This window comes from Helianthus annuus, chromosome 13 (genome assembly GCF_002127325.2).
Source record: "Helianthus annuus cultivar XRQ/B chromosome 13, HanXRQr2.0-SUNRISE, whole genome shotgun sequence".
Taxonomy (NCBI): domain Eukaryota; kingdom Viridiplantae; phylum Streptophyta; class Magnoliopsida; order Asterales; family Asteraceae; genus Helianthus; species Helianthus annuus.
In genome coordinates, this window is record NC_035445.2 from 75,317,161 (window position 1) to 75,389,249 (window position 72,089).

General features: G+C 37.1%; 3 protein-coding genes and 2 long non-coding RNA genes across 11 annotated transcripts; 2 read left to right on the forward strand and 3 right to left on the reverse strand.

The window, feature by feature from the left end:
• Positions 1 to 4,526: 4,526 nt before the first annotated feature.
• Positions 4,527 to 12,987, reverse strand: LOC110901062. Of its 3 annotated transcripts, none has more exons than XM_035981988.1 (5): positions 12,860 to 12,987; positions 12,335 to 12,388; positions 9,561 to 10,716; positions 5,326 to 5,379; positions 4,527 to 4,812 (listed from the first exon to the last, which is right to left on the reverse strand). In XM_035981988.1, exons 3-5 carry the CDS (start codon positions 10,714 to 10,716, stop codon positions 4,796 to 4,798), a joined length of 1,227 nt encoding a protein of 408 aa, XP_035837881.1. In that variant the 5' UTR covers positions 12,335 to 12,388; positions 12,860 to 12,987; the 3' UTR covers positions 4,527 to 4,795. The 3 variants fall into 3 exon arrangements, 2 of the variants coding, with proteins under 2 accessions (XP_035837881.1, XP_022003608.1); XM_022147916.2 differs by having other exon boundaries at positions 12,853 to 12,979; XR_002569267.2 differs by lacking the exons at positions 4,527 to 4,812; positions 5,326 to 5,379; positions 9,561 to 10,716 and adding an exon at positions 11,536 to 11,821 and having other exon boundaries at positions 12,853 to 12,979.
• A 3,681-nt stretch (positions 12,988 to 16,668) lies between these two features.
• LOC110902826 lies at positions 16,669 to 18,527 on the forward strand. Its single transcript, XR_002571441.2, has 3 exons — positions 16,669 to 16,829; positions 17,338 to 17,404; positions 18,346 to 18,527. It is a non-coding gene; the product is annotated as an uncharacterized LOC110902826 (long non-coding RNA).
• Positions 18,528 to 20,750: 2,223 nt separating this feature from the next.
• Positions 20,751 to 38,252, reverse strand: LOC110898206 (protein virilizer homolog). 3 transcript variants are annotated; one of them, XM_022144965.2, is made up of 29 exons: positions 38,111 to 38,218; positions 37,966 to 37,999; positions 36,847 to 37,024; positions 36,451 to 36,539; positions 35,727 to 35,850; positions 34,642 to 35,634; positions 34,459 to 34,563; positions 34,182 to 34,364; positions 33,501 to 33,642; positions 30,464 to 30,642; positions 30,303 to 30,388; positions 30,169 to 30,217; positions 29,497 to 29,563; positions 28,874 to 29,355; positions 28,241 to 28,340; positions 28,022 to 28,155; positions 27,857 to 27,924; positions 27,568 to 27,784; positions 27,253 to 27,468; positions 27,003 to 27,158; positions 26,879 to 26,932; positions 26,644 to 26,777; positions 26,464 to 26,533; positions 25,558 to 25,871; positions 25,326 to 25,458; positions 23,585 to 24,832; positions 22,196 to 22,879; positions 21,130 to 21,201; positions 20,751 to 20,945 (listed from the first exon to the last, which is right to left on the reverse strand). In XM_022144965.2, the coding sequence occupies exons 3-29, from the start codon at positions 36,919 to 36,921 to the stop codon at positions 20,928 to 20,930; spliced, it is 6,192 nt and encodes a 2,063-aa protein (XP_022000657.1). In that variant the 5' UTR covers positions 36,922 to 37,024; positions 37,966 to 37,999; positions 38,111 to 38,218; the 3' UTR covers positions 20,751 to 20,927. The 3 variants fall into 3 exon arrangements, with proteins under 3 accessions (XP_022000657.1, XP_022000656.1, XP_022000658.1); XM_022144964.2 differs by lacking the exon at positions 37,966 to 37,999 and having other exon boundaries at positions 38,111 to 38,252; XM_022144966.2 differs by lacking the exon at positions 37,966 to 37,999 and having other exon boundaries at positions 36,847 to 36,953; positions 38,111 to 38,213.
• Positions 38,253 to 45,510: 7,258 nt separating this feature from the next.
• On the reverse strand, positions 45,511 to 46,187 carry LOC110898205. Its single transcript, XR_002569266.2, has 2 exons — positions 45,820 to 46,187; positions 45,511 to 45,723 (listed from the first exon to the last, which is right to left on the reverse strand). It is a non-coding gene; the product is annotated as an uncharacterized LOC110898205 (long non-coding RNA).
• LOC110898204 (putative deoxyribonuclease TATDN1) lies at positions 45,522 to 53,852 on the forward strand. Of its 3 annotated transcripts, none has more exons than XM_022144963.2 (13): positions 46,218 to 46,567; positions 46,687 to 46,707; positions 46,811 to 46,911; positions 47,688 to 47,745; positions 47,853 to 47,896; positions 48,023 to 48,103; positions 48,646 to 48,716; positions 48,816 to 48,926; positions 51,033 to 51,115; positions 51,231 to 51,447; positions 51,540 to 51,623; positions 52,262 to 52,327; positions 53,774 to 53,852. In XM_022144963.2, exons 1-13 carry the CDS (start codon positions 46,546 to 46,548, stop codon positions 53,775 to 53,777), a joined length of 963 nt encoding a protein of 320 aa, XP_022000655.1. In that variant the 5' UTR covers positions 46,218 to 46,545; the 3' UTR covers positions 53,778 to 53,852. The 3 variants fall into 3 exon arrangements, with proteins under 3 accessions (XP_022000654.1, XP_022000655.1, XP_022000653.1); XM_022144961.2 differs by lacking the exon at positions 53,774 to 53,852 and adding an exon at positions 52,516 to 52,808; XM_022144962.2 differs by lacking the exons at positions 46,218 to 46,567; positions 46,687 to 46,707; positions 53,774 to 53,852 and adding exons at positions 45,522 to 45,542; positions 52,516 to 52,808.
• The last annotated feature ends 18,237 nt before the right edge of the window (positions 53,853 to 72,089 follow it).

Consider the following 72,089-nt stretch of genomic DNA (forward strand, 5'->3'; position numbering starts at 1 on the left):
AGTTATCCAAATTTACCGCGAAAAAATAGGTTAATTTAATTGATGAATCCGAACATAATTCGTATATATTTATTCCTTTCAATGTATCAACCTTGACACAATTTAATTCATGTAACACAAACTAGACTTGTGGTACATACTTGTTTAAAAGAGTCACATGGAGTAACATGTTATAAACTTATAATTAATAGATGGGTTAAATAAGTCGTAAATAGGTTATCGGTTTAATCTTATGAAACATCCTTTTTATACACGTTTTAAACGTGTCGGCCTGTTTAAAGAAAACGGGCCAACCTAATAACATAACATGATTGATTAATGAGAAAATTATGAAAATAGCCAAGAAAAAGGTTGACTTACCAAAATAGCCACATCATGCGTCCTTGGAGAGGGGCATCCCACATCTTATGTGTCTGCCATTCTTTATATGGATGCGTGTATGGATGAAGCAGCAAGTACGAAAATGGGAGGCATGGGATGAGTCACGGACACATGGGACGAGTCACGGACGCATGGGATGAGTCGGCAATGCATGGGATGAGTCACGGACGCATGGGATAATGGGATGAGTCACGGACGCATTGGATGCCTCAAACGGACGCATGGGATGATGGGATGAGTCAAGTACGCATGGGATGAGTCACGAACACATGGGATGAGTCACGGACGCATGGGACGCATGATGTCATTGAGACACGTGTCACTTCTACATTGGCGGACGCATGAATGAGACCTCAGACGCATAAGCTCTCTCGTAATTAGTGATGCCCTGCTCCAAGGATGCATGAGGTGGCTATTTTGGTACGTCAACATTTTTCTTGGCTATTTTCGTATTTTTCTCTTGATTAATACACACATAAATACACAAATGTGTATGATATCAGCACAATTAGATATGTACCACGATCTAACCAACTATACAAAGTCTCACTTACGTTCTTCATGAGTGTTCCATCCAGCGCGTAATATGCTGAAATTTTCACAAAGGACATGTCGTCATCGTTACTTGCCGACTTTTGCTTCGATTTGCGTGTTCGTCTTCCTCCCGCTCAAATCGCATAAATATAATATAAAAAGTGTATAATACAATATAAATAAGCATGATGCATCATATGTATATGTAAATGTATCATTTAAGTTTATCATATTAACATAATGAGTAATAAAGTTATTGTTTGGTTAGGTTTCTTCCCTATATATGATTCCTTAATGTTTAGTGTGTTTTTAGGGTTTTCTTTATGTGTTTTTCTTTATAAATTAATTGTTACATGTAGGAAATAGTAGTTGGTGGGGTGGGCTATGCCGTGTCGGGAGGCCAGAAATCGGGATCTTGAAAACTTTAAAACTCATAAGATTTTGCGGTGTAGGAACTCATATTATATAATAAGTGTTGTGCGCGTATTTTTATTCTAGTTTTTGTGTAAAATATATTTATAACTTAAAAATAACTATATATATAAAACATTTTCTAACATGATAAATTAAAACCATCATATGACTGATGATCCTCCATGTTTTATCACTCATTAGATTACCTCTTGTATGAATTTTAAGATGATCATCAAGAGAGACTTGTTAAGCTTCATACAAAGACCTGAAAACCAATTTTTGGCATCGTGTATATTTGTGAATTTGCTAATTCCCGAAATTAAATAAGGGCAATTTTATATATCATTCTCTAAACTCGCAAAGTTACATATTTCATCAAATCATGTTTGAAGAGCATTAATATATTATGCATTAAACTAATGTTTTAAAAAAATATGTATGCTTTCAAGTTAAGAAGAGGTATGTGAAATTCCTTCTATTAAAAAAAATAATTTCAAATTGTTTAAAGTCAAAATTTTGTGTAGTCTGAAGTGTCGTTTGGTTCGCAAAATGTTTGTGTTCAAACAAAAATCATAAAATGAAAATAGAAAATTTGGATTTTATGTATATAATTAGAATATTCTTTTACACTTGACTAAGAGTTAACATGAAGACTAAATTTCAAATTTTATGTATATAATTAATTACAACATAATTTTACACTTATATATCTAAGAGTTAACATGAAGACTAAATTTGGATAAAGATAAAGGGATAGAAATATCATATTATAACTTATTATACTCATGATATGAATGTGAATTTATTTACGAGTGTTCGAATAAAATAGCTACTCACAATATATATAAAATGGATAAGTCCATCTGCCACCTAAATAAATTATTATTCAATTTCTGTTTTAAATTAAAGTAAACAGGTGGTTAGCCGAAATGTTGGAACAAGACGTGTCATTTCTGAGTACTAAATTCAGACGAATTTTTTAAATGCACCCAAAGTCGTTAACAAATTATTATTCTTATCTAAACGGTGCTCATTAGTCATTACTTTCTAAAATAAAGTTTTTTTCTAGCAAAGTTTCCTCTAGAAAACATTGTAAACGTTTTCTTAATAATGATAAAACAGTCATAATACATAAATTTACCCATAAACATATATCAATAAGAATTGTTATCTAGTAATTGTTTGAAAGACGTAAATGAATTTGTTTTGGAACTGAACGTTTACCAGCCAGTAAAGCGAGAACATTTATTAGCTACTAAGCGAGCCGTGCTAGATAGATAGCGAAGGCAGTTTCGAGTGGAACATGACACGCTTTGATGCATGGTTACTAAGAATTTCGTCAAGCTCATGAAACCACTACATTAACTTGGCTAAGATATGCCTCACATCGTATTTTAAAAGGCAAAATCGATGATAGAAAAGAAACAAAATGTTATGTTTCTTAAGTCATCCCCCCTTTTTAGACGTAGTTATACAGTAATTTATTGAATCTGAGTTATTTGTGTATTGAGAACAAACATAGTTATTTGTGTATTGAGAACAAACGTAGGAATAGAGAGGCTGTTTCCAATGAGATCTCCGGCTCAATAGAAGTTTTGTATCAAGCTTTCGACATAAGACACATAACAATCGCAATTGGGACAAAAGCCGATTAGTGCATGTATCCACTTGTCTTTCGGCTATCAATAGCACCACATGATGCATGATTAACCGGCTCTCGCTTTTTAACGTTATTTTCATGAAATTAATACTATAACGTTAAAATTAGTGAGTGCACTTTCATTTTTGCCCCCTGAAGGCCCACACATATATACATTATATGTGTATAGGCGTTTCTCACAAAAACCAATCTATATCTAATATGCTTAACATGTGAGGCTCTTTAATTTCATTTATATGGTTGTATCTTTCCATTTTAACCAATTATACCTCCATCGTTACACTCGTGAGCATATACGCTCCCCTTGAATATATTACCCTTTATTGTAACCCAACTTTGTGTTTGTAATAAGCAACTTGGGTCTTGGAAAGTTGATTAGCTATGATACGATTCATGTAATTGCATATACAATTACATAATCTAATATCAAAATTGATAGTTTTGCTCTATTGATCATTTGTTTTGCCACTATCTAAATATGTTTGATTGTTGTACAAAATAATATTATTTGTGCTAAAACACTAAATCAATGGTCCACGAAGTTGATGTATAAGCCTACATGTATGTATCCCCTTGTATTAATTGTAGGATATTGAGAGATTCGATAATTCAATAATTATCTATCCTTTTGCATTTCTATTTATCCCGGGTGATTTGAGTGTTAATGTCAATCACTAAATCAACAAAGATTAGGGATGGTAATCGAACCCGAACCTGACGGGTAAACCCGAAACCTAACACATTTGAGACGGATTTGGGGTTGGTTAATTGGGTTTGGGATGGGTTTGGGACTAGCTTTTATTTTTTTCGCAGGTTTAGGACGGGTTTGGGATTTGGTGATATACCCATTTACCCGATAAAGTGTACTCGTTTACCCTATTTACCCCTTGAATGGTGAAATTACAATAGTACCCTCATGTGCCTTGCACATGACTAGATTTAACCAAAAAATCTAACTGGGTTTGGCCTAAAGGACAAAACGTGCAAAATTTTGAAAGGTAAAGGACACCGCCTGTCAACTTTTGCGCTAAAGGACAGCGCTTGAAATTTGATGTAAACATAAAGGACAAAACTTGTAATTTACTCAATTTTTTAATATATGTATATATATAGATAGAGGATCCTGTACATTAATCCAGAAATGTGAGAAGTGTATTATAACACTATATATAACACTATATAACACCATATAAACACCGGGTAACACTATGTAACACCATATAACACTATGTAACACTATATAACAAATATAACACTATATTTTGTTTGATAGTATGTCTATAATAGATGTATAGTGTTTTATATTGTTATATAGTGTTATATAGTGTTACATAGTGTTATATGATATTATATGGTGTTACATAGTGTTATACGGTGTTTATATGGTGTTATATAGTGTTTTATATAGTGTTATAATACACTTCTCACACTTCTGGATTAATGTACAGGATCCCTACCCTATATAGTGTAAGGACCGCTTTTCAAAAATAATAGATTAACTACATAAACAAGATTTTTCGGAGAATTAAAATACCACTTTGACGCTTAAAGAAATTTTTACAAAAATTGGGCATGACCCGTTTGTAAAACGGACATACCCCCTATTTTTACATAACATACAACGTTTACCTACGACCCAATTTACATAAAACCATTCCAACAAAAGTAACGAGTTTTTAAATCTAAAACATTTCAACAAAGTCTAACAAAGTGGCAAAACATGGACCCAAAAGTATGCATATGAGTTGCGGAAGCGCTTGGTATTATAAGGCTTGAACATGTGCTCGTCCCATAACTCCAAATCGCCTATAGAGGTGCTTTACCTACATTAACATTCACAAATTTAATAAGTTAGTTATCTCATAGAAAATCATAACCTTTCGATTTAGCTTTAACCACATAAAACATTCTTACTCTTAAGCATACAACAACCCAATAATTGGGTTAAGCATAACCACTCTCGTAGAGAGTTTGACATACGCATTCGACCCGTGTAATTGGGTTTAGCATAAACACTCTCGTAGAGAGCTAAGCATACGCATTCGACCCATGAAATTGGGTTTAGCATAAACACTCTCGTAGAGAGCTAAGCATACACATTCAACCCATGAAATTGGGTTTAGCATAAACACTCTCGTAGAGAGCTAAGCATACACATTCGACCCATGAAATTGGGTTAGCATAACTCAACACTACTTTCATTAACATACCCAAATCCACAAGGGATTTGTCGCTTGCTTACTACATCGTCGATCTCGTTATATAAGAATAGCTTTTACAACGAAATTTTATATAAATAGGAAATATAATAAAGACTCGTATGACACGAAGCATACCTCGATCTTGTGCTCCTTCCGCTTGCTTAGTGCTTGTACCTTCTTCTTTCACGCCTACATTAGAACATTCGTTCACTTTATTTAGTTTGTGGCATCATTATACTATTTCCACATAAATTCTTCTTTTAGGCATTTCATCGAACACTTGGTAAGCATCATACATAAGGCACAAGGTACAAGTTTACTAAGCATGTCCCTACTAGCTCATCACAACACAAGAATCATCTTCCTCTAAATTCATATAATTTCCATTCTAAAATCAGTTTATCTAGCATTCGAGCATCACAACAATTTCACATATCAATTAACTCATGATCCTAATTCTCATGAATTTCCTATTAGTAACAAAATCTTTACAAAGTGGGTTTTTCACTACACTTTTTATAGAACATAATTTCAAGCATGATTCCTATTCTAAAAAGCAATCTTAACTCAGATTCATTACATTGGTTACAAGGAATCGAGATTTGGTCTAACCCCTCATTCTAAAAATCATAAATTCAGAAAATCAAGCTTACCACTTACGAAATTGAGGTTAGTTATTCAGATTTATGGACTCATGCACTAGATTATCTTGAGAATTTAGATCCAATTGCTTGTTTTTGCTTGAGCTAGGGTTTCCCCCTTCTCTCTGCTTGTTCGATCGATCCCCCACCAACACCAGTGTGTTGGTTTTTGTTATATTATTATTGTTATTAAAATTTTGTCATAACCACAATTTTAGTCCCTATGGTTATAAGTGTGGATAGTTATCACACTAATTTTCTTTCTAGTTAACAATTACCAAAATCTTTTGACTTGGTTAATTATTACAATTTATACACCTTTAATAAAACAAGTAAATGAATAGCATATTTTGGGGTGTTACAAGTCTACCCCCCTTAAAAGAGGTTTCATCCCCGAAACCTGATCACATAACAATTTAAGTATTGACATACCGAAAAGATAAGGGTAGTGCTTCCTCATTTCGTCTTCAGTTTCCCATGTAAAATCCGAACCTTTTCGGTGTCGCCATTGGACCAACACTTGTTTAACAGCTTTATTTCGGAGATTCTTCACCTTGAAGTCCTTAATGGCTACGGGTTTTTCGACATAATTTAACCCTTCATCCAACTCGATATCATCGAGTGGTACTAGTGCTGTCTCATCCGCAAGACACTTTCTTAATTGCGACACGTGGAAGGTATTGTGAATCCCGTTTAGAGCAGGCGGTAATTCCAATCGATACGCAACCCTTCCAACCCGAGCCAAAATTTTAAACGGCCCAATGTAACGAGGACCTAGCTTTCCCCGTTTGCGAAAATGGATTATACCCTTCCATGGGGACAACTTTAGCAAGACAAAATCTCCAACTTGGAACTCGATAGGACGCCTTCTCTTGTCTGCATAAGCTTTTTGCCGATCTTGAGCTGCTTTCAACCTTGTTCTAACCATTTCAATCTTTTCATTCGTTACTGCTATTAAATCACTTGGTGCAAGCTCCCTTTGTCCCACTTCGCCCCAACATACGGGAGTCCTACATTTTCTCCCGTATAATAGTTCGTAAGGTGCCATTTGAATACCACTATGGTAACTGTTGTTATAAGAAAATTCGACCAGTGGCAATTGGTCGTCCCAACTTCCCCCAAAATCTAAGGCACACGCCCTCAACATATCAACGAGCGTTTGAATGGTTCTTTCTGACTGGCCGTCCGTTTGAGGGTGGTAAGCGGTACTTATGTGCAACTTCGTACCCACACTCTCGTGAAACTTCCCCCAGTAACGAGAAGTAAATCTAGTGTCCCGATCCGAGACAATCGACACGGGCACTCCATGACGGGATATGATCTCGTTCATATAAATTTCTGCCAATTTCTCGGAAGAGTAAGCTTCTTTGATGGGTAAAAAGTGAGCACTTTTTGTAAGCCGGTCTACGATTACCCATATTGTATCGTGCCCTTTCTTTGTTTTAGGAAGTTTGGTTATCAAATCCATCGTTAGTTCCTCCCACTTCCATACCGGTATCTCCAAGGGTTGTAATTTCCCATACGGCTTTTGATGTTCTACTTTCACTTGGGAGCATGTTAAGCATTTCGCGACGTATTTAACTATGTCGCGCTTCATACCCGGCCACCAATAATTGGCTTTCAAGTCCCGATACATCTTTGTAGCCCCGGGATGGACCGAATATCGAGACTTATGTGCCTCGTCGAGCAGGGCAGCTTTAACTTCGCAGAATCGCGGAATCCAAATTCGGCCGAACCGCGTCTTAAGCCCGGTCGAATTTTCTTCTAGATCATCGATCACACCTTTTAATCGTTCCCTCTTCAGGTCGTCCGCTCCGAGCGACTTTATCTGGGATTCGCGGATCTCCTCAAGTAATCGTGGTGTAACTACCATCTTCATGGATTTCACTCTTATGGGAGATGGATACTCTTTACGGCTTAATGCATCGGCTACTACATTTGCCCTCCCCGGATGGTAGAGGATATCACAATCATAATCCTTGATAAGTTCCAACCACCTCCGCTGCCTCATGTTTAGGTCTCTCTGTTCAAAGAAATATTTAAGGCTTTTGTGGTCCGAGTAAATGGTGCATTTTGCCCCATATAGATAATGCCTCCAAATCTTTAATGCAAACACTACGGCCGCTAATTCCAAGTCGTGTGTGGGGTAGTTCACCTCATGAGGCTTCAATTGTCGCGAAGCATAAGCGATAACTCTCCCTCTTTGCATTAGAACACAACCCAATCCCTGGTGTGAAGCGTCTGAATAGACCACCAGGTCTTCGGTTCCGTCTGGTAACGTTAGGATTGGGGGACTTGATAGTTTTTCTTTCAACATTCGAAAAGCCTCCTCCTGTTCTTTTTCCCATACAAACTTCTCTTTCTTTCTGGTCAGTTTTGTTAAGGGTAAGGCTATCTTGGAAAAATCTTGTATGAACCTCCGGTAGTATCCAGCAAGACCCAGAAAACTTCTTATCTCTGTTGGGTTTTTCGGAGGAACCCATTTCATTACAGCATCGATCTTTGAAGGATCGACCATAACACCCTCCGCATTTATCACATGCCCCAGAAACTGTACCTCCCTAAGCCAAAAGGCACACTTTGAAAATTTTGCGTAGAGCTTCTCCTTACGGAGAGTTTCAAGTACTTCACGCAAATGTACCGCATGTTCGTCTTTGCTTCGTGAATAAACCAAAATGTCATCTATGAATACAATTACCGATCTATCCAACATGGGTCGGCATACACGGTTCATAAGATCCATAAATGCCGCCGGCGCATTTGTTAACCCAAAGGACATAACTAAAAATTCATAATGTCCGTAACGGGTTCTAAATGCGGTCTTTGGAATGTCTTCTTCTCGTACTCTAACCTGATGGTACCCCGATCGCAGATCTATCTTGGAGAACCAACTCGCCCCTTGTAACTGATCAAAAAGGTCGTCAATTCTAGGTAAAGGGTAGCGGTTCTTTATGGTTAGCTTATTTAACTCCCTATAGTCGATGCACATGCGCATCGACCCGTCTTTCTTCTTAACAAATAAGACGGGCGCTCCCCAAGGCGACACACTTGGGCGTATAAAACCTTTGTCTAAGAGGTCTTGTATTTGTGTCATTAATTCCCGCATTTCCGTGGGAGCTAATCTATAGGGAGCCTTCGCGACTGGTTTCGCATCCGGATTCAATTCGATATTGAACTCCACTTCTCGCTCGGAAGGGAGTCCCGGCAATTCTTCCGGGAATACATCCGGAAATTCGTTCACAACTTCAACATCTTCAAGCTTTGGAAAGCTTTGTTGAGTATTTGCTACGTAAGCTAAGTATGCTCTACTCCCATTGAGCACGTACTTAGTGGCTTGAACGAGAGTACATAGCTTCGCTTCCATCTTCCTTTCGCCTTGTACATTTAATCGTCTTCCACTTGGAGTTTGAAGAAATATAGATTTGGATTCACATTTTATTTCTGCATGGTTTTGAGACATCCAATCCATACCCACTATTACTTTGAATTCCCCCAAGATCATGGGGATAAGATCAATAGCAAACTCCTCATCCTCAATGGTCAATTTGCAATTTTTACATATTTCGTGCAACAAGTAACTTTTACTATCTGCTATCTCTACTTCTAAGGGCAACGGCATTCGTTCAATCTTAAAGGATGGATGTTGAACAATTTCACTAGAGATAAACGACATGGTAGCTCCGGTATCAAACAAAACGTAAACCGGTATAGAATTTATTAGAAAAATACCTGAGACCATATTTGGCTGGGACTTGGCTTCTTCAGACGTGATCTGAAACATTCTCCCCTTTGCCCTAGAACCCTCTTGCTTCCTATCTTCTTTCTTTGACCCTTGTTGAAGCTTTGGGCATTCCGACTTGATATGCCCTTTTTCGAAACAGTTGAAACAAGTCTTTGGGTTATCCGGGCATTGATAGGACGAATGCCCCTCCTTACCACATTTAAAGCACCCCTTCTTACCTAGCAAACACTCTCCGGTATGGAGCTTTCCACATGTCTTGCATGGTGTAATCCCACCTTTCGACTTACCCTTTCTTCCTTGATCCTGAAACTTCCCCTTTTTGGATGGACTAAAACTTGCACCTTTTTCACTCGGCCTCTTTTCACCTCGCTCCTCTTGCCTTTTAATTTCGATCTCTCTATCCCGCGCTAAATCAATGAGCTCTTCAAGAGTTTCACATTTTGAGGGAGTGATGAACTCTCTAACTTCTGCTTTTAACACGCCATAGAAGCGACTTATCTTCATCCTCTCGGTTGTTACCAATTCTCCACAGAACTTCATCTTATCCATAAACTTGTTTGCTATTTCATTCACTGATTCGTTTTTCTGCCGGAGGCGTAAGAAATCCTCCTGAATCTTGTCGATCGCCGACTGAGGACAATGATATCTCATGAAGGGCCCCTTGAACTCTTGCCAAGTCATAGCTTGCAGCCTATCTTCGCCTATTTCCTTGCTGTGCGCATCCCACCAATCTTTCGCTTGATGGGTTAGTAAACCGGTAGCGAACATCACTTGGTCCTCCTTATCGCACCGGCTTCGTATAAACACCGCCTCTATATTCGAGACCCATCTTTGACATTCGACTGGGTCAATTTTACCGTCATACGTCATCGGATGGCATGCCATAAAATCCTTGTAAGTGCACCTTCGTTCCTTACCTTTACTCTTGGATCCTTCGATTAATTCCTTCAACTCTTCGAACTTATTAGTCATCATAGCATCCACAACCCCTAGAACTCGGCTTTCTACTTCTTGAGCCAACCGTGGAAGATTGGCTTGTATAACCCCTTCCGCTACTTCTGTAACTCTGTTCTCGAATGCTTCTTGTCTAGCCGCATCATTGTTATCATCATTATCATCATTGATATTTCTTGCATCGGCCATCTACACAACATCACATTTATATTTAACACAACTAACAAGCTTTCATTACGTCATATTTCATTACTCCAAGTTTATTTCATCCACCTTCCCTTAGTTGAATTTTACTTGCCTTTTAAAATTTTTACTTTTCGTTCATATTATTCGACTCGTCACCTCCGATTATTTCAAGTTCATCACTTCAAAATTTCTATTTATGGTTCCCCATACTTATGAAGTCCCTCATGGACTTTTCATCGCAATTTAGTAGGCTTTCAATTGATACGGGGACTTAGAATGGGTAAAAACAAGGCAAATCAGCGAAACAGACACACGCTAGCCGTCGGCGACGGCAGGGTAGCCCGTCGGCGACGGCTCTTAAAAGTGGGCGTCGGGTAAAAATGTCCGTAGACAGGAACTTAGGCCGTCGGCCAAAATAAGGCGTCGGCGACGGACCTACAGGGCGTCGGCGACGGCCTTCCCCTGATCATTTCGCTGCAACTTTATTTTTTTGTGTTTTAACCCATTTCCAGGTCCGTACCAGCTGCCCGGGTTTCGGAATTACTTGTTTTGATGCCCATAATTGTTACTTCACATATTTAACTTAACCTTACATCTTAAACTCATAACATATACTAGCATTTATCGAAATCATACATTATTACCTCATTGGCGATCCGGGAGCGAGCACACTTTCGAACGAGCCATTGGTTTGAGTTCAAGCATCGCGTTAAAAGCTCGAATCCCTCAAACCATGGCTCTGATACCAACTTGTAAGGACCGCTTTTCAAAAATAATAGATTAACTACATAAACAAGATTTTTCGGAGAATTAAAATACCACTTTGACGCTTAAAGAAATTTTTACAAAAATTGGGCATGACCCGTTTGTAAAACGGACATACCCCCTGTTTTTACATAACATACAACGTTTACCTACGACCCAATTTACATAAAACCATTCCAACAAAAGTAACGAGTTTTTAAATCTAAAACATTTCAACAAAGTCTAACAAAGTGGCAAAACATGGACCCAAAAGTATGCATATGAGTTGCGGAAGCGCTTGGTATTATAAGGCTTGAACATGTGCTCGTCCCATAACTCCAAATCGCCTATAGAGGTGCTTTACCTACATTAACATTCACAAATTTAATAAGTTAGTTATCTCATAGAAAATCATAACCTTTCGATTTAGCTTTAACCACATAAAACATTCTTACTCTTAAGCATACAACAACCCAATAATTGGGTTAAGCATAACCACTCTCGTAGAGAGTTTGACATACGCATTCGACCCGTGTAATTGGGTTTAGCATAAACACTCTCGTAGAGAGCTAAGCATACGCATTCGACCCATGAAATTGGGTTTAGCATAAACACTCTCGTAGAGAGCTAAGCATACACATTCAACCCATGAAATTGGGTTTAGCATAAACACTCTCGTAGAGAGCTAAGCATACACATTCGACCCATGAAATTGGGTTAGCATAACTCAACACTACTTTCATTAACATACCCAAATCCACAAGGGATTTGTCGCTTGCTTACTACATCGTCGATCTCGTTATATAAGAATAGCTTTTACAACGAAATTTTATATAAATAGGAAATATAATAAAGACTCGTATGACACGAAGCATACCTCGATCTTGTGCTCCTTCCGCTTGCTTAGTGCTTGTACCTTCTTCTTTCACGCCTACATTAGAACATTCGTTCACTTTATTTAGTTTGTGGCATCATTATACTATTTCCACATAAATTCTTCTTTTAGGCATTTCATCGAACACTTGGTAAGCATCATACATAAGGCACAAGGTACAAGTTTACTAAGCATGTCCCTACTAGCTCATCACAACACAAGAATCATCTTCCTCTAAATTCATATAATTTCCATTCTAAAATCAGTTTATCTAGCATTCGAGCATCACAACAATTTCACATATCAATTAACTCATGATCCTAATTCTCATGAATTTCCTATTAGTAACAAAATCTTTACAAAGTGGGTTTTTCACTACACTTTTTATAAAACATAATTTCAAGCATGATTCCTATTCTAAAAAGCAATCTTAACTCAGATTCATTACATTGGTTACAAGGAATCGAGATTTGGTCTAACCCCTCATTCTAAAAATCATAAATTCAGAAAATCAAGCTTACCACTTACGAAATTGAGGTTAGTTATTCAGATTTATGGACTCATGCACTAGATTATCTTGAGAATTTAGATCCAATTGCTTGTTTTTGCTTGAGCTAGGGTTTCCCCCTTCTCTCTGCTTGTTCGATCGATCCCCCACCAACACCAGTGTGTTGGTTTTTGTTATATTATTATTGTTATTAAAATTTTGTCATAATCACAATTTTAGTCCCTAGGGTTATAAGTGTGGATAGTTATCACACTAATTTTCTTTCTAGTTAACAATTACCAAAATCTTTTGACTTGGTTAATTATTACAATTTATACACCTTTAATAAAACAAGTAAATGAATAGCATATTTTGGGGTGTTACATATAGATATTACATCCATTTTTTATACATATAGGTATTTTATTCCATATACATTTTAATTATTTGATACATTTTGATTGTGATAATACTAAATGTAACTAATAATTAATAGTTGCCCAGTAGATACTCAATGGGTTTTGGGTAAGGTATACCCAGTGGGTTTTGGGTCAGGTATACCCGACGGGTATTTACCCGCTAGAAACCCGAAGGGTTTTAGAACGGGTATGAAACAAGCTTACCTAATCAGGTTTAGGGTTGAAATTACCTAAATCCGACCCATTACAATCCCTAACGGGTAATTCATGAAAGGATAACTAGTGCATCATTGCTTCTTAAATTTTGTTCCTCTCATCAAATTGAAATTAGCTCTTCTATTAATCAGTTTCAATATCAAATATAATAGTTATATTTGAAATCATGTATGAGGTGGGCAAATATATTTTAGTATATTTTAAAATTATTATTTATCAAACATGATTATCATTTAGTTTAACACATTAAATATAGTCAAAGTGTCGGAGAAAAATCATCACCTAAATGTGAAAGACTTTATAATAGAATTTAAAAATACACAAACAACCTAACTCAATTTATGATATTTCTATTTTAGACTTGGTCAATCATTCATGTATACGTAAGAAAATGACTTGCGTTCAAACGAGTTCTATCACCTATCAAGACTGTCATCTTCCCTTCATAAGAGGAAGTTTCATAAAATGTTTACACGATGCGTACACATCCGATCATCACGCCGTTTATCTTACTTCCATTTCCGCGTTCATAGTATCATCTTGACCGCGTCCATGAACACAAAATGATTAATAAGATGTAAAAAATCTTTAAATTAATGTAAATTGATGGTGTGATATAAAACAAACTATGATATTGTATAATGTATATGACAATGAGTGACATTCAAATATTCAATACAAAATCATTTTTAACTAGAAAAGTGCAAGATCTGCAAAATGCACATATAGGATGTAATTGTGATACATAAAGTGATAAAGACCTAGTAAAAGTGTATACAGCTCTCTAATTGATAGTACAAATATAGCTATGATGTGTATAATTAAATTATTTTAAAGAGTAAATAACAAAACTCGTACTTTATGTTGACATTGGATTGTAAAGTGTGTCATTTGTCTTCAAAACGTACAAAAAACGACTCGATGTTTGCAGATCCTTACACGTTATGTCTTTTAGCCCTAACTCAGTTAGTTTTTATGGTTAAATCTAAACAAGTGAACCCCATACAAGGATATTTTGGTCATTTTGCCCTAAATACTAAAATAAATAATAAAAAATAATAAACAAAACGTGACCTTGCCAATGAGGCTTGGTGGGTTGGGCCTTCTCTCGGCTCGGGATGTGGCTACCTATGCCTTTGTGGCTTTCAGGTCTCAATCTTGGGATTTGCAGGACCACATCTTACGTAACAGTGGGGTTGCTAACACTGATCCGGATTATGCCAGCGCCTTGGAACGCTTACATGAATCTCTACTTGACTTTGATCTCGGCGGTTTCTCTAACAAGGACACCGCCCCCAAAAAGCCACAGAAAACTTTGGCGAATGCCCTTTGTTGTCGAATCGCACAAAGTTTGTGAGAAGATTTCCATTTGTCACCCCGCCAGAAAGCCGTCATTGAATGCCTACAAAGGCCTCACGCTCAGGATTTCTTAACTGTTATTCCTATTGAAGGTTTGGGTCAACGTATGTCAGCGGTGGAGTACCGGTCAATCCTTAAGTACCGTTTGATGATCCCCATGTTCCCGAATGATGAAACTTGCCCAGTCTGCCATAAAGCATGCCTGGATAAATACGGGGAGCATGCGTTACACTGTAGAGAGTTGTCGGGGTTTAAGTATCGCCATGACTTTGTGCGAGACGCGTTAATGGATATTCTCAGACGAGCAGGGATCTCGGCGAAGAAAGAGGCACCGGTTAATTTTCTTACAAACCCGTCGGAGGGGAGATCCACCCTACGCCCAGCTGACGTGCTAGTTTTTGGTTGGGAGGGCGGGAAACATGCTTGTGTCGATCTCACAAGTGTATCCCCACTAGCCGGGTTCCGGGAAAATGGGTTTGTGGCGGGGCAAGCGGTACTGAAAACAGAGTCAAAGAAGGTGGAAAAGCACGCGAAAGCTTGTGAGGATAATCAGCATGCCTTTGTCCCCCTAGCGTTTGACACGTTCGGCTCCTTGGCGCCGGAGGCAGTTCGGTTCTTGTCTAGAGTTCAGCGTGTGGTCCATAGCAACTTTTCGACCCCTTAGGGACGGGGCTTTGTTTTTAGTAGATTAGGGTTTTCTATTCAGAAAGGGATGGCGGCGCAGTTTGTTGCTCGTCTACCTGCTATTCTTATGTAATTTGCCCTGATGATTGGAATGAAAAAAATAAATAAATAAAATAAAATAAATAAATAATGATTGAAAAATAAAAAAAACAAAACAATTTAAAAAAACATAAATATAAATCCCCCCTCCACCTTAACTCCACCACCATCAACCACCACCCCACCTCCACCTCCACCAACACCACCGCCGCCATCACCTCAACTCCACTTCCACCACCACCGCCACCACCTCAACTCCACCACCACCAACAGCAGCCACCACCCACCTCCGGTTACCATTTTTAATCGATTCAACAAAACACAGCAAGCCACACATTAAACTTTGGAATAAACAGATTTTTAATTGTTTATAATATTATTTCAGTAAACCCCTAAATCCCAAATCAAGAACCATCGAAACCCTATCACCACCAATAAAACCAACCACCATCTGCCACCACCACCACTCGACCACCACCAACCTACCCCCAAAACCCCATCTTTCACAAACACCCACAACCACCACCGTACCAGATCATCGAATCTAGGATTTGTGGAACGGCGACGGCGGATCTGAATCTAGGGTTCCGAAGACGGCAGCGCTGTTATGGTGCAATGGCATCAGATCATCGACGGTAGGTAACCCTTGCTCCCACATTGAAACTCGATCGTCATCGTCGTCGTTGCTCACTTCTTCACCCATCGATTGTAGATCGAAATTATGATCACATATTCACAATTAACTAAAATGAAATGCGATGAATTTGATTTCGAATTTTGTAGATTTATTAAAGGAATTTGGTGTTTGATTTGGAGTGATGAGGTGTGAAATTGGTGGAAGACATTTCAGGAGTGAGGATGTGGTAGCAGGTGGGCGGTGATGTGATGGCGATGGTGCTATGGCGGAGGTGTTATGGCGGCAGTTGTAACAGCCCGGAAATATAAAACCTTATAATTAGAATTATAAATTATATAATCAATTAACCATGAATTTATAACCTAGTTAAATACAAGACTTGTGGTGGCATATAATAAGGTTAAATCACTTAGATTACAAATTAAACAAGGTTTAGGGACCAATCTTGCCAAACTTGAAACTTAATTACTAATTAGTAAACAATCACACCCAAACACACACTGGTGTGTGTGCTTGGATCGAACAGAAGGCAGGGGCGACCAGGGGTTTATTTCAAACCCTAGTTTTCACATAAAATCCCTAAATTGAAGCCTCAAATCTGCCCTAAATCAAGTCTTGAACATAAATTAGTGATCACCTCATTGTAGGGATCAAAAGGTATGTAAAATTTTGGTATTTTGTTTCATCTTGAATTCTAGGTTAAATGTGAGAAATTGAAATTGAGCTTAAATATGTGATGCATGAATGAATCTGAAGTAATATGATGTCTAGAGTTAAACCCTAGATGATTTCTTGTAAAATCTTTGCATGATACTTGAGAAGTTTATAATCACCATTGTAGGTGATTAATGAAATTGTAGAAACTAGATAAACACTATGATTATGATTTCTATTCTAGTGAAGACTGAATTTATATGATAAAATTCAGTAACTTGATGTTAAAAGTGTGTAAATTGCTTAATTGAAGTGAAATTAGATGTAAATAACATGTCAAGAACCTAGCAATGATTATGTAGAAATATGACCCGCTAGGTGTTCGTAGAAATGCCTAAGTGAAGATCAAAGTATTAATAATCGGACAAAAACGCATATTAGATTACCGTAATAAATTGTCCGTTATTGATTATAAAAGAGTTCTAAATTGATTGCGAATGGAACTCTTTAGGTAAAGAATTTGGGTCGTCAAGTGGACAAGCCGGGGGTGATACACGCTTAAAGGGTGTGCTTTGAAGGTACGTGACTTATAGTTTCGCTACATTGTGTTAATTGTAAGTTTCATGCTGTTATATTGAAAATTGTAAGCAAGGAAAAACCACTAAGTCACAGAAGTGACAAAGTGAATTAGACAAGTGAAATGGGTCAAAACATGAGTAGACAAAGAGTTTGGATGTGTCTAGTAATGGGGTTACCCGTTCGGCATCCAAACGGGCCAAAACAAGTTGAGTTACAATCATAGTAACTAATAGCCATCACTTTTGATTGGTTATATGTCAAGCGAAGGTCATGTAGCGGACATGTAAATCCGTTGCAAAATCATAAGCCCTTGTAGAGGGATTATAGTTCGGAACATTCACTTGTCGAATGATTCCGAAAAAGCATGGCTAAATTCGTGAAAATAAGCATGATGATTATAGCACAAGCGACCCTTGGGAGGGGAGCAAAAGCTCATACTCGGTAAACGTAGAAACAGGGTAATAGCCTAAAGCTTATATGTTAAAAATACATATAATGGAACTTGTTAACTAATAGGTCAAATAAACAAGAGACAAATTATAGAACAACTGTTTTAAAGTAATATTTGTGTGCAAAAAGTATTGATAAAAGCGTCCGTAATTAAATTACGGTCGTGTAGGAAAAAGAATCAGTTAAATCGGACTTACGGATCCAAAGTTATGACCAATTGAAGTTTTACTTAGTGAAAATTCGGAGCTGGCATGAAATGCAGGAAAAGGACCTCCACCCGCTGGAAAACCGTCCCCCCCGCGGCACGCGGAGGAGACCTTGAATCTGTCGCGACACGCGGGGCCTTCTCGCGGCCCGCGAAAGCTTTTAGGGGATCTGTCGCGACCCAAATGCTGGAATTTTTATTTCTTTTTCGTTGTTCGACATTGGAACTTGAATTCATACATTTTAATGTTGTCAAAACTAATATTTTGGATGGTTTTGACCTTAGGTACTGCTCGTTGTCATGGATGTTGATCAAGCAAGGGGATTCAAGAACCGAACATATATTTTGAATGCTTCCGCGTTAATCTAATCTAGCTAGACTTAGATGTTGTTTTGAAACTTTGTTAAACGTCATGTTTTTAAACAAGTTAGTATGTTATGTTTACTTATTAACTTATTTTTGCTAAATTTATGCATTTAATTTGTAAAATAAGTGTATTTCCATGATGAAATAATGAGTTTATATAACAAGTGTTACAGCAGTGGTGGTGTGATAGGCGGTGGTTGTCACACCCCGGTCGCGTTAAAACAACAAAACCGTGGCTGAAACGCCGGGGAGTGAATGCGACAGAATTATTGTTTCAACAACCATGGTAATTAAAGTTATGTATTATTAAGATTAAAGTTCATATTGTCTTGAAGTTCAAACTTAGGGGCTGTTTGGCTAAGCTTATTTTTTTGACTTATTTACTTATTTGTTTTTTGAAAAGTTAAAAGGTGTTTGGGTTAGCTTATTATGTGAAAGAAATAAGTAAATAAGTCATTCCATTATGACTTATTTGCTTTTCAAATAAGCAAATAAGTAAATAAGTCAAAACAATAAGCTTAGCCAAACAGCCCCTAAAATAACATAATAACTGTCTTTTAAGTCAGTAAGGCCCAAGTCCGCCTAAGTGAAGCACAATCATCACTATGCATTAGCACCTGAAAACACATGTAAAAATAGGTACGTCAGCATAAAAATGCCTGTGTGATACATATGTTTTGTTTATGCATGATTCATTACTTGTAGTTTAAAAAGTGTTTGACAAAATGCAGTCATGAATCTTGTAAAATGTTTTATGAAATCATATGAAAATCGATATGAAAATCAATGATGATGAAAGAACAATGCATGGTTAAATGAATAACCAAGTAAAAGTGTTTTGTATAAAATGTATTTTGTAAAACAATGTCATGTCCTTGTAAAAATGTTTCATGTCTTGCCCAAGTGGTTTAGATAACGCAACAATGCATAATACAATAAAAGCACTTATATATTTTTTTCAACATTGCTATATAACTTTTATTGTAAATGGATACAATTTCGTTGTCGTGTCAAACCGAACCAAAATGGACGATGAATGATAATTTATTATCTATTCTGTGTTTAATTTTTTTCAACATTGTGATATAACTTTTATTGAAAGTGGATATTATGCCGTGATCGTACCAGACTGAGCTGAAACGATAAAAAACATATGTATCGATGCAGGTATTTAGTTTTATTGTTTTATGATTTCGATAAACTGGCACCATATCGCTATCATATCGTTCCGAACAAGATCAGTAACCGTACTTGTATCCATTTTTACGGCTTCATGTTTAATAACGGATATTGTGCCGCTACCTTAGTGAACCGTGCCAAAACCGAAGGAACAATATCAGTTTCGGTGCAAGTATATATTTTATTATTTTTATTTTCAATAAACTTACATCGTATCGTATCGAACAACATTGGCACCAGGACCAGTATCACTTTTGTTGTTTTTGGTTTGGATAATTTTTCATTTATACAACTCTGTCCGCGATGGTATATAAATATCGATACCATGAAGATCTGAACCGGTGTTCGCTTCTATCGTTTTCGATCGATATAAATCACGTGTTGATTTCTATACTTAGTGAATATATAACTGGTACTTTAGCAAACAAAGCGATACCGATCCAGTGCTCCCGGTTCCATACCGCCGCAAGGCGCGGTAAAATACACTAGTTTTTAATTAAAACTATGATGTGTGTAACTAAATTATTTTATAGTTTCATAATTTCGTTTATAATACATTTAACAACTTTATTATGACGTTTTTTTTAACGGCCAACTAAATTACCGGATATTTTGGAATGTCCTCAATCGAGTAAATGCATCACCGCCTTCATAATGCATGAGCCACCAAGCCACCAGTTCCTGTGAAAACCTTTTTGCCCGAAGGCCCACTCCAGTATGTCATTATGTAATACATTTATTGTTGGGAGTTGGGACTTTAAGCGTCTGGCTAGCCCCGTTTCTCTATTTTATAATCAAATAGCCGCCATTCAAATAAAATTAAAAAAAAAATTAACAATTTTATATTCAGAAATCAATTAATTTATTATGGTTTATTGAATTTTCAATGGCAAAGAACAAGTTTTTCAAATATTCTTGAAGTTTCGAATGAAGTTGAAAGTCATGTGTGTTGATTAAAAGTCCTAACAAAGAAAACCAAGGCTACAAACTAGTTAATAATCATCACCCGTTTGTCCAGACACATTCCAGCTACAAAATTTCCAGAATGTGTGACGATATAATTAAATATGTATTTTTTTAAATGATAATAACTGATTTCACTTATTATATTTATAAAGAATTACGAATTACTGGAGCAAAGCAAGTGGAAAATATCAAAATAATAAAAATGGAAGGGCATAGCTGATAGTTACAATTCATGCCGAGATAACAATTTACAACAATGTATACATCTGCTAATGCTCAATAAAAGTTACAAGATTAAAAAAGTTGAAACACTTTTTAAAAAAATTACGCAAGCAGTATTATAATCTTTTGAGACCTCAGCCATGTAGTTTATCCTGCAAATTTTCAAATACAAGAACAGAACAAGTCAAATATCTACTAAAAATAATAGAATTCAAAGTTTCGATTAATAAAGATGACAGCATAAAATTATTGTGATTTGTGAACGGGTCAAAAGCGACCCATTTTTATGTAAACGGGTCAAATCTGTTGTAATATAGAGTATGAAAAAAATCGAACCTGAAGCATTTGCATCAACTTTGGGTGCTGTTCTAGAAGCTGGACAAGTTTTTCGCGATCACCCAACAGTTCCTATAATTAAGAAAAAGCGAATACTATTAAAGATGTGATCACCACCGTATTCGTTTGCAGCAAAGGGTTATTCGCTTTAGGCGCTTTGGGTTCTTTCTGACCATGTCAAAATATTAAAAAATACAAATGGTTTGGAAAGGAAACATGTCAAACTATGCGGTAAAAAATCTGATATCGGTCAAGGACCGATATTTGAGATATAGGTTATCGCGGTGGGATATTGGTATTTTAATATCATACAGAATTTATATATATAACAATTCAGTATACTCTCCTCTCCTATCATTAACAAATTAACTTCGCGTTATTTATTCGGGTTTCTGGTTCATCGGGTCGGGTTTTTTGGGTTACCCAAATAAACAAAATTCCAACCCGAAGGTATAAGGTTATTCGATTAAGGGGTGTTCGGGTTTCCTCTAGTTCGGGTGGCTTTGGTTTTGGTTAAAAAGGACACCCCTAAAATTAACCTTTTGCAACTTGCAAAACACTTGACAATTGTAGCAAGTTGAAACTAATTAAGACTTAAAACACCAACATTTAACAATTAAGACTTAAAACACTAATAGCAGCAATAAGAAGAAAAACGAATGGTAGAACTAAGAAAATCGGTGATATATCAGTTAAATATCGGTACCGATATTTTGCATGGGAACCGATAACCAATATATCACCGATATTAACTGCATAGATGTCAAATGGGTCGAACGTGCCCATAAACTTACAAAATAATTTATTCAAACTACTTATATCACTATTGAGATAATATAATATATATAGCCACTGCCCATAAAACTTAAAACCTCCCAATAAAATAATATAATTATTATTAAAACTGAAATATTTAGTAGTTTCAGATCAAACCAATTCGGCTTCTTACGGCCCTTTACAGAAACTTTACTCGCCTTTACCGGCTTGCCTGCCCAAACCACCCATTTTGCACCTCTACTAAAACAGCATCCACTTTGTATGTAAAATTTTATGAAAATAAAAATACCTGAATAGCTTCAGGGGAACTGAAAACATGCTGCAGTGACAACGCACTAGCATCTTGCTGTTGTAAATTACTACTTTGCCCTTGTTGATGCTGAACTTGCATTTGAGGATCCAACCGCTGCTGTTGTTGCTGAGCATGCGAAAAGCTCTCTTGATGCATGCTTTGATAATAAACATTTCCCGGTTGAACCATGTGCAACTGCTGCACTTGCATCTGATCGGATTGTGTTGAAGCCGAGACCGGCGGTCTAAGATGCTGCGGTGGCGGTTGTGGTGGCCGAGGTAGTTGGGGCGGTTGCAACGGCTGCAGCTGAGTCATCGGCTGCAAAGACGACAAACCCATTGGATAACTTTGAGGAAGCGTAGATTGGTTTTCTCCTTGATTTGGGGTCGGAGTGTTTCCGTAAATGTTATACGGAACTGCGGGTCGGTTGAAAATCATCGGTGGCATTAACGGTGGTGGGGGGTAAGAAAGATTTGTCATGTTTGAAGGAGCAAAACCCTGCATTAATTCAGAAGATCCGATATTCGACTGATTATACACTGAAGATGGAGGTGTGGATGTTCGTAAAGATGATAGAGAGGTGGCGGCAGTATACGGCGGTGGGGTAGGTGGAAGTGGCGGCTGAGGCCTCACCGACCCGCCAGAAGAAGGGTGTGATGTCCGTGAATAGTCAGAGTGGCCCTGATAAAATTATACAAAAAAAAAATTAGCTACTAAAAGATTTCATGATCAAACAATACGTAAATATCAGTTGGCAGTAGATCTGTAAACTAACCGAATGTTCATGAACTGTTCGGCGGAAAGTTCGTATATGTTCGTTTATTTAAATAAACGAACAAACACGAACAAACATGAACACGTGTTTTGTTCGTTCATTTATGTTTGTTCATTTAAATTTTAAATAAATACATAAGTAGTTATATTTATATAAATATAAACATAAAAGAGGCTATCTGATAAAAAATGGGTTTTCTAACGGAACGTATCGTAAGTGATCACCAATTTATATTAAAAAAACTACGGAAATCATGTGCATTTGAATCACTAATTTAGATGTGTTTTTTGAAGAATTTTGATATATTATATGCTTCTTTGTTTGTGTTGATTAATGTTGATTATGTTCGTTTATGTTTATTCGGTTATGTTCGATTGTGTTTGTTCAATTATGTTCATTTACGTTTGTTTATGTTTGTGAATTGTTCGTTTAGGTTTTAAACGAACACGAACGTAGCCATGTTCTTAATGAACGAACATGAACCAAAAAATGTGTTTAATTATATGTTTGTGTTCGTATTCGGTTAACGTTAAATGAACGAACACGAACGTGTTCGTGCTCGTTCGGTTCGTTTACAGGCCTAGTTGGCAACTGTCTGGTCTTTTGCTTACATGAAATCCTGGCGGAAGTGGCGGCTGATTCGAATCCAGATTTCGAGCATTTACAGGTGCAATGGTAGGTGGTGGCGGCATTGGAGGAAGAGGAGGTTGATTCATCGGAAATTTATGTTCATAACCGCCACCCGGTCCATGACCAGTGTTAGGATACGAACTTTGTGTTGATGATTTAACGTTCTTCATATTACCCGAAGATGAAAACCCTAAAGATTTATCCGGTGTACCATTTCTCCCATCATCAGATGGCTCAAAATACTTCTTCTCAGAAGAAATACTCGGTTCGCGTGTCAACGACATTTCAGGCCGTGAAACCGATACCCGTGATGAAAAATCGCTTTGAATATTATTATTACTACTATCATCAAAACCGGACTTCAAAGGCGTACCCAAACGCGAATCACTTTCAGTCTCTTCAACAATAGACCGAGGCGAATTTTGGTCATCGATAGCAGACGGCTGTTGCTGTAAATTATCATCCGGTTGCGGAAACGGAAGTCCGTCATCCGACCCCGAGTCCTCACCACCAAATACTATGTTTAACCCCTGAAGATCGTCATCTAAATCGGGCCTCAAATTCTTGGATTTATTCAACTTTTCAGCATCGGGATCGTTACCGGGAGGTGCGTTTTTCATCTGCGGACTTCCCGCCAGGCCCACAGGATTCTGCCGTTCGCGTTCACGGGCCATAAACTCATCAACATGAATAGACGGTGGTCTGCCGCTACTGGATCCTATCCGCGGAACCGCAATAACGTTCGAACTAGTAGCGCCATCGTTCCTCTCGCGCGCAACGTAATCATCAACATGCATCGAAGGAGGCCTGCTAGTATTGGGTTTTCGAAGCCTAAACGTGTCCCTACGGGTCGGCCCTGACGGGGCTGTAAACTGGCCCGAACCACGGGAAAACGCGCTTTGACTTGTATTCTCACCAAGAGGGTTATCAACGCGAGGACGTCTGTTTGCACCTTCCAATGGGGTAAGTTTTCTTCTAAGTGATTGCCCGTTTTGAGAAAACGGGTCACGCATATTTTCAGGGCACTCCCACATAAACTTGTCCCCGTAACTATTTAAACTCAACAGGTCAAACCGGTCAACGCTAAAACTTGACATCTTTTGTATCTTTGACGGGCGTTGACCTTCACTCGATATAGACTGAAAAACACTAGCAAATGCATCATCGTCTTTCACTGAGTCATCAGCCGTTTGCAACAAACGCAACAATGAGTCTGCATATTCTTTAACCTGCCCGTTAACAAAGCAAACTTATTAAGCTTCTATTATCCAAACCACAAAAATGATGAACAAATAAATAAAGAGTAAAATGCCATTTTCGTCCCTAAGGTTTGGCCATTTTGGCGACTTCCGTCCAAAAGTTTGTTTTTTCCGCAGCTAAATCTGAAAGGCTTAAAATCTTGCCATTTTCATCCGGCTCATTAACTCCATCCACTTTTTTCTGTTAAGTCGGGGGAATCTTCGTCTTTTTTGTTAACTTAAAGGGAAATTTAGTCTTTTTCGGGGTATTCGGTCTTTTTACATGAAGTGAAAAAGACCGAATTGCCCTTTAAGTTAACAAAAAAGACAGAAAAACCCTTGACTTAACAGAGAAAAATGGATGGAGTTAACAAGCCGGATGATATCCAAATGCGGAAAAACAAACCTCTAGACGGAAGTCGCAAAACTGGCTAAACATCAGGGACGAAAATGGCATTTTACTCTAAAGAAATAAACTACACACCTGACTGGAACCGATTAAAGACGTCAACTTATATATGAACTTGATGTTTTCTTCAGAGATGTTATTTGGGTCGCTTGTACCACAAGGCAGTCCGAAGAGGTATTTCATTGCATCAACCATCTTTACGTTCACGCTGTAAACGGAAATGTTTGCTTAGTTTAATACTCTAAATCAATAATCATCGGTGAAATCAAATCAATTTTTTATTTGCATATAAGTAAGTCAAACTGACCTCTTATCCATGCAAAAATTCAAAGCTCCTAACGAGAGTGCCTCGACGGCTTCAACGGTTAGTGTAGACGGAACATCGTCTTCAACTGAGTTTAATAAAGTTCTCCAGCAAAATAGCAACGGGGGTGACTTTTTTAACTCGATTAAATCAAAATTATCGTATATTAAATGTCTGCTATCGAGGTCGGATTCGTCATTATTTGCGGACTGAATACGTAACAAAACTGAAAGCAAACCGCTTCGACCTTCAGATGACGAACCTAAATCTTTAAAGGCGGATAAACAAGCAACTAACTCTTTTCCAACTGGTAGAAGCTGCAATTTAAGAACGGATTAAAATATCAGATGATGAGAGTGGTGTGCAATAGTGATCATAAGATATCATTGGGTGCAAACGAGCCGAGCGGCTCACGAGCTGCTCGAGATCAGCTCGAGAAAAGGCTTGAAACGAGCCGAGCCTTATCGAACCTGAGCGGAGCTTGAGCTTAAAATAAAGCCCGTTTATTTATCGAGCCCAAGCTCGAGCCTGGCATGTGAAGCTCGTTAAGCTCGTTGAGCCTTATCGAGCCTTTGTGTAATATTATTTTTTACTAATATTTAATAGCATTAAACCCTTATTTAAAGTTGTCTAGTAAACGAGCCGAGCCGAGCTTATTTATACTTGTTTACGAGCCGAGCCCGATCCTAAAAATAAGCTTGTTTAGTAAACAAACCCGAAACCGAGCTGCACTTATCGAGCTTGTGAGCTTAAAAAAGTCATTATTTATAATAGATAATAAACAAGCCGAGCCCAAGCCGAGCTCGTGCTTGATAAACTACCAACGAGCCGAGCTCGAGCCTGGTCGAACTCGGGCTCGGCTCGCTTGCACCCCTAGATATAAAACACAATTCCTAGGAGTGGACCTACCTTGACAAGCGTGAAAAGCTGGATTAGTAGCAATGAACAATCATCGGCTGTCAATTTCGTTGTGTTGAACCTAAATCAAAAAAGCATATTTTATTTTTGGAAATATTATCAATAGAAATATTTAAGTGAAAATAAGACGGAAAAGAAAAAAGACTTCAACGTTCAATGTTCAATGCTCACCTATCATGCCTAGAATCGGATAACAGAGAAATTGACCTAAACGCAGGGATGCACCAACTTAGTTGCGGAAGTTTGGTAGAACTTTTAAGAGCTTTAGATAACAATTGTATAATGCCTTCACTCAACAATATTGGCTGTCAAAGAAAGAATAATTCGAAGTCATAAATCAAACAAATATGTCAGGTAATCCATGTAAGAACGTCTTTTAAGCAACAAATTTATAAATAGAAATAACCTTTGCATGTGGGTGCTCGAGTAAGCTAGCAATAAAATCGAGTGATCTGCAAACCTGCAACCCATATGATCGGTTAATTAGGGTTGTGTAATATTTCAAATAAGTTGAATAAAAAAGGTAAAACCTTGTAAGCATCTGTATCGGTTATTGTAGATGACTCGGATAACCATTCATCAATCCAGAGTATTATAGGCCGCAAGAGTATAACCGCACTATCAGTATGTATACAAGCCACACGTATGATAAATATCCGTAGCAAATCTTGTATGACAACCAATGCCTGTTCAAACAATGTATTAGTTTAAATAACTTTACAATAAAACTAAAGATTATGATAAAACACAGCAAGAATATTGGAAAGCGTGTACACTTACACTAACAGCACAATGTAAAACAATCTCCACAATCTTGTGAAGCATTGGTGTCAACTGTCCAATCAGCTTCTCCTTATGCCCTGTTTGTAAGTACCAGTTGATCTCTTTTTCCTTCTCAGGGCCTAACAATGTCCCGACTGCCAGCTGGCGAAAGGCGCTCAGCATTGGCATTCCGTTCTTCCAAAGTGAGACGCCTTCATCGGGCAACAGATCGTTCTAGCAGAGGAAAAAAAGAAAAAAAAACTAATTATATTACTTCTGTGACGGAAAGAAGTAAACGGAGTCGATACTCTCGATCATACAATATATACTTACCAACAGAAAAAGCAAACTGCTAGTCTCTTTTGGACCCATTGCTAGCAACGATGTAGCGTGAAGACTATCGAGAAGAAAATGAAAGAGAGTAGGAGTCCAACCGTATGCGGGCCAACACGCAAGTGCGGAGACGATAAGATGGCATACGGTTTCAAACCCGAGGGCGATATTGGGATAAGGGTATGATAATTCAACCGCACATGCGGCTAACTTCGGGCTGCAAATGAAATATATAAGAAACTAACAAACCATGACCTCTGCTATTTAATAATTCAATATCTTAAACTACCTTAGTTCTCGATGCAAATGTAAAAGTGCCTTCAAGAGTTTCTTATTTCTGTGTTGCTCCTTTGTCTCCTATACAGAGAAAAGTAAAAAGTACGGGTAATTTGTTTTGTATTCTTTTTAATGTTTACTATTTAATAATTTAACTGATGGATGTTAAAAGGCAAACCTTTAATTTATGCAACATTTTAATCAGGAGTGACAAACAAGGAACTAAAAGATCAACTATGCTCTGTTCACGGTTACGTTCGAGCAATATATCTGAAGTAGTGTTCATTTCTGTACCCTCATCAACAAGATAATCTGCTCAAGAAAAGTAAAGATTAATAATAAGTTAATAACCAAAAAAAAATATATATTACGATATAATTAACATTCGTATACTAACCGTAGTTGTTAGAAGACTTCTCTAGCATCAGCTTACAGTCAATAAGAACTGCATGAACAACCATTACAGCACCTTCATCATATAAAGCACCAGCAACAACCTTCACCGATTAATCGCTTGTTAGCTGATTGAAATTCGATAAGAATAGAGAAAATATAAATAGTAAAATGCCATTTCGTCTCCTCAGGTTTGGCCAGTTTTGCGACTTTCGTCCAAAGGTTTGTTTTTCGCTTGTTAGCTGATTGAAATTCGATAAGAATAGAGAAAATATTGCCATTTTCATCCGCCTCGTTAACTCTCATCCATTTTCTGCGTTACGTCAGAGATATTTCCGTCTTTATTGCTAACTTAAAGAGCAACTCAGTCTTTCTCACTTTATGTAAAAAGACCAAATACCCCTGAAAAAGACCAAATTGCCCTTTAAGTTAACAAAAAAATGGAAATGACCTGACTTAACGGAGAAAAATAGATGGAGTTAACGAGCCGGATGAAAATGGCAAGATTTAAAATCTTTGGATCCAGATGCGGAAAAACAAACCTTTGGACGGAAGTCGCAAAACTGGCCAAACCTCAGAGACGAAATGGCATTTTACACGTACAAAAAATATAAATACTGAATAAATAGTCACGTACAGAATTATCTGAAATGAAGGCTAAAATACGGAAAGTTGTAGTCAATTGAGCCACAGAGGAATCACGAAGAGTAAAACCAAGAAACCTCGACTCAGTAATCGGCTTCCCTAACAAATTATCTATTACATTTCCATCAGAACTTCCTGAACCATCTCCAACAACATTATCGACGTCCATGTCATCACATGCGAGAATGTTTGTTGATGCCATGTGAGCGTCTCCACCAGAAGCTAACACAGCAGCGTATCGCAAAAGACCTATGGCCCCGTTTTTATGATAAACGACACCACCGTCTATCAGTTCCAAAAGCCGGGTCGGAGCGTCTTTCCGGGTTGATCCAGGGGAGGAAGAATGTAGGGCCTTGTGAAGCTCCTTTGCATGCCCAATCCATGCGCTCAGGGACGATGATGTGGAATCGAGAACAATGACTTCGAAAATCTCGACAGCGGAGTGAAAGATGGCGAGATTCAGTGGTGATGATCCTGCATTATCACAAATATTGTTGAACAAATATTAACCAAGTGACCCATTAACCAACCCGCCCGTTTTTTCCATCCATAGATATAAGTACGAATAACTAGCAAATGAATATGAAGTCTTTCTAGAAGTTGCCAGAGAACTACCGGTATTCACAGCTACTGATTCCAATTCTTTAACAGAATGTAATGCAGCAATCAAAACAGAAACAGCCTGAAAACAAAAACATATTATATTAATGACCCGAGTAATATCCATTGTTAACAAAAGCTCCCCTAATAAATACACGGGTAAATCGCATTTTGCGTCCTTTAAGTTTGAGCAAAACTGCAGGCATTGTTGCGTCCTTTAAGTTTGAGCAAAACTGCAGGCGTTGTTCTTTAACTAACGAAATTACACTGAATGGCCCTTATGTTACAGTTTCTCATCATGTGGTGTCCTTTTGCCCTAACCTAGTTCATTTATTTTTTTTCCGTTAACTCTTAACACATGCCACTCACATGAAGACATAATGGTCATTTCACTTGATAACTAAAACAAAAAAAAAAAAAAATTATCCGTGAAACTTCAGAAAGAAGATATATTTTAGGTTAAAATGACCATTATACCCTCATGTGAGTGACACATGTCAAGAGTTAACATAAATAACTAACTAGGTTAGGGCAAAAGGACGCCGCCCGATGAGATATTGTAACATAAAGGACATCCAGTGTAATTTCGTTAGTTAAAGGACAGTGTCTGCAATTTTACACAAACTTAAAGGATGTAAAATGCAATTTACTCTAAATACACAGCTATAACTTTGATAACATGGTCACCTCTGGAAAATGTCCTATAGCCAACAAAGCCTGGCGTCCACAATCAGACCTGCATATCATTTAATCGCTCATTATAATTTAGTATGACATTTAAAACCATGCAAAAGGAAATTAAATAATTAAGTCTGTCACACCTGGAAATACAACAAAGCTCCCATAAATTCCATAAAAGTTCATCTAAATGCCCTTGTGAGGTAATCAGGCGATCTATCACATTCATCTGAATATAAAAGTCATTAGAAGTTAGAACACAGAAATTAAGAGAACGCTGTTTCCGCTAACATGTGATACTAACCACCCTTAAATGTGTCTTCGTGATTATTCCGATTTCACGTGGATGACAAAAGAAACCCTTGGATATTAAGACCGATGCGTAACGAAGAGGGATAGACTCTTGCATACTCGAATCAGGTCCTTTTAAGGAATAAATAACTGTAGTTGACAGCTCAGGATCAAGCAGAAGGAACATTAAACCTGATCAAGCAACAAAATATAAAGAATACAGCTAAGGAGAATAGAAAGATAATATTGCAGGTCGCAAGATAGGCGCAACTGGTAAAGGGCTCAGTCAAACTCGTAAATTTTGTATGTCATACAAGTCTATTAGAACACTTTTTGTTCAAAAGTATTAACTTTAAAAAAGGGATAAATTACACTTTTCGTCCTTTATGTTTGTACTGGATTGCAACGGATGCCCTTTAACTTCAATAATTACAGTCACAATCCTTTATATGTAAAACTCATTACACCTTACGTCCTTTGACCCTAACCCAGTTAAATTTAAACGTTAAGTAAAGTCATGTGCAAGACACATCAGGGCAGTTTAGCCTTTTTTCATACTTTTTAAATATATATACATATATATATGTATATATATAGGGAGGGGCTCATGCGAGAACCACCCTTATTGTGAGAACCGCGAGAACCAATGTGAGCACAACCTAAAATAGCGAAAAAAACCTAAAAATAACCTAACCCCCCCCCCCAAAAAAAACCTAACCCCCCCCCCCCACCCCCCAAAAAAAAACCTACCCCCCCCAAGCTAAATGCTAAAAACTAAAAAAAACCTAACCCCCCCCCCAAAAAAAAAAACCTAAACCCCCCCCCCCCCCACCCCCCACCCCCATGCTAAAAACTAAACCCCCAAAAAACCTAAAAAAATCTAAAAAAAATCTAAAACAATCAAAAAAAATCTAAAATTTTTTTTTTAATATTTTTATGCTCAAATCGCTACTTTTAGTGGCCAAAAAAAAATATATATTTTAATTTTTTTTTTTTTTGGCTTCGAAAAGTAGCGATTTTTATATAAAAAATATTAAAAAAAAATTGTGTGATTTTTAGCTATTTTTAGGCATTTTTGGTGTGTTCACATTGGTTCTCGCGGTTCTCGCAATAAGAGGTGGTTCTCGCATGATCTTCTCCCTTTATATATATATAAAATAAAGATAAATAAACCACCCCCTCTCTCTCATCTCTTTCTTTCTCACAACTCTCTCTCTCTCTCTCTTAAGTTCTGGTGCCCACCACCGCCATAGCACCACTACTGCCATGAAAAAAACCTTCCATTTCTCACCCATCTCTCACTATCTATTCACCATCGCCAGTTACCACCCAAATCTGGTGACACCATCAGCATCGTCTTTGTTATTTTCTGAAACCCAAAACTCCCAAAATTTCAACAAACCCTAGGCCCCAAATCGATTGAGGGTTTTGACCTAGATGCTTGGTGAACGCGGAACAAATAAGAGTATGCGCTTGATTCGAAAATTTTCGGAAGTTCACGCCTGGTTCACACAGTATGAGCTCGGATTTGTTTATCTCTCTCACACACACTCAGTGTGTGTTGTTGAAGAACAAGTTGAAAAGATGACAGAGCAAAACTAAACGATTTATGCAGAGCAGAAAATTGTTAACCAGAACTTCAAATCAATTATGGATCAAAGACAAGCTCACCGGTTAAAATTGATCTTATACTCATTTTCTTCGATATCAATCTCTGTATTGATTTTGACTGTTTTCGGACCTTTGAGCACTTGAATTTGTAATCTGATTGTTGTTGTAAATTGCTAATAAGCACCGATTTAATCCAAATTAATGTTATTGAATCACTTATCTTGTAATTGGACTTTAATTATCTTGAGATTTTCATATTTAATTGCGAATACAATGATACAGAGCATCGATTTTCTAGACTAATTGAATCCTCTTTACTGTTGTATCAATTTCAAGGCACTTATTTCTATGTTCAAGATGTGGTGGTGGCGGCAGGATGTGGTGGTGACTTATTTTGTAAAGTGGTGGTGGTGGTTAGGATTTTAGGGTTAGGGAATTGGGGAAGATGATGTACATATGCAATTTTTTTGGTTTTATTTATTAAAAATTTAAATAAAAGCATGAATTGACCAGAATACCCTTAAGTGAATAAACTTAACCGAAAATTTTAATCTGGTTAGTGCTAAAGGACGTAAAGTGTAACGAGTTTTGCAAATAAAGGATTGTGACTGTAATTATTGAAGTTAAAGGGCATCCGTTGCAATCCGGTACAAACATAAAGGATGAAAAGTGTAATTTACCCTTTAAACAGTAAAATGCCATTTTCGTCCCTGTGGTTTGGCCAGTTTTGCAACTTTCCTCCAAAGGTTTTTTTTCCGCATCTGGATCCAAAAGGTTTAAAAATCTTGCCATTTTCATCCGACCCGTTAACTCCATCCATTTTTAACGTTAAGTCAGGGATAATTTCGTCTTTTTACGTATTTGTTTTGTTTATATATATATGTGTAGTATTTTCAAATCAACAGAGTTGGATCCTTATTTCTTGTAGTATTTTTTAGTTTAATAAAAAAAGGTCTAAAAAGGCGGAAATACCCTTGACTTGACGAAAAAAAATAGATGGAGTTAACAAGTCGTATTAAAATGGCAATATTTCAAAACTTTTGGATCCGGATGCGAAAAAACAAATCTTTGGATGAAAGTTCCAAAATTGGCCAAACCTCAGGGACGAAAATGACATTTTCCTCACTTTTAATATATAGTTAGTGTCACATTATGGTTACAAAATATATATATATATATATATATATATATATATATATATCTCAAGTATTTTTAAGTGAATGATTTAGGATGTTTTATTCATTATAAATGCTCTTTGGGGACGACTTTTGACCCGCTCAATCTCTTTCCTTTTAAGCTAATTTTGTGTTAGTTTTAAGTTTTAACCGTGTGGCCGTGTGAGATATAACAAGCCCATACCGATTTATATATAAGTAAATGGGTCGAAATTGTCACATGTACATGATAGTAATAGCAGCTTGGGTTGTAATATGACAAACCTGAGCGACAACAAACAAGTGAAAGAATTATCGATGCAATGTATGATGTGATATCCATAAAGACATCCCTAATATGCCCCACTTCAGACCGTAATGTAGAGGATGATAAAAGTGCAGCAGATAAAGGTAGAAACCCCCTTTCCTGTAGAGTCAATAGTTTAAAAAAAATATCAATAACCTTGAAATATAAACAATGAACAAGAGAGCAGAAACGAGGGTTGACCAGATAAAAAAAGAGTAAAATGCCATTTTCGTTCCTGAGGTTTGGCCAGTTTTGCGACTTTCATGCAAAAGTTTGTTTTGCCGCATCTGGATCCAAAAGGTTTAAAATCTTGCCATTTTCATCCGGCTTGTTAACTCCATCCATATTTCTTCGTTAAGTGGGGGGTATTTCCGTCTTTTTTGTTAACTTAAAGGGCAATTCAGTCTTTTTCACTTTATGTAAAAAGTCCGAATATCTCTTTAAAAAACTGAATTGCCCTTTAAGTTAACAAAAATACCCCTGACAACAGAGAAAATTGGATAGAGTTAACGAGCTGGATGAAACTGGCAAAATTTCAAACCTTTTGGATCCAGATGCGGAAAACTAACCTTTGGACGAAAATCGCATAACTGGCCAAACCTCAGGGACGAAAATGGCTTTTTACTCTAAAAAAATAAGAACACAAAAAGTAACAATACCTTAAGAAGAAAAAGTAGATTTGAGTCAATATCCCAATTCGAAAACCGGTAATTTGACAGGGTAATTAGCTTGCTAGTAGCTTTGTACGACAGTAGACCATCTGTTTCACCAAGAATAAGTGACCTGCTCATGCTTGCAACTTGAGAAGGATCTTCAACTAGCGGGTTGGAATTTATTAATCTCTGCAAACATTTGGTCAATGGTTGGTCAATGGCTGGTCAAGGGATAAGAGGTTTTTAAGTAGGATAGAACAAAAAAAACAACGTAAAAAATCACCAAGAGTTTTCGGAGTTGAAGCTTAGCACTTGTCAGCATGTCGATAGTGACAGGCGTAAGATTACCAGCAGTAGATAAACCTCCCAGCACATGTAGTACAGCAAACTGTAACATATTACGCTTAAATAAAAAAAAAAAAACCAATCAAAAAAAGAGTTTTAGAAACAAAAACAAACAAACAACCTCATATCTCGAAGCAACTTCATAAAAGCGTGCACGATGAAGAATATAAGTAGCAAGAGAAGCAACATCATGACGTGGCTTTTGAATCAACAACTTAAGTAACTGATTATAACCGTCACTGGTGCCAGTTGGAATCTTATCGTCTTCACGGGGCCACCAGTTTAGGAACCCTTCGCAGCCAATAGAATGTCTAGTAGCCTGCTTGATAACTCCAAGAAGGATTAGTGTAGCGGAACTTGAACGCACTTTAGTGCAGAAAACGTCACTGAGTTGCTTCATGCCCCCACTGTTAACAAAGTTGAAGCAGCTTTCTTTATACGTGCATAATAGAAGTGCGACACTCAGCCACACCATGATAAGCTTGCTCTGTGGAAGTTGAGCACCAGCGACACTTTCACAATTATCGAGATCGTGATAACGTTGTGTTAGAATATCAACCAACTGTTTGGAATTGACTAAATCACCCTCGGACTCGAGAAAAACGTTATCAGTCAAATTTTCAGGCAGAAGTCGATTAAAGATATCAAGGAGGTCTTTATTGGCTTGACTAAAGTCAAAACAAGATTCTTCGCTATCAACTGGTTCATGATTTCCAGATGCACATTGCAAGCTTTGAGTTGAATACACGGTTGCTGCAGACACAAGAGAGTTAACAACCGTATTCAAAGCATCATATCCTGCATTTGGGATCTCTAGAATCTTGAAAGACGTCTGTAAAAACTGTTTTATTTCAACTGGTATGTCTGATGCGATAGGTTTAAACGTTAAAGACTTTAACGGAGATATGGGTTCCTCAACGGTTGAATTTACGGGATTTAGTGCAGGTGGGAGGTCATCAAGGTTGCCCTCAACGGTTGACACTGTGTTTGTTAAAGAGGCGTCTAGGTCAACATCTATGTTGAATTGACCGAGATCTTCACCTGTGTTTCCGTATATGACCAAACTAAGGCTCCGGTAACTTCCCCTAACAACCAAATGGCTTGTTACGATTGCCTGAAATAATAAATGTAATTGTTGTGAAGAATATTAAAAACATAAATAAAAGTATTGTGTGCACGACTGTTAAAATAAGTTATAATAAGTACCTCAACTTCAAGGACGTTTGAAGATGAAGGAGAGTATAGAAAAGGCTGGCATAGACGCCTAAACCTTGTTTCTCCTTCACAATGAACAAAAACCTCTAAAGCAAATGACGGAGGTGAAGTGGCCCTGTATGCAATAAAAATGGCGATATATACACGATGTAATAAGAACATAAAGCATAACAGAGTAAGAACATAATTTCAACATTTTCTTAATCAAATTTTCAATAAATAAAATTTGGTTTATTTGCTTCTTACAACAATGTTGGTCCAAATTCTTTTAAAGTCAATATATCCAATTTATAAAATCAAACACTCAAATTATATAACTCTTTTGTTTTTAAGATTATTAATCTTATAAAAAACTTACTCGGAATTATTTTCGCATCACTCATTCTTATTAAACTAATAATATAATTCTCCCACTGTTTACACCTGTATTCCTATTGCGAGTAAACTTATCCAAATAGGGATGCATAACAAACCATAAAACATTTACAGAGAACACATAGTTCACAGCTTCACATTACCAGCATGCAAAAATCTAGAGTAAAATGGAATACTCACATGTTTGCTATGCATTCCTATTTGGATTTTGGATAAGTTTTGAATGAATATTAACGTCTAAATATCAGAATTAGCTGAAGCATAACTTCACTATTGATATTAAAGAGCAATGTGAAAACTGAAAAGTAGGTCATATATGTACTTATGTAGAATACCATACCCCAAAAGTGTTACTGAGGGTGATGATGACGATGAGCTCTGCTCAAGGAACTCACAAGCAGTCACAGCAACGGGTTCAGAAAATATCACCTGCAAAAAGATAACAAATATATATAACAGGAAACTTTGATTGATACGATTTTCTTTTGATAATTCTTAATATGCATAATTGCATATCAATACAGTATAGTTCTTTAATTTTTCTTCAAAAGAGAAATCTTGCTTACTTTTGAAAGAGATAGCAAGCTACATTTTATATCATACTGGGTACATTTGTTTGTTTGTTAAACTATATCATACAATATACAACAAATTATTTAAAAACATAAACCACCAAAAAACAGTTACTTGCCTATTAAATACAAATAAGTATGAACTAAGAGTACAAGACACATACCTCGTCAACATATTCATCGAGGTGTGCATGAGCGAATGTCTGAGCAAACAACACAGAAGGCTCGGGCCGGCCCATTGCTTGTTATTGCATGAGATACCTTTTTCCACCTAAAATTCCCTAACAGTAAGTTCCAGCAAAAATCTCAAATGAATGCTTAACAAAATCACAACCGTATTCCCTGCATTGCCAAACAAACTACTATGGTCAATAAAAAAATACATGGACTTCCATTTTAAGATAAAAAATTGAAACCCTATCTTGTCCATTCCAAATAATGCGTAATGAAAGTGCACATGTAACTATGTTCCTCTAAAATATGGTGATACTATTATACTAACCAAGTTTGGGATAGCAATAGCTTGATAACAGCATACTATATAAGCAATAGCTTTAGCTGTATATAAGACAGTCAACAGTTTGCAAGTGACCTATGTTTTCTTTTCTTTCCACCGCACCATTTAACAAGTCCTAAGTAGCGGTTGCTAATATCTACAAAACCCTACCTCAAACAGAAGCACATGTGACTAGTGAAAATTTTCTACTATAGCAGATGGAAAAAGTGAAACGCCTAAAATCAACTACAGGGAAAGTTAATAATCTAAACCTAATTTTATAAGTTAAAAAAATATACAATTAGTACTTTACATCTAGTTAGGGTGTGTTTAGTTCAAGCATTTCATCAAACAGATGGTGTGCATAGTAGATTATGGCGTAAACATGATCAATATAGAAGAATAGATGAATGCACAATCTAATCATGTTATCTGAACAAAATAATTGCAAAAAAAAAAAAAAAAAAAAAAAAAGCATTTAAAGTCTCGAAAACTAGAGCCTCAATTTGTTAAATCAGAACCATAAAACATCAATTCATGAATCAATGGATTACTTACTTCCAGATAACTAAAACCCTAATGTTTACAACAAAAACTGCTAACAACATCAAACATAAACATATATTTTAGTAATCCAGTTTAAATAAAAAATAAAAAAAAACCTAAATAGTGAGAAACAAAACAATAGCAATAAGATTTACTAAAGACACAATACTTGAACGTAAAAAGGAACTAATAGAGCATAAAATTTGGCACTTGGAGTATGAATCAAGTGGTTTGAACATACCTTATTCAGTTTATGATCGTTTAAAACAAAGAATCTGGTAAATTTCAGGATACAGACAAGGAGCAGAGTTGTTGTGATTTGAATAGGGTGAATTGAAGAATATATATGGAAGAATAGGGTTGAAGAAGGGGGAAAGAGTGAGTACCTGATAGTTCTTGTTGGTGGTGAGCGATTCAAAACGGTTGAAGGAGGGTGGGTGTGTGGGTGGGTTCGATTGTTTGTAACCCAGCCGCGCCCTAACTCGGTTCGGGTTTTGGTGATTTTGATTATTGAGTTATATTAACGGGACGATGTTTAGCGAAACTTTGGACCGACATTGAGGGGTTTTCCTTTTCTTCTTCGTGTTACTGTTAACTAGTTTTTTTCTTTTTTAACCGTTAATTTTTTTAATCTCTTCTCTATGGGACTTGAATCGAGTGGTGTAAACAAGTTGGGCTGAGCCTGACTAGGCTTGAGCTCGGCTCGTCATATTTTTATGAAGCTCGAGCTTAGCTTGGTTCGAGTCCGCTTATTTGAACACAAACTTGGCTCGCGAAAAACAAAAAGTTCGAGCTTGGCTGGACTCGGCTCAAACTATTTTGAGAACAACCTCAAACAAGCTAAAAGCTCGGCTCATGCTCGGTTCGAGCCTGCTTATTTGAACTCGAACTCGGCTCGTGAATAAAACTCAAAGTTCGAGCGCGGCTAGACTCGGCTCGAGCTATTTTGAGAACAACCTCGAACAAGATAAAAGCTCGGCTTGTGCTCGTGCTCGGCTCACCAATGTTATATTCATTGTTATTATATTGTATATAAAAAAACTAAATTTTTGTTTAGGCTCGCGACGAGCTTTGTATTTCAGGCTCAAGCTCGGGCTCAACAACCAAACGAGCACTGTTTCAGCTCGGGCTCGTTAAGGCTCGGTTCATTTGAGCTTTTAACCGAGCCGATCACGAGTAGCTCTCGAGCCTCTGGGCTTGTGTTACACCCCTACTTGAACCAAAGACCACACTCTTTCCAAACCTAGGTGTATAAAGGTTTTGCCTTTATCAATGGACTATCACCCTCATTGGTCTTGTTAACTAGTAATTTACCTAGGTTTGTAAACATATCAAACATTTATGAACTGTTCATTAATTTATTAGATGGGAAGTCCATTTATTATCTTTATGTAATAAACGAAAAAATATAAACAAACTTTTTTGTTCGTTTAATTAAACGAACGAGCATTGTCACACCCCAACCGATGGCGGAATCATCGGGGCATGGCACTGAGCGAAACAGATTGTCCAGAAGTTTCCATAACAATTATTATCACTATTCAGATTAAATTAACACGTCCCATACCGTGTCCCAAATAACAAACAAATTATTACAGATAACAACTAGTCAAATATTCTGTTCCGAGAACTCAGATTTAAATAAGACAAATAAATATTGTTCAAATGCTCCTAAAGACCCAGCCTGACAAGATCTATAGACAACTATGCTCTAGTTGCTCCTTCTTGACAGACAACTATTTGTTGGGGGCCTATAGAGCTTATTCCTAGCCTCGCTCTCCTAGCAAGCAAACATCTTAAACACCTGTCACATACGTTAAAATAAAGTCAATACATATAATGTAAAGGTGAGCATACAAATTTGATAATAGCATATAGAGTTCGAATAGTTTGCGCATAACCAGCACGTACACAGAGGAAAATGAAGCATGTTAATTATCGACATGGACCTATCGATACCAAAGACTGTGGGTTGACCGTCCGAGACGGTTCGCAATACATGATTACCACCGTAATCCATGCAAGTAATTGTCCTTAACAACCCCCGTGTGAACGGGTGCTGAGTCCAAACTATAGTACTACGTCGTTAAGGCAGGTAGACAACATTCCACGTGTAAACACAATCAACAAGCATTCATTTAGTCACGTAATACATGCATATTGGCTAGCGTTCAAATAGTTTGAGTAGTGTGATTGTTTGTGTTTTGATATAAGTAACGTATGTAACACCCAAAAGTGCTAAAAGCAAAAAGGGATCGAGTATACTCACAGCGATTGGTTTATGGATTGAAGGGAGCGCTTGAGAGTAGGGTTAGCCTTAATAGTTCGATAGCACAGCGATGAATACACGTAAAATGGGAAATAAGTGTAAGTGGGTCGAACAGCCTGGTCGATCGAACAGCAGGTTCGATCGAACGGGTCGTTCGTTCGGCTAGGCGATCCGTTCGGGCAGTCCGTTCGATCGGCCGGTAGGCTCGATCAGCTGGACTGTTTTAGTGGATTGTTTCTTCCTATGAATAGGATGTGTTTGTGTTTGATGGTTTGAACTTTTTGAAGTTTTCGTTACAGTATTTGAGAACACTGAAGTGTTCTTACCTTTCAGGTCGATCGATCGAACGGACCGTTCGATCGGTCAGCATAACCGATCGGTTAGGAACTTCAGTTGTAGTCCTCAACATAGGATGTCACTCAATCGAACAGCATATTCGATCGAACAACCTGTTCGATCGAGTAGCATACCCGATCGGGTGGCATTCCCATACGACAACGAACTAAAAATCGACTAGTGTTGAAGCATAGTATCTCATGATCCGAAGAGTAATGTTGACAAACGGTTGTTCGATCGAACATCATCTCGTTCGATACTATACTTCATGTATTTGTCAATGAGTGGGACCATATGCTAGCCGATCGGCTGGCCTGGTCGATCGGCTGGTGTGTCCGATCGGTTGGGTTGTTCGTTCGAACAGCCTAACCGTTTGGCCAGCATCCTGACCTGGTCGGCCTGTTCGTCTAACACTTGGCTGTTTTGGTTATTTGACGTTATATTGAGGTAGTTTGACAACGAGCTGAACTATGGGACCTTCATTCTTACTTGTTTCCCCTTGCTCGGACAGGAATCACCCAAATCCGGCCGGTGAACGGTTCAGAACTAGAGTTTGAAGTTTAACCCGAAATCGGTGAACCTCGTGGTTAAAATCCGAATCTTGAACCACACAACTGTTAGAATGATTAGTATGTTGGTTCAAGCTCCGTTTCAACCGGTCTTGAAGGCATTGAGTGTAAAAGAGTTGAAAGAAAGTTGGAATCCTAGCTTGTTTATGTGGATCTTTGGTAGATCTTAGCTTGTTTATGTGGAAATCGGTTAGATCCGAGCTATTCATGGTGGATTAAGGCCAAAGCATGGTGTTCTTGAAGAACACCTTGATGACATCATCCAAGAATGCTTAGATCTTGGTGATTTCACGGTTATAAGTCAAGATTCGAAAGATAGAAAGGTGTAGGAGCATGTTTTGATTAAGAAAGTACAAGATTTAAGATGAAAACTTACCGGAAATGGAAGAAATATGAGAAAAGGTGGAGAAGAAGAGTTGGTCGGTCAGAGCTTTCCAAAAGTGGTAAAGATGACAATGACAACCCTATTTATAGGCTTCCAAAAGAGGAAAGTGTCGACCGACCGGCCAGGACCCCTGATCGGCTGGCCTGCTTGATCGAACAGTTGGTTCGATCGGCTGGCCTGTTCGATCAGTGGTCTCCTGTTCGATCAGTGACCCCTTTTTGAATGTTTCGCGACGATTTTCGATATTTCGGTTTCGATTGAAGACGAGACGAGTATGATAAAGTTTCCTATTCAAATTACTTTCAGTCCCAACTACTATATCTAACATACAATCATCCATATTACATCCTACCCTTACGTTATCATTCCTCTTAATTCGATTTCGATTGCATTCGATTTGAGTTTCGAGTTTCGATTGATTCGATTGAATACCACACAAAGCATAAGGTAAACACGCACAAGTAACACATAAGGCACACACACAAGTAATATAATACCAAGTTCGCATAGTTCGAGTCTCGAGTTCGATGATTGTTAGATCGGTTTGATTACTGATTAATTAGCTTTATCGCATTGTTACTTCCTACTATTCACAGTTGTAACCCGGTTCGCGTTGATTAAACATTTGATTACTTCGATTCTTTCTGATTACAACACTTACTCCACAGAATACAAATAAAATAGACTAATTTCAGTCAAAGAAAGTCAAAGTTGACTTGGACTTTGACTTTGACTTTGACATTCGAAAACACGGGGTGTTACAAGCATGAACATACACTTTGTTCCTTTACTTATGTCCGCTTGTGTTCTTATAAATTTTGATAAAAACTATAAACGAGACTTTCAAACTATTTATATAAATATCACCAACTATTAATTCAACTTTCTAGTACTAAAAATGAACCACGTTTTGATTGTATCCAGGTAAGAATCGACATCCAAATATCTTTTTTTTTTATGTAAACGAGTTTTTATTTTAGGTAAAACATGTGTTTTCCCCATAAAGGTCATATTTTTACGTGTAAAAGGGGATAGAAGCTGAAATTTTGCTTCATGTAAGTTAAACACATGTTTTAGACATAAAAAGTTATAATTTTGGGTTGAAAACAAACTTGTTATGAATAAATCTCCAATCAGCGACAATGGAGTGTTCATTGACAACACTCCACGAAGATTTGGCGACACTCGACGAGGCAGTTTGGGGAAGTTAGGCAATATTTACAAGGTCGATCAATGATTTATGACACTTAGGTTTGATTATTGTATGAAAGACCTAACGCAACTTAGGCGACAAATGTCCTACTACGCTCGGACAAGTGCCCGACGACACTCAGACAGTGGCCATATGACATTCTGAAAGTTGTCTAGCGTATGATAGTTACCTAGTGATACTGTGACAGTTGCCCGACAACACTCTGTCAATGCCCGCCGACAGTGTCCGGCGACACTTCCGGTGACAGTTGAGATAGTGACATGTTCTCGTGTGTTAGCTTTCATTTTGATTATGTAACATTCATTCTAACTTATACACATTTGCGCAAAGTAGTTTACAACAAACAAGTGAGTTTCTAGACCCTTCTTACTTACCGTGTTAAGGCGATGTGCATATTCACAATGTTTTCAAAGTATAGTAGTGATATTTTCCTTAAAACAATAAACCATGAAACGATTCTGTTAACAGTAAAGTGTACGCTTTTAAAGCGATTAAATATAAAGTATTATAGTATGCATGTTGCATAGTATAGGCAGTCATGATATAGTGTTGTGTTTATTGTATAGTGTACAATTGTATGTGCTTATTTACGTGATGCGTTTATTGATTGTTAATTGTTAAAGTTTATGGTTGCATGATTAAATTATAATTCACTCAGTGTAGCTGACTTTTAGTATGCATATTAAGTTAATTAGAAGGTGGTTGGCATGCAACAGAGATCCCTAGCGGCTGGCATATTGTTTTTAGATTATGTTGTTAAGACAATTTTTTTTTAATTTATTTGGGCAGAGACTTAATTTTTTGTGATGCGATTTTAATGAAACATTTTTTACTTTGAACCATTTGCCAAACAGTAAATCCAACAACCAAGACCCCGAGTTTGGGGCGTTTCAATGGTACCTTATACAATGTCGTTGAAAAGCTCCGACCAATAAAGAACATTTAAGTTGTTATTTGAACCAACAACACCGAATTAAACATGTCAAATCCATAGATCATGTGAAGCCACAACTTCTAGCCTTACCGAGGGATGTCCTTGATCACCCCACGTAAATTGACCTTGCTGTGCATTATAGCAATTACACCACAGGCCTACGACCAATGCGTACTCTTCGTGGGCTACATATAGTTTTTCAATGTCCTTTCGTGTTAGTTTACGTAAATACTTCTTGTGCTTTGTAGTACGCGTAATGGCGAAAATCGATCAAATTTAAACAAATCAATTAGTATAGAGTTTGAAACAGATGGTGTAAACCATACATACCATTTTCTTTTACTGAGCCATGTGTATAGCATTCATGAATTATTTTATTTTATTACTTTAAAAAAATTGTTACGAATAAATGATATCAGTTTATTTTAATAAAAGTCGGTTCAACCCACTAAACAACCGCTTTTACCAAATTGACGAATTTGATTTGTCATTTTTTAAAATCAAAGTCACTGATTCAACACATATTTTTTTTTAATCAAAACGACATGATATTTTTTTTTAACATTAAATGTTATCCCTATCTTATTCTAAGCTACTTCCTTGATCATGTTTAACACATGAAACACATACTAATGTTTTTTTAACGAATATGGTTTTGCGATATGCTTATTTTTATCTACATTTTGATATAAATTTAAAAAAAATGTAGCCGTGTCAAATATATCGTTTTATAAGTCGTTATAAAATTTTATATTCCGTTTTTTTATAAAATTTATGTCAAAACGTAGATAAAAAAGCACATCACAAAACCATATTCATTTTTTAATAAAATATTATATATCGGAAGTTATAAAAGAAAAACATAAATTTAAATTTATTAATATCACATCACTTAGGTGTTTTTTGTTTTTTAAGAGGTTAAATGTCTGCTGCAGTCTGCGGACCACATCTGCAGAAGAAGAGGTGGACCAAACCTCTGCATTTTGCAATAAAAAAAGGTTGTTTATTTTTTAATGTATGTAGATTTCTAAAATAAATTGGTACTGGTGTACGGACGGTGGTGGACGTAGACGGTGGTGGTGGATGGTGGTGATGGACGGGGGACGGTGGTGGACGATGGTGGTGGTGTTTAACCCTCTGCAGACCTTAGAAGATCTTAGAAGTGGCTGGGTCAAGTCTGCACCAAGAAGAGCTCACACAGACGTTTTTAATGAAATGTATTCGAAAAAACAAACAGTTTACAGATAACAATGTCACCACGTGGTCTGCGTGACGCAGGCAGAAGAGATCTTTTTTAGGAAAAAAACACCACCTTAGTGTAAATACTAGAATGTATCTTTGGTGTAAATAGAATCACTTTTAGGGACTGTTTGTTTAGCTCTTAATGGTTCAGACCTCTTACTAGTTCAGCACTAGATGGTTCATACTGTTTTGTTTCGCGAGCAGAATAGCTTAGACATCTGCCTCTGAATGGTTAAGTAGTATACCAAGTCTAAATGGTTAAGACCTCTAATATCTGAATTAGTTAGACATTTGCTTATGAACGGTTAAGCATTATACTTGCTCTTAATGGTTCAGACCTCTCACTGGTTCAACACTTAGGGGCTGTTTGTTTACCTCTTAATAAGGCTCTTAATGATTTAGACCTCTTACTGGTTCAACACTTAATGGTTCAGACTGTTTGTTTCATGAGCAGATGTCTGAATGGTTCAGACATTTGCCTCTGAATGGTTAAGATTTATACAGAGTCTGAATGGTTAAGACCTCTAATCTGAATTGGTCAGACATTTGCCTCTGAATGGTTAAGCATTATACAGGCTCTTAATGGTTCAGACCTCTTACTGGTTCAGCACTTAGGTGCTGTTTGTTTTTTCAGAGGTAAAAGGTCTGCAGTCTGCGGACCACATCTGCAGGAGAAGAGCTGGACCAAATGTCTGCAGTCTGCAAAAAGAGCTGGACCAAATGTCTGCAGTCTGCAAAAAGAAGAGGGTTTGTTTTTTTTTTCTACAAAAACCACTTCACACACACAAAACACACAACACGCACAAGATAGAGAAGCAGCAGAAGCAAATTAAAAAGAGGGAGCTCAAATACTGATATGAAGATTAAAAGGTTTGTGAATTGGGTCTCTCTTTAAAATCTTTAATTAATACTTCATGACTTCAAATCTGAAGCAATTCACAAAACCCAGAAAAAAGCTCTCATCTTTTGGCTCAAAAGGCAAAGATTTCTTGAAACTTGTCCTTCTTATGAAACCCAGAAAATATTATCATGCTGGTGGTGGAGGTGGTGGCTGAGAACAAATCAGATCTATTATAATAGGTCACACATTTATGCTGGTAACTTCAAGAACAAATCAGATCTTGATAATAAATTCAGATCTTGATACCTTTAGATTGGAGGATGAGTGGAGATACAAGGGGAACGACTGCGGTGGTGCTCGGCTCGGTGGTGCTCAGCGGTGGTGCGTGAGGTGGAGGAGCAGGGGAGGAGGTCGGCGTGAGGTGGAGGAGCAGGGGAAGAGGTCGGCGTGAGGTGGAGGAGCAGGGGAGGAGGTCGGCGGCGTGAGGTGGAGGAGCAGGGGAGGAGGTCGTGAATGGAGAAGGGATAGGGTTTGAGAGTTGTGTGTTTGGAAGAGGATGAACAGACATGTGAAGAGGTAAATCAACATCTGCCCGAGGAAGAGTTTCTGAAGTGGTTTTTTAATGAATTGTCTTCAGAAAAACAAATAAGCTTCAAAGCCCTATGTCTGCGCGTGGTCTGCTTGGTGAAGACAAAAGAGGTCCTGAAGCTCTTTTGTAAAAAAACAAACAGAACCTTAATGGTTCAGACCTCTTACTGGTTCAACATTTAACCATTCAGATGTTGCCAAACAACCCCTTAATAGTTTAGAACTCTTACCGGTTCAACACTTAATCATTCAGAAGTTGCCAAACAGTTAATCCCAAGCAAAAGTGTGACAAACACCCCTCTATACTTGATGTAAGTTCCATTTCAGACCCTAACGTTTACATTGGTTGTAATCAACACCCCATAACATAACCTCAATCCTTTCTAAATCCCTAATCTGGGCACAAACCAAACACCCTGCAATTCATCTCTTTGAGGTTCATCCATGGCGACACTTCGGATGATAGGCATGTCTCTTCTACTTCATTCTATATTCTATACCCCCTAAATCTTCTACTCCATATTATTAAACCTACTAACACTCATTTATGTCTCTCTTGTTTCAATCCCACTTCAAATCATCCAGACATTGCAGTTAACTTTACAGGTTACTTATTTATTTCATAATTGCATTGCATAATTCAAGAATTCATGAAAAAGTTCAAAGCTTTTTATTATAAACTGATTGAATTTTGTAATATGTTATGCAGATAGCATGTTTAAGGGTGTATATAATGGAAAACAATGCCATTTGCCCGATATTGCAGCTGTTTTAGGTAGGGCCTGGAACGCGGGCGTTGACCGGATTATTGTAAGTTTAGCATTTCATGTTTCTTGTATTGTATGGTTACAGATTTTCAATTGATAGATTAGGTTGAAATAGTTAAATAGTAGTTTGACTTGCTGATTCAGATTGTGTATAAAGTGCGTCAGTGTTGTAAGAATCGCTAGGCGCTAGTCGGTCGTTGGGGTACTGATTAGCTATTAATCGAGATTAATAGGGATTAATCGGATTCGGATTTTATATGTAATTTTCAGTTTTATAGTATTTTTTAAGTAGACTCTTTGACCCATATTTTCAAGTAGGAATTTATAGGTTTTGGTCAAGAATTTGGCCGGAATCGCTAGACTGCCACCGATTTTTGGCCAATTAGGACTGGATTTGACCAATGTTGACCGTCTACTGATTAGTTGGCCGATTAGATAAAAATTACTTGGTGAACCTTCGACATGCGATTAATCAGAGACTAGTCAGGATTTTTACAACCAAGGTATAAACCGTAGTTGTCGAAGGCGCAAGATGCACTGAAGGCGCTTAAAAAGTGAGGGCTTTTTTAGACGAGGCGTATAGTATAAAAATACTTTTTTAGGGGTTTTAGGCTTCTTTAGGGCTATTTAGGCTTGTTTAGAGTTGGTATAATTGTTTCAGACGAATTTTGGCCGGAGTTTCGTTGGAACTTGGCCTGAAAAATGTGCTTGAGGCCCTATAAGTGGGGCTTTTGAAGCGAAGCGAGAAGGCTGCACTGGGCCTAGGCGCACACCTGCGCAAGCCTTGATAACAAAGGTATAAACTTATCTTTGTTGCAGGTCACGGGAGGATCACTTGAGGAGTCAAAGGAAGCTTTAGCTATTGCAGAAACTGATGGTTAGTTAATGTGTGTACTGATGTTAGTGTAGTTTTATCAGTTTCGCAGTATTCGATTGGATTTATTTTGTGGAATACTTGTTCTTAGAGTGTAATGTTTGTTGCAGCAAGGCTGTTTTGTACAGTTGGAGTGCACCCGACACGATGCAATGTGTGTATATCCATTTAACGTTCGTTGCTAATCTTTTCGTCGCTCAAACATAAAAGTTACCGCGTTGATGTGTGTTTTTTTTTTTTTTTTTTTTTTTTTTTTTTTTTTTTTTCTAATCTGGTTTAGGAGTTTGATGAGAGTGGAGATCCAGAAAAGCATTTCCAGGCACTATTGTCATTAGCTAAAGAGGGCATTGAAAAAGGGAAGGTAAGATTAATGTGAATCGGACATTTTGAAATTTAATTAAATATGATGCTGAATTTTTAAAAGACTAAATTGCTTTTTACGTCCTTTAAGTTTTAACGAAGTTGCAAGCGCTGTCCTTTAACTACGGAAATTACACCGTATGTCCTTTATATTAACACTTTTATGCACATTTCCTTTTACCCTAACCTAGTTAGTTTTTTAAGTTAAATGTAACCATGTGAAACTCATGTGAGGGCAAAATATTCATTTCACTTCCGATAAAAATAGTAACATGAAGGACGTCCATAAGATTGTCGAAAGAAAAAAGGTAAAAAGACCAAAATGCCCTCATGTGAGGGGCAGGTGGTCAGACTTAACCCAAAATTTTAACCGGGTTAGGGCTAAAGGACACTGCCTGATAAAAAAAAAGTAACATAAATTCCGCAGTTAAAGGACATCACCTGCAACTTTGTTAAAACTTAAAGGATGTAAAATGCAATTTAGTCTTTTTAAAATCGTCTAAACCGGAAGAACTGTTAATAAATTCTTGGATTTTTTAAAAGGTAGTGGCAATTGGTGAATGTGGACTGGACTACGACCGAACTCATTTTTGTCCACCGGATATTCAAAAGAAGTACGCACTGCTTGAAGCATATATATGAGTTTTATAGATAAATTTCCATGTTTGGGGGTATGATTTATTGGTTTTAAAACTATATATTGTTATTACTAGGTACTTTGAAAGGCAGTTTGAATTAGCACATATCCTGAAGCTCCCGATGTTTCTTCATATGCGAGCAGCTGCTGGAGATTTCTGTGACATTCTTGAGCAAAACAAGCAAAGGTATTATTAATGTATGATGCCCTTCACTGGTATTATTAAACGGCAAAAGATCAAATACAAATAATCTTAACATACTAAACATACAAATTGAAGGAAAACCCAAAAAGACAAGGTGGCATTTTTGTAATTACCACCAACTATCAAAGTTACAACCAAAAATACCTAAAAAAACACAATTTTTTTTTTTAACATTTTTTATTAAAAAATCGCTACATTTCGTTAGCAAGCAAAAAAAAAAAAAAAAAAAAATTTTTTTTTTTTGGCTGCTACTAAAAGTAGCGTTTTTTTAATAAAAAATGTTAAAAAAATAACATAAAGTAATTTGTGTGTTTTTTTTTATTTTTTTAGATTTTTTTAGGTTTTTTGGGGGGTTTAGTTTTTAGCATTTTAGCTTGGGTTGTGGGGGGGGGGGGGTTAGGTTTTTTTTAGGTTTTTTTTTTGGGGGGGGGGGGGTTAGGTTTTTTTTTAGGTTTTTTTTGGGGTGGGGGGTTTAGGTTTTTTTTGGGGTGGGGGGAGTGGTTAGGTTTTTTTAGGTATATTTGTAGAGTAACTTTGATAGTTATTGATAATTACAAAAATGCCACCTTGTCTTTTTGAGTTTTCCTTCAATTTGTATGTTTAGTATGTTAAGATTATTTGTACAAGAACTTTACCCTTATTAAACTGTGTTGTCTAAAGCCATTCGGGTACCCGCCTAGGCCCTCAGGCGAGGCGAGTCGCAAGGAAATCTCCTTGCGGCTATTCAGACGCTCTGGTTATGTTCCAGCAAGGTTCTGACCAAGTTTGGTTTACTCCGGTAAAAATCTACAAAGTTCGGCCAAACTAGTCCGAAACATTTAAAATGTCCTGGAACCTGCCTCAACTAGCCCTAAACGAGCCTAAAAATAGTATGTTTATGCTATGCGCCTTGCTTATCTCAGGCTGCCGCTTTTTAAGCGCCTTGCACCTAGGCCTAGGGGTGTAAACAAGCCGGGCCTGAGCCCGAGTCCGACTAGCATGTTTTTATGAAGCTCGAGTTCGAGCTCGGCTCGGTTCGAGCCTACTTTTTTGAGCTCGAGCTCGGCTCGCGAGTAAAACCCAAAGCTCGAGCTATTTTTAGAAAAACCTCAAACGAGCTAAAAAGCTCAGCTCAAGCTCGCTTATATATCACTTAAACAAGCCAAAGCTCAGCTCACCGATATTATCATTATTATTATATTATATATAAAAAAAACGGAAATTTTGTTTGGGCTCGTGAGCCTAAATGAGCTTTGTATTTCAGGCTCGAGCTCGGGCTCAATAACTAAACGAGCTCTATTTTAGGCTCGGGCTCTTTAAGGCTCGGCTCGTTCGAGAGCTGATCACGAGTAGCTCTCGAGCCTCTGGGCTTCTTTACACCTCTACCTAGGCCCAAGGCTCACCCTTCGCGCCTTGAGTGTGCATTGCGCCTTGGACAACTATATCACTAAATAATGGTGGAGAGTGGAGACATTAAACCCCCTGCCTCATGCCTAGATGCATCCAAAACCGTCTTGACGGGGAACCATTCATCAAAACCAATAGGTAGCAGACTGAAAACGGCTAATTGCCTACTCATCCACATCCTCCACCTCGATTCAAAGCCCATCTCCTCTAAATACCTCACAATTCACAACTCTAAACACCATTTTTAAAAGGAAAAATTACAAGTTTTGTCCTTTATCTTTATACCACTTTTCAGGCGGTGTCCTTTTTAACGAATGTTGACAGGCGGTGTCCTTTACTAGGTATTTTGTTGCAAGTTTAGTCCTTTACACCCAACCCAGTTAAAAAACCCTGTTAATTGTTGGGTGTAAAGGACTAAACTTGCAACAAAGTACCTAGGTAAAGGACTAAACTTGCAACAAAATACCTAGTAAAGGACACCGCCTGTCAACAATTAACAGGGTTTTTTAACTGGGTTGGGTGTAAAGGACTAAACTTGCAACAAAATACCTAGTAAAGGACACCGCCTGTCAACATTCGTTAAAAAGGACACTGCCTGAAAAGTGGTATAAAGATAAAGGACAAAACTTGTAAGTTTTCCTTTTTAAAAATCAAGATTATAAAAAACAGAATTTGGTTAAGTATTCTTATATTACGCGACAGGTTCTGTGGCGGAGTTGCCCACTCATTTACTGGTACTCCTGAAGACCGAGATAAGCTTCTGGCATTTAGCAATCTCTTCATAGGTATTCATTCCATTTTCACTTGCAGTTGGACTAAATACATGTCGTAAATTGATTTCTCATTTCCATAAACGTACACGTTCCAAATTTAATATCTTACTTCTTCCAATAACAACAGGTATAAATGGGTGCTCTTTAAAAACTTCTGAAAACCTTGACGCTCTAAAGGGTATCCCGGTTGATAGAATGATGATCGAGACGGATTCTCCGTATTGTGAGATAAAAAACACTCATGCCGGAAAAAATTTCGTAAAATCCACCTGGCCGTCTAAGAAGAAAGAGAAGTATGACCAGGATTGTTTAGTCAAAGGTCGGAATGAACCATGTTTAGTTCGGTAAGAGCATTTCTCTCAACTTATTCGTATTATATTGTTCTTACATTCGTAATTATCGAATTATTTATTTATGACATATCAATTATCCTCAGGCAAGTTCTTGAGGTTGTGGGTGGGTGTAAAGGTGTTGCGGATATAAACCAACTGAGCAGAACTCTGTACCACAATACATGCAGGTATTTTTTATATTTCAGACATTATGTGTGCAATGTCCACTAATGATAAAATTAGTAAAGTAAAACGCCATTTTCGTCCCTGAGGTTTGGTGAGTTTTGCAACTTTCGACTTCGTCCAAAGGTTTGTTTTTCCGCATCTGGATCCAAAAGGTCTGAACTCTTGCCATTTTCATCCGGGTCGTTAACTCGATTCTTTTTTCTCCGTTACGTCGTGGGTATTTTTGTCTTTTTTGTTTATTTAAAGGGCAATTCGGTCTTTTTCAGGGGTATTCAGTCTTTTTACATAAAGTGAAAAAGACCGAATTGCCCTTTAAGTTAACAAAAAAAGACAGAAATACCCCTGAATTAACGGAGGAAAATGGATGAAGTTAACGATCTGGATGAAAATGGCAAGATTTCAAACCTTTTGGATCCAGATGCGGAAAAACAAACCTTTGGACGAAAGTCGCAAAACTGGCGAGACCTCAGGGACGAAAATGACATTTACTCAAATTAGTATTATAAAACATTTGGTTCAATCTCTTAATTTTATGCATTAGATGTTTACTACTTTGTCCCTGGAATTAGATGCTACTATTCATGTTTGACCAAATAAAAATTGCTAATCGATGAAAAGTTGACCGTTCGTTGACTTGCAGGGTTTTCTTTCCTCATGACTTGGATTCTGCAGCAGATGCTATTCTTTCTGGTGATCAAATATCCAAGTAATGTAGTTAATTCTGCATTTGTTTTCAACAAATATACCATCTAAAGATAGGAATTCAACGTGAATGCTTTTAGACAACGTATTTAAAGACATAAAATACTAAATAACAGCCCATTAACATGTTGCTACTACGTCGGTTTCTCCCATGATCAGAGCTAATTATAACCGCAATTAATTGGGTCATAGGTCTCGGATCAGCAGCAGGAAACGAGTGGATTTGACCCGTTGGGTCAGTTGGATATGTATCACATTCCATCTTATCATCAAATCCATATTTTGATTCATAGTTGCAATGAAATCCAAATCTATAAAGTCATTAAGTTGTTTAATCCATATTTTTATTATAAAACTAACATCAAATTTGATAGTTGATACATCTTCTCGCTAAATGCTGATGTAACTATAGGGATTACTAGGATCTTGACCTGCTGTGCATTGCGGCGGCGTCGAAAATTATAATAACTTGCATTTATAGTGTATATTTGACTTGACTCTTTATCCAAAATAAAAATTACATCTTCGTCGAATGAACACGCATTATATTTGACCCGACTCGCTTTCGAACACAGTTTACGAACGTACATAGAATAAGTATAAAAACGTATTATTTTTTATCAGACTCGCCTGAGAGAAAAATCTATGTCAAAACGTGAGTCGTTTACGTTGAAACGTGAATTTAAAATGACAGGTACGTTAAAACTGCCATACGTCGCGCATTACGGTGGCGACACCTTAGTTGTTTATAGCAGGCGGCACGTTATATGATTCGTTAACCATATAAAAACACATGTTTTGACATATTCGATCTAACTCTGTGAAGCCTATATAAGCATTGCGGTTACAGTGTACGGTGATGACATTAACGTGTGATGCCCGCACGCGACATTACACGTGTTTGACTTTGTTATATACAGTACGTTCTTGACATTAACGTCATTAGATATGGATAAAAAAGAGTATGAATCGCTCATTGTGGTGTGTAACAATATTTTAGATAACCGTGTAAAGTCGTAAAAGTAATTTAGACATTAACATGGTTATACACAGATAAAAAAAGTATATTAATGTGTGACGCTATGATCTAAAGTCGTAAAAGTAATTCGTAGAAAAATGAGACGTCAAGTTATTAAGTACAAAAAAGTTGGTGGATCAAAGTTGGCAATTACCAAAGTTGGAAATGAATGTGTAACTTACTTAGTTTTAGAGTGTGAAATGAAAGAATTAAAAGTATAAGGGTTAGAATTGTAACTTTTGGTGGTTATTTGAAAATTGAAAGAAGATAAAAGTGTAATGGCTCTATGTGTAGTTTTGCAAAAGTTAGGGACCATGCTATGGACTTGAGCCTGTTCCTGGAGAAGACAATCAATGTATTGCTTATGTAGCGTACCCATTAGACCTTTTTGAAGAAGGTTGTGTTACTAACATGTTTTTTTTTCCATTGTAGGTAATGTATTTGGGTTCAAAGCCCTGCGTGCTCTACGTCTGGAAGATTTGCGAATCCCGACTGCGTATGTTAAAACTTTCGAGGGTCCGCCTCACGGTATCCAAGTTGAAAGAGATAAATTGAACAAGTATGGTCATCTCCTGTTGGGATGTACTATTAAACCAAAATTGGGGTTATCCGCTAAAAACTACGGTAGAGCTTGTTATGAATGTCTTTGTGGTGGCCTTGATTTTACTAAAGATGATGAGAACGTGAACTCCCAACCATTTATGCGTTGGAGAAGGTCCACCGACCTTTGTCTTTAATATATATTAAATTATATGCATGCTAATACTAACACACCATATAGTGACTGTCCATCCCAATTTCTTTTTTTCCCAACCACTAGAACCCGTTACTGGAAAATTCACGGGCCCTATCAATACCTTACCAAGTAACGGGATCATGTAAACCGCAGTTTGTGCTGAACATGTGGCATTCAAGAGGTTATGACAGGATACTAGTGGAAGCAAAATTCGAGCCCAAGAAGGGAATCCGAGTGCTTACAGCTAAACAACCTTGTACATCCCACTTTCTCCACTCATTTATGAATACTTTAGTATTTTTTTTTTCTCTTGAAAGGTCAGACTAATCCAGTTTATTATAAAAAGTTGTTAAACAGATAGGATTAGCATTAAACAAAGCATGAAGTTCATGCATTAGGATTGAGTTTGTTGCTAAAACCTCTTTGACTTGGATATAGATATTACATAAACAAATGAGTGGATAAACATGCAAACTCCCTTTTAGAGACGGCAATATAATTAATTATAAGTTGATCATGTCTTTTGCTACATGCCAAAAAATGCATGATAGTTAAATAAACATAAGTTTTGTTTTATCATGTTAATTGTGGATTACATAAAGATATATTTAACTATAAATATAAGTTATTTTGACAAATATGTTAACTTTCATAATCAATTTCAACATGCTATGTACATGATACTAGTAAAATTACCCGCGTGTTACGGTTGGAATTCGATCGACGTTGATCTTAAAAAAGAAAAAGTCAAAATTAGTCAAATTTACTGGTAAGATAGAAAAAAGGGAAAAGTTAAAAAAATCAAAGATTTTTATAAAGGGGAAAGTCAAAGATAAAAAAGGTCAAAATTGGTCAAAGTTGGTAGGCAAAAAAAGTCAATGGTGATCAAAGTTACTATTCACAAACTTGGTAATTGTATGTTTACTAATAATACCGCGGTTTATTGGCTCATGAAGTGTTAATCATTGGTCATTAACACAAACAAAAATTGAAACTATAGTTTTCTAGATAATAAAGTGATATTATGATCAACGATAATGAATTATAAAAAGTATAAAATTTCCATAAAACCATTGACTTAATGGATGATGTGAAACAAATTGAGAGATCTTGTCTATCTTCCATTAAAGAGTGTTGAAGATATCCAATGTTGCACTATGTTTGCTACCACAAAAGTTGCCTATATGATATGGATGCCAAAATCAAACAAAACAAATCATCCTTTTTGGTGATTATTGATTGTACTATTAAATCTCCATGAATAAAAGTAAAAGTTACATGTTAATAATAAAATAATTAAAAGAGAAGACTTGGTGGCTAAAGTTCCACTTGTGTACCCATCTCACTACTTGTCTTCTATCTCTTCCCTAGCCAGGTGTCATATATGTGAATATATATTTTTTGCTTTATAGACAGTTTTAGTGGAAGATGATAAGTTAACTTTTTGATATCCGTTTTTTTGCAGGAAATAAGATTTACTTTTTAGACATTGGATCATGAGTTCATGACTAATGAAAAGAAAAAAACATAAAAAAATCTTACTCTAAAATATGATCTATGGTTCTTTTTATATTTCTACTTAATTAATGATTCTGATTTGAATGTATATATACTGGTTGCCAGGTTGGTTCAAACAAGAATCACACCTGAAAAAAAAAAAAAACTAGGAATCACATTTGGGGTCATTGATCTTGAAGATAAAAAAATGAGCAATTTCATATGTGTTAGGATGAGCTTGGTATTGAACCAAAAGTACCGATCTTGAAAACGTAGGTACCGGTATTGAAAGTGACTAGTACAGTACCGATATTCAAATGTAAATTGACTAAAAATACCGAACTGATAGTACAGATCCCAAAAAATGCAAAAGTGGATACCAAATTGGTACAAAAAATGGCTCGATACGTACGGTTTCGGTAAATGCTCACCCCTAACAGATACCCTTAGAGTATGTGTAATGGGGCGGTATGTCACTCAGGAATCAACCATAGCGCCCCATGGCACCCCTGAACACCAAAACAGGGGGCGCTATGGGTTTGAGATTTGAGTCCCCGTTATCACAATCGCGGCGTGAACATCTCCCCCACTCACACACACATATATACATACATATGTATGTATATTGAAGTGGTTATATAACCCCCTTACCACTACACCCTTTTGTGATATAAAGACCCAGAAAGCTCATCTCTTACGCGTTTCGCCACTTATCGCATAACGCCCCACAAGAGGATTTATGACTACACATGGCCTTACAAACATTGGAAATTCTATGTAAAGCTATAAATATCATATAATGCCCTTAAAAACATTGTAAATATCCCTTACAAAGTAGTTTAATATCATATACACTCAACTCATTAATAACGATTAATTAAATAACTATTTTAACTTTATATTTTTAAAACCTTAAAATTTCATATAGAGTCATTTTTAACTTCAATATTTGTATCTACCCATTGCAACATAACTTTTTTTACCCATACAATAGAAAGGGTAAATATGATATTTTCCAGCTGTCTTCAAAGGATAGAGCATGTATATCTAAATAATGATTAAAAAAGAGTATAAATAAATCATATAATGGAAATGGTAGAATGATCACCAAGTATAGAAACATGTACCGATACAGGATCGTTGCCGGCTAACGGTTAATAGTTAGGATTATTAAAATCCATTATTTCTTTTTTTAATATTATTTTTGCTTTTGCTTTATGACGACTTTCACTTTCAGTCCGATTCATTGCCTATGTGCCCTTTACGCCCTGTCATTCTAAAAAAAGTTACGTGCCTAATGTGAATCCATTTTTTTCTTTATGTAACTAGACATTTATAAGATAGTTGAAATCAAATTCCACTTCTTTATGTAACTAGACATTTATAAGATAGTTGAAATCAAATTCCACTTTATACATATATCTAAAAATTGCATGTTATTTATTGTAGTGTGTTAATGTGTAACTATACATCGAATAAAATCTATCATTACAAAAAGTTATAACAGGATAACAGGACCATTTGGTTGTTTAACCATGTGGGATATAATGTTGGATTTTGGTCCCCATAAACAGTTAACTGTTAAGATTTGTGCATGAGGGAACAACAATGAACAAAGTCACCGGGGCTTTTTGCTTTTCTAGAAAAAACCTTTAATCATGTTTTCTTATGATTATAATTCTTATCGATAACTAGGGTTGTAAACGAACCGAACATTCAGCGAACAGTTCGTGAACCGTTCGGCGGAAAGTTTGTTTACGTTCATTCGTTTAATTAATAAACGAATATGAACACGAAATTCCGTTTGACTAATTAAATGAACAAACACGAACATATGCCGCATTCGTTCAGTTACATTCGTGAACGTTCGGTAATGCGGTCATGGACATTCGTTCATGTTCGTTTGTTTATGGTGTTCATTAAAGATTTTTTAGTGTTTATTTATTTTAACTAAACTTTTTATATTCTTTAATTATTATTTATCTCGCTACATAAACAAATAAAATCAAAAACTCAATCTTCACCTTGTTTTTTACACTGCTTCACTTTTCCTTCTCATTACTCACACTGAAAAATACTATCAACCTTCGTTCAATGATTAGGTCTTCAATATCTAGTGCCAATGTTTTAGATACCGGTATGAACCGGCCGGTTATACCGGTTAAACTAAACTGGATACCGGACGCGGGCCCAGTACAATAAAGGCCGATAAAACCCGAATACGATAAGTCTTATGTACCGACGGTAAATCCGGTTCTACCGGTTCAAACCATTGAATAGGTTTGCATTATATTAACATTTGATTTTTATTTTTAATAAAATACGATCTTAAGGTAATAATAAACTTCCATAGAGGCACTGAAGGTCAGGTGGTGGTGGTGGCGGCGGCGGGGGTGGTGGTGATGATTACAGTCACAAATCGACTCTGTGTTTTTTGGTTACAATGAAGGTCAGGTGGCGGTGGTGGCGGCGGCGGTGGTGGTGGTGGTGGGTTTGGAAAGAGAAAGGGGGGGGGGGGTTATTGCACGGACCTCCCGGCCGCTGGAGTGATCCCACTCCACAAGCTAGCAACGTCTCAATGCTGCCTGGCGGTGAATACCCCATCCCGAGCTGAGTCCGTTTCCCTCTGGGAAGAAGGTGGCAGAATACCCCCTGCCTGGACTCGAACCCGGGTCTCTATGAAGAGTAGAGGTGGGACTGGCCAACTGGGACACCCCAGTTGGTTTGGAAAGAGAAAGGGGGTGATATATAGAGATGGTTTTATGTCTGATTTGTTTTATTGTTTAACTTTTTTAGATAAATAAATGAGTAAAATTACCAATCTATCCTTATGTGCAAAACACATTTTATACTTAACTGAAAATTTTAAGCAGGTTAGGGTTAAAGGATGTAAAGTGTAATGGATTTCGCAAATAAAGGACTATAACTGTAATTATTAAATTTAAAGGGTATCCATTGCAATCCGGTACATACATAAAGGACGAAAAGTGTAAGTTACCCTTATTTATAAGTAATAATAATACTATTAAAATGCTTAATATTTTACGAGAAAATAGTTGTTTTTCAGATAAAACTATGACCAGTTACATAAATCCTAATTGAGATTAAATTATATTTTAAGATAAATTTGTATTTTATGTTATTATAGGGTCAATTAGTAACCCGGTTAAACCACCCGATACAACCCGGTTCAACCGGTTGAATCATTTTAGAGCCCAATCCGGGATAATTTAAAAACCGGTTTTTAAAACACTGTCTAGTGCAACTCCCTCTACCATCGTCTTCAGTAATTTTATCTCTGTTCGTTTGTGTTTGTGAACACGTTCTTTTCCTTAATGAACGAACACGAACATAAATCTCGTTCGGTAACCGTTCGTGAACACATTATATTCTTAAAGAACGAACACGAATAAGGTCTTGTTCGTATTTGTTCGATTCGTTTACAACCCTATCTATAATGAATTAAATCTTATGTTTAATAAGGTTGTTCGATTCGTTTACAACCCTATCTATAATGAATTAAATCTTATGCTTAATAAGGTTGAAAAGGTTTTTTCATTGGTGTTGAATATTAGTTATTGTTAGAAACCAATATATTATATTCCTTCTCTATGACAATACATGGACGTGAAGTGTTAGACACTAGAAGTTCTCAACCTTAAGTTGTGATAATATTTTACAAAACGATAAGAAAGCAATGACGTTTGCTACCTCTATTAATACAAAAATTTGGCAACCGAAAGACCAGTAAACCCTTTCCGCGTATTGAAGTCTATGGGGTTCCACTCTAAATGGGGTTCCACTCTAAAACCAATTGGTGATAGAGGGAGTAACCCAAGATCTTATTAATACAACCGGAAGGTCTTATTCTTTCGATGTGGGATAGGGCTCCTCCAATACCCTCCCGCACGTGTAACCCGGTCTATCAAGAGGTGTACACGTGGCCTTAACCGGAGCTGACATAGAGCCGTGGCTCTGATACCATATTGAAGTCTATGGGGTTCCACTCTAAAACCAATTGGTGATAGAGGGAGTAACCCAAGATCTTATTAATACAACCGGAAGGTCTTATTCTTTCGATGTGGGATAGGGCTCCTCCAATACCGCGAAACCACCTTGTAGTTTCACTAAGAGACATGTATTTCGAGAATCAAATGATTGTCAATGGTCAATCCTCGAAACATTAAGGACAATTTGTACGCTAAAATGACTTTTATCATCTTTGTAAAACATTGTCAATCACACTTCTTTGGCACATTAAGCAATTTACAACAATTCGTACCTTTCTTTATCTCATTCATTTCTTTATATTTAACCGCTCCTTAGTTTCTTCTTGATATTTGTTTGTTTATATCGGTTGCAGGTCATACTAGAATTAAGATATATACCGTCAAATGTTTGTGTATGTTCTTTATGGATGTGTGTTTCATCGACCACATTAAAGAGAGTGTTTTCCTCCCATGCGGCTCCTTCATATTAGCGTCATATTATATTTCACCATTACTTGCTATATGTGACTTCTTTTTTCTATATTCTATTTGTCTATATTCTTTGACTTGATATGTTGGTATGTTGTTCGTCTTGGAGCCGAGGGTCTCTTCTGGAAGCAGCCTCTCTATCTCTAGGGATAGAGAAAAGGTCTGTCTACATCCCACCCTCCCCAGACCCTATTAGTAGCTTTGCTATTTGTGGGATTTACTGGGTATGGTTGTTGTTGTTGTTGTACTTGCCTCTTACTTGCCACAACTTCTCAAATCACAGAAAATGCACATGCCGTTAGTGGGAGAAAGAGTTCCACCCCAATACCTTATGCTTCTCGACAAGAGTCACAAAACCACAACCCACCTTGCCGAGACACACCTTGCCGATTAAGGGGAGTCACACGTCACAACTTGACACACCTTGTCGCCTCCCATTTGACGCAACACTCCCACCACCTTAACTATAGATGAAAAAATTAAGAATATTGGTAACTTGTCTTGAAATATGGAATCGAATATTACCATTACCATTACCATTAACTTACCATTGTATACAATTAACTATGAATAGTTGATATCTCACTTTCTTGAGCCACAAAGGGCACTCCAATACTCCAATATTAGTTATATTGTAAAGTTATATTTATATATTGTTTTCAGTTTTGTAGTTTGTTTAACAAAATGTTTAGAGTAAACTGCCATTTTGGTCCCTGAGGTTTGGTCACTTTTGCCACTTTAGTCCAAAACTCAAACCTTTTGCATCTAGGTCCCTGTGGTTTCAGTTTTATTGCCATTTTGGTCCAAAAGTGAAGTAAGGTCATATTTGTCTTATAAAATCCTGCTATTTTGTCGTTTTTCTCAGGGGCAAAATGCAGAGGGGTTGACTATTGATTTGGTTTTATATAAGTCAAAGATCGAATTTTATTTAAAATGATCATTTTGCCCCTTTGAAAATGACAAAATAGCAGCATTTTATAAGATAAATATGACCTGACTTCAATTTTGGACCAAAATGGCAATAAAACTGAAACCACAGGGACCCAAATACAAAAGGTTTGAGTTTTAGACTAAAGTGGCAAAAATGAACAAACCTCAGGGACTAAAATGGCAGTTTACTCAAATGTTTATAGACAAAGTTGAAGAGGGAAGGAGGAAAGCTAGATACAAAGCAAGAGCTCGATTTTTTTCCATTTTAATGGGGACAACAATCTAATTATATTTCAACTTCCACTTTTGAATCATCACTTTTAAATTCAAAGCAATGATATCTAGCGTTACCTACCATCTTCATGACATATGTAACCTACATTGTTAAGTAACGGAAAGATGTTTATAGACAAAGTATGATTAGGTAAAAAGCAATTTCAATAATCATGGTTGTTCCTTGAATTGAAATTAAAAAATCTAGAATTCAAATACAACCGATTTGATTTATACATTTCATATTAATTTCTAATTTTAAATCGGGTTTGTGAACTAGTTGTTCTTGGATCAGTTTGACCTAAATATCCGATTTTTATTTGTATATTCCTTTTGGAGTTTTTGGCCTTACAATATGCATCAAAATCATAAGGTTAAGAGCTTATATTTGCATAAGTGTAACTTAAACCCTCGTCTGGTCGTCACTCTTAGCCACTAGCCATTCACGCACTGCCTCACGACGAAAGTTGCTCAGTTGACCATCTTGGTATCGACCACTTATCACCCTCACAATGTAGGTATCGGGTGGTTTTGGCGAGCAGTGGGATGAAAAATTGTACCTTTGCTAATGTTACATTTGACAATGCTATAACGGCGAGCACAAGAAAAGATAGTGATTATGTTATTTCTATGTAGAATTATTTATCCAAATAACCCATGTGGTTTGACCTTAGTCATACATTTTTGGAGTTTAAGTTTAAAAGGTTACATGTTTGAGTTATGTGGTCTTCATTTTGTAACTAGTTTTGGGTTATAAGACTAACATTAACTTTTTTGTAAAGTTTATGTAAAATGATTAAAAAAGACTTTTTAGTTAAAAAAAAAATCACATGAATTGTTCTTGTTATTTACTCAAACTTAATAATAGAAAAAATAACCCAACACATAAATCGTTCCACACACCATCACATCCCACCGCTCGCCAAAACCACCTAATACCTACATTGTAATACCGAAAGCATGAGTAGCGGCGGAGAAGCCCGCTAAAATCACATCGTCGATTTCTAATTTTGAGCCGTTGTTTTGCAACAACGGTTAGGGTCCTTTGTCGCCAACATAAATGGAGTGGTGAAAGGAGGTTGAGTTTTAATATTTTTTGTTTAACATACAAGAAGATCTCTTGTGATTTTTGTTTAACAAAAAGGGTATTTCTTTTTATCATTTTGCATAAATTTAGTAGAAAATTCAATAGAAGTTGATAGTATAACCTAAACTTTTTACAAAAAAAAAAAAAACACATAGTTAAAAAGGGTTTTCTAAACCTCGATTTCAAAAGAGTGAATAGATCTTAGCATATTCATGCAGCAACCTCTTATGGTCATATTATATTATTATTGACTATTAAGTTATTTTTTTCTCGATTATTGTGATATCGAATCAAAGTATGTTTGTATACTGTATAGAGAGAGATGTGTGAGTCTTTAATAATTAAGTCAACCTTATTTTAAAATATACTTTTAACTAGGTTATAACACGGATCGAATAAATGAATTTTATATACTAAATAATAAAATAATATATCTTTAAAAACCTCTTTTATTGCACGGGTTGAATAAATATAATTTTATATATTAAATAATAAAAAGTTATATTTAGAGTTAACTGCCATTTTCGTCCTTGTGGTTTGGTCACTTTGGCCATTTCAGACCATTTTTCAAAAATGCGCCATTTTCCTCCCCGACGTTCTGGAAATGTGCCATTTCAGTCCAAAAATCATAACCCAGTTAAGTCCGTTTGTAAATAAGGACTGATTGTGTAAATTTGTAACATAAATGACCATTTAAGTAAAATGTATAAATATAATTATAAAATATATAATATAAAAACACCACCACCACTAGCCCTGCCACCACCACCACTCCGCTGCCACCACCACCACCACCACTGCCGCCACCGCCACCACCGCCACCACAGCCGCTGCCACCACCACCACCACAGCCGCTACCACCACCACCGCCACCACAGCCACCACCGCCACCACCGCCACCACAGCCACCACCGCCACCACAGCCACTGCCACCACTCTCTCTACTCTCTCTCTCTCTATGCTCTACAATCACCACCACCATCACCTTTACCTCTCTACTCTGGTGACCGGAATAAATCCGGCCATCTTTCCGACACCCCACACCCCCATGAACCAAACTAACCACACACCCCTCCACATCTCACAGATCAAACGAGAGAGGGAGAAAGTCGGAGAGAGAGAGAGATAACGATGAGAGAGAGAGAGAGAGAGAGAGAGAGAAGGAGGCGGGAGAGAGAACCGGCAACGGTGGGGGTGCCGTTTTTCCGGTGAGTTGCAGGCGGCGGCAGTGGTGATGAAGGTCTGATGATGATGATGAAGATCGCGATGATGATGATGAAGGTCGATGATGATGATAACAGATGATGACGATGATGACGTTGATGGTGGTGGCAGTGGCTGTGGTAGCGGCAGTGGCTGTGGTAGCGGCAGTGGCTGTGGTGGCGGTGGTGGCAGTGGCTGTGGTGCCGGTGGTGGTGGCAGTGGCTGTGGTGGCGGTGGTGGCTGTGGTGGCGGTGGTGGTGGTGGCGGCGGCTGTGGTGGTGGTGGCAGCGGCTGTGGTGGCGGTGGTGGTGGTGGCAGCGGCTGTGGTGGTGGTGGTGGCAGCGGAGTGGTGGTGGTGGCAGGTGGTGGTGGTGGCAGCGGCTGTGGTGGCGGTGGTGGTGGTGGCAGGGCTAGTGGTGGTGGTGTTATTATATTATATATTTTATAATTATATTTATACATTTTACTTAAATGGTCCTTTATGTTATAAATTTACACAATCAGTCCTTATTTACAAACGGACTTAACTGGGTTATGATTTTTGGACTGAAATGGCACCTTTCCAGAACGTCGGGGAGGAAAATGGCGCATTTTTTAAAAATGGACTTAAATGGCCAAAGTGACCAAACCACAGGGACGAAAATGGCAGTTAACTCTTATATTTATAAGAACCATATTGTACAGGTTGAATAAATATAATTTTATATACCAAATAAAAAAGTAATATTTTTAAAACTGCTTGTTTTACACGAGTTGAATAAATGTAATATTGTTTACCAAATAATAAAATAATACATCTTTAAGAAACCTCCTTTATTACACGGGTTGAATAAATGTAATTTTATATACCAAATAATAAATAAGTTACATATTTAAAAATATGTGTATTACACAGGTTGAATAAATGTAATTTCCTTTACTAAATAATAAAAAATATATATCCTTAAAAAACTCCGTATATTGTACGAATTGAATAAATCTAATTTTATATATCAAATAATAAAAAAGTTATATCTTAAAAAACCTCATCTATTACACAGGTCGAATAAATGTAATTTTGTATGGTAATAATAAAAAAAGGTATATCTATAAAAAAACCACGTGTATTACACAGGTTTAATAAATCTAATTTTATATACCAATAATAAAAAAGTCATATCTTTCAATATACTAATGGATATTATTATTATTATTATTATTATTATTATTATTATTATTATTATTATTATTATTATTATTATTATTATTATTATTATTATTATTATCATCATCTAATATAATATTTTGGTAAAATAATATAAATATAAATTTAATATTCAAACATAGATCATTGTGTAATTTTATCACCATACACGTGAATATTAGCTATAAACTATAAAAAACAAAATAATACCTCCAAAAGGGTAAAAAAAAGACGTTGAGGGTTCAGATGTTAAAAAATTCCTTTTTGGGCTAAAAGGGTAAAAGTGATATAACCACATGAGCCAAAATCGTAATTTACTCTAATATCAATTTAGATAACTAAGTTTGAATTTGAAGTAAATAGATAAATATAAAAGTAATAATTAAACTAAATAATATTTAGTTGAAGGATTATCTATAAATAATTAGAAGATATTAAACTAAAATTATAATTATCCATAAAACATGACCTAATATGATGACAAATGTCCTTAAAATGGTTTCTTTTATTATATGTATAGATAGATCATGTCATTCAGTTCAGCATAAAATTATACATCTCTATAATTTAAATGTGTGAAAAAAATACATCTATTAAAAAATGTCGTCGTTCACATGATTGTGTAAAATAACACGTAATTCTACAATACTATAAATGTATCTATTAAATAATACTATAATTCTATAAATGTTCTAATACGTAATCAATGTATGTCATTTTACTATTACTATATAGGACGTTCCGAATCGTTCTCATGACAATGAGCAAGAATAATGGCAGCAACTGGAGGTCTTAAGCGCTCACACGTGCCGATGATTGAGCAACAACGATAGTGGAGCGGCTATGCTCATGCGACATACTTTCATAAAACCCCATTCAAGGGTTTTTGAGGCAAAGATGGTGGTCCCAATAAGATACAAAAATCCGTCAAAAAGAGGTTGCTCAAACAAATTAAAATTGACCGTAAAAGAATGAGGAATCAGAAGAATTCAACAGAAACTAGTAGCGAGAATCTAAAACAAGTTTTTTGAAAAAATAGGGACAAAGGTGCTGCGGACCCAAGAATTATTTTTTGGATGAGTGTATTCGAGGGTAGGGTTGCAAACAAACCAAACGTTCGGCGAGAAGTTCGTTTGTGTTTGTTCGTTTGTTAAACAAACGAAGACGAACAAAAAAATTTCGTTCGTTTAATTAAATGAACGAAAATGAACAGAGTCTGCATTCGTTCATTTATGTTGGTGAACGTTCGGTAACGTGTTCGTTTGTGTTCAGTATTTCATTTGTGTTTTTGGTTTTTACATACGAATACTTCAAAATTACGACAAATAAAATATTTAATAAGTATTACTGTATTATATATCCTGTTCATAAATGCTTGTTTATGTTCGTTTGTTTCCATTTGTGTTCATGAACTTTAGTTTTTGCTCATTTGTGTTTATCAATGTTCGTTTTCGTTCGTTGCCTAAAATTAACAAACACAAACGAACACGAACAAGTTCATTTCCTTAACAAACGAACATGAACATAAAATCTCGTTCGGTAAGTGTTCATGAACAGTTCATGAACATGTATATTTCTTAACAAACGAACACGAACAAGGTCTTGTTCGTGTTCGTTTGGTTCGTTTGCAGCCCTATTTGTGGGGCTTAATCAAACTTTTAAGGAGGACGATCGAGATTTTTACCTAAAAATACATTAATTTCGTTTTACACCCCACTCCCCCCAACCGACATGAGCAGGTCCTCCAGTTGACGCCACCCTATCTAGTGTTTTTATCGTACATAAAGCCTTAGCTCTATACCGTATAAAAGAGACCAATTAGATTAGTATTAACTGCATCTTATGTGCAATTTACAGTGGAACGAAACCTTCAAATATATATAGAGAAACCCTAAAAATACCTATTGTAACATAATGATAAGGTCAAATATCTTTATTAATAAACAAAATTTATGAGATAAGCACCATGATACCTCCACTAGTTCCATCCATGACAACATAAATCCTAACCGATAAAAATAATAAGTTATGCCGACTATTGGGAATCATCCTAGGACACCATAATAGGTCAAAAAGGTGGGTGTTAATGTGTTAATATCGATCTTAATGGACACCAACACCAACACAAAAAACACAATACATAAAATAAACACCTTGATTACAACCATCTTTAAGCTTTACGCGTTTTTGAGATTTAAAAACTACAAACAGTTGTTCCTTCATCTATTTTCTTGTTTACTACTCTTAACGTTAACTGTCAAATGCATATTTAATTTGAATCCAAGTTACTTTTTATACGTTTTGAAGTTCACCCGTCACTTATTTTTGCATGTATAATTCAAATAGAGATTTTTACATATTTCCCCCTCCTAAGTCTATTTTATGTATTTCTCCAAACCATAAAATCAATTACATATTTCCCCTTCCTAACTCATATATATTACATATTTCCACTTTTCATTTAAATGACTCTTATTTATGACTATTTTACCTTTAATGAACTATTAAATGAATATTTATATATTTCCCCATTCTAATATGTAAAATCAGTTACATATTTCCCCATTCTAAACCTAAAGCAGGTCCAGAGAAGAAACATATGAAGGTGACGATTAGAAGAACAAGCTATTAAAAATGGGTGGAAAACTTGTTGGATATGAGATCTGTAATTGATTTTTACATATTGAGGCCTTGAGGGTAATTGGGTAATTTCTCAAAAAAAGGAAATATGTAATTGATTTTATTATTCGGAGAAATACGTAATAAGAAGCCTTAGGCGATACGGTATGGTGATGGTCCTCTCTTGGAGGATGATCCGCCACGTAGGCGTCACATCATAGTCCCTTAAAGGATGATCCGCTATGGTAAAACACTGGAAATGGGAGGATGATCCTACCCCATCATCTTAATTTTTTTTAACTTATCTACTTTTTAATTTATCCTACCCCACAAATCAACAACAAGATTGATGCTTTGCATCTGATCAACCATCACAAAAAACCTCAATTTTAGTTCTTAACTCAACAACAAGAGCCTACACAGATAACAACATTCTCTTATTTTCCTCTACAATTCCCCCACATTTCACCCATCAATCTTGATCTCATTACCCTAAAGTCAGATAGGGTTCTTCATCTTTCAAATCAGCTGCTCAAACCCATTTCTTGCTGCTAAAGTTCCCATCTTTATCAACACCCACAAACCCAAAATCACAGAACTACAACCAAATGGCTACCAGAGGAACCAGATCGGAGAAGGTGAAGATCTTTCAACAGTTCGTTTTAAACAATGATGCTGGTCTCAACCTACACGATTGTGGAAGGAACCAGATCGGAGAAGGATAAGGGTTTGATTTTGGATTTAGGGGTTTATTGGTGTGTGAGAGAGGAAGAGGACTGTAACACCCCGTGTTTTCGAATGTCAAAGTCAAAGTCAAAGTCCAAGTCAACTTTGACTTCTTTGACTGTTAATGTTTCTTTTTACTTTTTGTATTATGTGGAGTAAGTGTTGAATCAATGCGGCCGATTTACGACTGTGAATAGTAGGAAGTAACAAAACGATAAAGTTAATCAATCAATAATCAAGTTAATCGATTCATCAATCAAACTCGAGACTCGAATTATGCGAACTCCGGTATTGTTATACGTGTGTGTGTGCCTTATGTGTTACTTGTGCGTGTTTATTTGTATGATTGGGTGGTATTCAAGCGAATCAATGGAAAATCGAATCGAAACTCGAAAAGAAATCGAACTCAATCGAAACCGACATCGAAACATGACTTATAGAAGATTGTATGCTAGATATAGTAGTTGGGACTGAAAGTAATTTGACTAGGAACTCTATCGTATTCGTATCATCGTCCATCGAAATCGAAACATCGAAAATCGTCGCGAAATACTCAAGAAGGGTCGCGGATCGAACAGGAGGCATCCTGATCGAACAGACCAACCGATCGGCTAGCATCTTCCTAGCCGATCGAGCAGCCCATTCGATCGGAGCTCCTGGCCGATCGGCTGCCACTTTCCTCTTTTGGAGCCTATAAATAGGGTTGTCATTGTCACACTTTCTATTTTTGGAAAGCTCTGACCGAACCAGCATTCTTCTTCACCTTTTCTCAGATTTCTCTCAACCCCGGTAAGTTTTCACTATAATTCTTGTACGATTTTGATCACTACATGATTCTACACCTTTCTATCTTTCAAAACTTGATTTCTAACCGTGAAATCACCAAGATCTAAGTGTTCTTGGGTGATGTCATCATGGTGTTCTTGAAGAACACCAAACTTTGGCCTCATTCAACCATAAATAACTTAGATCTGACCGGTTTCCACATAAACAAACTAAGATTTGTAAGAATCTTAACATTTTTATGTGATTTCCAACTTTCTTCAAACTTTTACACTCGAAACCTTAAAACCGGCAAAAACGGAGCTTGAACCGGCTAACTAATCAATCTAACAGTTAAGAGGTTCAAGATTCGGGTTCTATATACAAGGTTCACCGATTTCGGGTTAAACGTCAACCTACCGTTCCGAACAGTTTACCAGCCGGATTTGGGTGATTCCTGTCCGAACCGGTGCAACAAGTAAGAACCCACGTTCTACAGTTTAACTCGCCGTCAAGTTACCTTAAAAGCATGATAAATAATCAAACAGCCAAGTGTTAGACGAAAGGCCGACCAGGTCAGAAATGCTGGCCGAACGGCTAGGCTGTTCAAACAGCCCAGCCGATCGGACATGCCAGCCGATCGGCCGGGCCAGCCGATCGGCTAGCACATGGACTCACACTTTTCAAAGCTTTATGAAGTATGCTATTGACGAGGTGATGTTCGATCGAGTATGCTACTCGATTGGTAAACATTACTCTTCGGATCATGAGATACTATGCTTCAACACTCGATTGATTTTTACAACTCGTTCGTAGTAGGGAATGCCAGCCGATCGAACAGTCTGTTCGATCGAGCGACATCCTGTTGAGAGCCACTTCTAAAGTTTCCAGCCGATCGGTTAAGTCGGCCGATCGAACGGACCGTTCGATCGATCGACCTGAAAGGTAAGAACACTTTAGTGTTCTCATATACTACAACGAAAACTTCAAAAGTTCAAATCCTCAAACACAAACACACCAGAGGAAGAAACAATCCACTCGAATGGTCCAGCCGATCGAGCCTACCGGCCGATCGAACAGGACTGTCCAACGGATATACCAGCCGATCGAACAGCCCGTTCGATCGAACCTGCCGTTCGATCAATCCACACTTGGTTACATTTCCGCGTTACTCATTGCATGCTATCGAACTATTCAGGCTAATCTTACTCTCAGCGCTCCCTTCAATCCACAACCAATCACTGTGAGTATAATCGATCCCTTTTTGCTTTTAGCACTTTTGGGTGTTACATCGTTGCTTATATCAAAACACAATCGATCACACTACTCAAACCATTGAAACGCTAACCGATATGCATATATTACGTGACTTAATGAATGCTTGTTGATTGTGTTTATACGTGGAATGTTGTCTACCTGCCTTAACGACGTAGTACTATAGTTTGGACTCAGCACCCGTTCACACGGGGGTTGTTAAGGACAATTACTTGCATGGATTACGGTGGTAATCATGTATTGCGAACCGTCTCGGACGGTCAACCCGCAGTCATTGGTATCGATAGGTCCATGTCGATAATTAACATGCTTCGTTTTCCTCTGTGTACGTGCTGGTTATGCGTAAACTATTCAAACTCTATATGCTATTATCAAACTTGTATGCTCACCTTTACATTAAATGTATTGACTTTATTTTAACGTATGTGACAGGTATTTAGGATGCTTATGTGCTAGAAAAGCGAGGCTAGAATAAGTTTCTAGAAGCCCCCAACAAATGGTTGTCTGCCAAGAACAAGCGTCTGGAGCATAGTTGTCTGTAGATCTTGTCCTCTGGCATTACAGCCAGAAAGTCAACAGAATAGGGGTCTAGAAGCAGATAAACAATTGCTGTAATAATATTTGAATCTGAGTTGTCGGAACAGAACTACTTGTTTGGTTGTTATCTGTAATAATATATTTGTTTATTCGGGATACGGTATGGGACGTATCTTTAACTGGATTTTATGAATGGTTGTTATGGAAACTTCTGGACAATCTGTTTCGCTCAGTGCCGCGCCCCGATGATTCCGCCATCGGTTGGGGTGTGACAGATTGGTATCAGAGCCATAACTATAGGGAATTAGGTTAGACACGACCTTGTCCGGGTCGCTGTCTTAGAGACCTAGACTATAGTTAGGAACCAACAGACCCAGTTTATGAGCCTTATTCTGCAATTCTTCACTATCACTGCACTCGAATTTTCAATTAAAGTCAGGCGATTCAGTCAGGAATAGGTGTGAAAACTGCAAACTCCCGACTAAATTGACTGACTTATGATGATTTTATCCATTACTCATGCTTATCCTGACATTTTCAATAACATACGAGGATAATTATATCAAATCAGGAGTGAAATCCCCATTTTGATGAAAATCCTCCTTAGGTTTTCTTAAAAACAAGGAAGAAATTGCTAAGCCAGGGGTGAAACCCTAACCTTGGCAAATTGTTCCCGAATATTATTCCATCTCACCAAGGCATTCGACGGACTCCAACGACCTGAACTCACAAGTATGACCTAAGGAATGTGTGTTGAATGCCCAAGAACCGAGGCAGAAACACGACCCTTAAGGTCGAAAGTGACGACAAGTCCACCGTGAATAGTCGGATTGCTTTGGGCAGTCGATGTCTAGTAGCCGCAGACGATCTACCTCTTGATTTTATGCGTTTTGATTCTGAGAACCGCAGCCGTGTACTCTGATGACTCGTTGATTTTATGTGTTTCTGTGTGCTTTGTCTGTTTACGTGTTTATATTTTGGATATTATTCGATTTTGCTGCCATTTCGATCAACACACACGACTCGCATTTGCTAATCTATCCCAACACGCTAACAAGTCGCTGCAATTCTAGACGACACCATGCTACGATATACGTTATACTATACTCAATAAGCTATACGATTACGTGGTACTATTCGATATACTATACGCGATCACCATATACGAACGACACGCGAGCTTTGAATGATAGGTTTCTGTATTCTGACTGCATCTGTGATTAGATACCTAGGCGCTTATGTGCTTCTGTGTTTACGTGACTCTGTGCTTACGTGCCTACGTGCTTACGTGCATCTGTGCTTACATGTAACTGTGGTTATGTGCCTATGTGTTTATGTGATATGTGTTCCGACGTTTTCCTAAGTTTTAGTAGTCTAAGACGTGTGCGGTACGACTTCGTTGTGTTGAGTCCTATGACGATGTCTATTGCAGGCCATGTCGT

What these genes read in the sequence shown, in the direction of transcription:
- LOC110901062 (XM_035981988.1), bottom strand. Translation starts at nt 10,716, where the DNA reads ATGGCCGATGCAAGAAATATCAATGATGATAATGATGATAACAATGAT. An exon ending in CCAGCCAAATATGGTCTCAG is followed by an intron (nt 5,380 to 9,560) that starts GTATTTTTCTAA and finishes GTTCTAATGTAG; the next exon opens with GCGTGAAAGAAGAAGGTACA.
- LOC110898206 (XM_022144964.2), bottom strand. Translation starts at nt 36,921, where the DNA reads ATGGGCCGGCCCGAGCCTTCTGTGTTGTTTGCTCAGACATTCGCTCAT. An exon ending in CAAACGTCCTTGAAGTTGAG is followed by an intron (nt 35,635 to 35,726) that starts GTACTTATTATA and finishes TTATTATTTCAG; the next exon opens with GCAATCGTAACAAGCCATTT. An exon ending in TCGAGCACCCACATGCAAAG is followed by an intron (nt 26,778 to 26,878) that starts GTTATTTCTATT and finishes TTTCTTTGACAG; the next exon opens with CCAATATTGTTGAGTGAAGG.
- LOC110898204 (XM_022144961.2), top strand. Translation starts at nt 46,546, where the DNA reads ATGGCGACACTTCGGATGATAG. An exon ending in TGCACCCGACACGATGCAAT is followed by an intron (nt 47,897 to 48,022) that starts GTGTGTATATCC and finishes AATCTGGTTTAG; the next exon opens with GAGTTTGATGAGAGTGGAGA. An exon ending in AATGAACCATGTTTAGTTCG is followed by an intron (nt 51,448 to 51,539) that starts GTAAGAGCATTT and finishes AATTATCCTCAG; the next exon opens with GCAAGTTCTTGAGGTTGTGG.